Below are 72,089 nucleotides of genomic sequence, written 5' to 3'. Positions count from 1 at the left end.
TTACATACGATAAAGGACTCACATCTAGAATACAAAAAAAAAAAAAACCTCTAAACTCAACCATAAGAAATACACAGTGCAATTAGCAATGAACAAAGGAATTGAACAGAGACTTCACTGGACACCATGGCAAATAAGCACATGAAAGATGTTCATCATTAACCATTAGAGACATAAAAATTAAAGTATTATAAAATTCCATAATACGTCTATTAGAATCCCTAAACTTAAAAAAAATTAACAGTACTAAATTCTGATGTGAATGCATAAAAACTGTCTCTCTCATATACTGATAATGCAGGTGTAAAATAGTACAGTAATTCTGGAAATTAGTCTGTCAGGTTTTTAAAAAGTTAAACATATTAGCTTAACATACTAAGGGTCTCTAGAGAAATTATATATAGACAGCCCCCAATTTACAATGATTCAACTTACAATTTTTTGACTGTTCTGTGGAATGACAGTCACATGCATTCAGCATACTCCTTGACTTAGGATGGGGTGATATCTGGGAAATCAAATAAGTTGAGGAGGGTGTGCATACGTGTGTGTGTGTGTGTGTGTGTGTGTGTGTGTGTGTGTGTGTCTATAGAACACACAGTATATACACAGAGATTTAGTATAAGGATTTGGCCCACACAGCGATGTGGGCAGACAACTCTCAAGATCTTCAGGGAGTCAACAAGCAGAAAAACTAGGAAAGCCAATGGTGCAATTCTAGTCTGTAGACTGGCAGGCTCAAGACCCACGAAGAGTTGACATTTCAGTTTGTGTTTGAAGGCAGGAAAATGACATCCCAGTTGAAAGGCAGTCAGGCAGGAAGAGAGTGACTCAAGAGAAAATCAGTCTTTTTGTTCTATTCAAGCCTTCAGCTGATTGGAGAAGGACCATATACATACGGAAGGCAATCTGTTTTACCTTGTCTACCAATTTAGATGATAACCTCATCCAAGACACCCTCACAGAAACACCCAGAATAATGTTTGAGCAAATATTGGGCACGCTGTGGCAAATGGACACATAAAACAAATCATCATACCATACAATCCAGGACTTATGCTCCCTAAACACTTATGCTAGAGAAATGAAAACTCATACAAATATCTGTATGTAAATTGCAGTTTCATTTATAATAGTCCCAAACTGGAACCAACCTAAATGTCCTTCAGTGGGTGAATGAAAACAGAAAAAGTGGTAACTCTTTATAATGGAATACAGCAATAAAAAGGAATTATTGATACACAGAACAACATGCACGAGTTGCAAGGTCATAATGCTGTATGAAAAAGGCAGTCTCAAGATTTACTTACTGTGATTCAATTTAAATAATATTCATGCACTGATAAAATTGTAAAGATGGAGAACAAATCAGTAGTTTTCAGATTGGATTAATTGAACAGAAGTCCATGTTTCTGAGTCTGTGTGCAACCCCATTCTTGCTGGCGTGGTTACTTTGTGCACAAGGCTGTTAGTCAAGAAAAGACATTCCTGTCAAAATAGGCTTTCTGTCACCCACAGAATGGGTTATATTATATAGCTGACCATTAAGATTAAGATCCTCCTCTGTTGAGATTTATCTTTGATGAGTATTCACATGAAACATAAAATTTTAAATACATTCTTTGCCCATTTAGAGCAAAATATCCAAATTTTTTTTTCTGCCAAAACTTTATTTTCACCAATCTTCTAATTGGTTCCTGAATACCATTCATATAATTATTTTTGTGTACATTTAATAAAGATTCATATCTCTATTTTTTCCTCCAGCCAGAATAAACAACCTGGTGTGCTTTTCAAAGTTCTACCTAGTGGGATATTTTCCTACACCACTGTCCTTCAGGAAGACCGCAGAGAGAAATTATAGTTCTGCAGCTGAACCGCCTGTTAACCTGCCCCATGTAGAGATTGAGAGATACGAGACAATGGAGCTAGAATGTAAGATTATGCACATTTGTGCCTTTTGCTCATGCAATTTCCTAGTGCCTTCCAGAGGCGCTCAAGCCTCGTCTTGTATATATGCCACTTCCAATTAGTGATGGAAGGTTGCTATGCATGCCCAATTTACGGCTAGCTTATAATGGGATAACTTAGTGAACAATGATTAAGCATTCAGCCTCTACTGAGGCTTTCAGGTGTTTCCCAAGAAGACAACAGTTATCTGTGGAGGATAGCATAATTTGTTCAAAAGCCTATAGGTCTGGGCTGTGATTCACTTTTAGAGGCATGCTAGCTGATGGTTCTATACTGCATCTCTACATGTCATGAGCATTTCAAGCCCCATTGTATTTTATTGGGACACCTGTCCCAAGAGGCAAAGCAGCTATCACAGAAACCTGGATCTGTTTCAGAGTCTTTACTTATTCAAGACAAAAGATACTACTCAAAACTCTGTTTTTCAGTTACTTGGTAAAAGTCAGAGTAGCTCCCCCAAATGAGGTATGTGTTGCCTCCAAAAGCCCAAGAGGCCTACTAGGCATTGCATCTTTTTTTAGAAGTAGGATGGACCAAATGTAGCAACTTTTCTTCACCTTGAAAGGGCTATCTCAACATAACACTAACCACTGTAACTTTAGAAATTTTATGAAGGTAATTGTCCCCAAAATGTTGTGAGATTTTTTATTCTTAGATAAGCTTGTGTTTTACCAAGATAGAGTAGTTGACACTTCCTGATCACCAGCTCTAATCAGCATATCATCAATGTAATAGACCACCACAGTTTCCTGTGAAAAAAAAATCAATCAAATTCACTGCAGCCTACATTTTGACATAGGGCTAGAAAGTTCATATAGCCCTGAGATAAGACATTGGTGGTGCCAAGTTGGTTCTGCCAGCTGAAAGCAAATGGCTTCTGACAGTCTATACCACTGGGTAAAAACAAAGATGCATTTGCCAGATATCAAATTTGTGTATTTGTACTAGGATATATATATTGACTTACCATAGAAAAAGAAATCTGAGTGAGCAACTTCCATTGGAATTATCATCTTATTAAGCTTATGATAATCCACTATTCATAAGCTCCACCTGTTTTCTGGATAGCACATCCAAAATTTGCAGGGTAGGTCAGCAGGCTGGAGATGCAGGGAAGATTTGTAGTTTGAATTCTAAAGGCAGTCTATTGGCAGAATTCCTTCTTGCTTGAGAAGGTCAGTCTTTGTTCCATTAAAGCCTTCAACTGATTGAATAAAATCTACCCACATTATGGAAGGTAATCTGCTTTACTGGAGGTCTGTTGATTTAAATATTAATTTCATCCAAAAACACCTTCACAGAAGTACCCAGAATAATGTGTGGACAAATATTTATTTGGTCACTGTGGCACAGCCAATTTGATACACAGAATTAACCATCACAGTTCGTTCTACTGGCTTCCACCTGGCCTTGCCTAACACAATAGCTCATTCTACGACTGTCAAAATGTCTAATGTAAGAATTTTGCCAATTGCTGAGTTTATCACTTCAAATTATTCCTACTAGAACCTTGGGAATAACCATAGGGTAAGTTCAGGGACACAGTGAGTGCACTGAGAGACAAATCTAAGACAAAACTCCACTGACCACCTGTACTTCATAAGTTCCTACTCTCTCTGGTAGACCCAGAGAGAGTTTTATGTCACTAAGAATTTGTATTGGCACAAAGTCATTGTCCACTAATCACTAAACAATCTGATTATCAGCCTTTCACTAAGTATACATATTTCCATGTATAACTATCTAGGAAATTGTCACAGGTACATTTAGGAAGGCTAGCAGGAAGATTAACAGTATAAATTAAGGATCCTTACTCAGTAGAGATGACTCAGACTTTCTCTGTTAAATGGTCTTTGGTTTTATGAATTGGTTGAAGTCTGTAAATTGGTTGAAAAGCCTAATTTTATATTTTAATGAGTTAAGTCTAACTTCTGTTAATTGTTTCCACTTACACACAGCAAGTTAAGTTTTAGAACACTGCCCATCTATTTCAGTTCTTGGAACATCATCATCAATCAACCAATGCTAAAGATCATTGTCATTTATAATATTTTGTGTATTGCTTCAAATCTATTACAGTCTTCACTCCCACCTTGTCTCTGGTGATAAAGTGCTACCACTTGCGGAGATACCATCATGCACACAGAATTTAGTAAACTCAGTTTGATATAATAATCATAATGATAATTCTCACTGTAATATTCAGACTAGAGAGAAATGCCATCTCATACCAAACACGCATACACTATTAGTAAATAGAGAATATCTCTTCTTCTCCAAGACACATGAGATAATGTCCTCAAGGACCATTGAAATTGATCTTATTTTGGGTAATAAAGAATCTCGAAAAGTTTGATGAATCAGGAATAATACAAATATTCTCTATTCAGAACCAATGAAATCAGAAATTATAAACACAAGCCAAAAACCAAAAGGTCCTTACATCTGGAAATATCAAAACTATATTAAACAACTCTTGGATGAAAATAGAAACTCAAACTTAAAGCATTTTAAAAATATAATTGTAATGAAAATACTTCATATCAGTGATCAAATGTTCTTAGTGACTTTACTTATTATTTAAGCCATTTATTGAGTATTTACTATGGTTAGATATTATACTAGGTACTCTACCTACACACCTCATTTCATCCTTGCAGCAATTCCATGAAGTATGATTATTCTCATTTTACAGATGAAGAAAATAAAACCCAGAATAATTCATCCAAGATCTATGGCTAATAGATATGAGAGCCAGTGTTTCAGAGGAGATCCATATGATTCCCTGCTCTCTTCATTCAGCTTTATTCTCAGATAACATTTGGGTCCCTGGCAGTGCCTGAAAGCATTCTTACAGTATGATTTTCATAATTATGTTTGAAGAATGTTAAAGATGTCTGAGGTATATATTTTTCTATTGCCTATCCTAATATTTTATCCTATACTGCTAATCTCTTTAAGCCTGAGTACATGAAAACTCAGTACATAGAGATGAATCTCTAAAACAGCTAAACAAGTTCATAAAACTAAAAATGCTTCGTGAAAAATAAAGAATTAAAAATCCCTAGGTGCCAAGGAGTACAGTGGCAGCCAAAATTTACTTTCATACCACCTATCTGAATTTCTTTAATTTTCAGTTTAAAAAAATCCACAGAAACCATACAAATTAAGTTCTAAATATTAAATTGACCCTTTATACTAACATGCATATGATTTTCCAAATTCTCCTAAATGTGAAGAGTTTCCAGCTGGTATGTCAACAGACTCACATCTGGTTGTTTTGTACAATATGAGTCTGATATCCTTTCTATTCCTAACGTACTAATGTTCCAGCCTGAACACAATGATCTGTAAGTAGGCCGTGTGTCAACCATGCATTACCGAAGTGCTATAGGAATGTGATTGTGACACGCAAAGTCTGTTATTATGGAGAAGTACTGACATTTAATGTATTCAGTTTATAATATTTCAAAGTCAATTGCAAAACTTATGCTGAAATATGTAAAAGAGTTCATGGTGGAAACAGGAGTAGAAAATGTTCAAATGGATTTAGTCATTTCTTTCACATATTCATAGACACACCATCTTATTGCACCTCTTTAATATTACTATAGCCAGATCTCTCAATCATGCTTCTGGTAGTTCAAGTAAATTTTTGTGTGTGTGTGTGGTTTGATCATCCTCATAGTAGAGGCTTTTAGAAGCTTGCCTCTCAATAAAATAATAGAAATAGACATTTAGGAAAAAAAGATCAAGAACTTGCCCATAAATATCCATACAATTATAAAGTTAATGTAACTAAGGCCCAGCGACTTTGAAGTAATGAATCAATGTTTAGTTGAAGAACTACGGCAAAAAAAGAAGAAAAAAAAAAAATCTGTTATACCATGAACTGACTGTATGACCATGGGGCAACCATTACTTACTCAAAGTCTACTGTTTCTACACTATTATATGGAGAATAAAAAAGCATGCATACGTTCCTTAAAGTTTGACTGGGTTCTAAAATTCTGTAATATATTTTTCTTGACAATATGTAAAACTAGCATGGCTTACTGATTTCTTCCCCAAAATCAACATTGGAGAAATCATAGAGTCCAAAAGGAAATATAAATTCAGAGAACTAGAAAGAGAAAGAGTGACAGAGACTGATAAACACCAGTGGAGGAAAAAAATGTTCTTGAACAGCTTTGCAGAGAGTGAAGAAAGGAGATGGTTTAGTAGTTGCAACTTTGAAGATAAGGCCATCAGAGGAGTTGAAAAATAGATTAGAGAAAAGTAACTGAAGTTCTCTTCCTGTTTCTCCCTTGCATTACTTTGAGACAATTGCTACCTAAAATATCACCACAGGCATTACTAGCAATAACGCTAAATGCTGGTTGGAGGTTTACACAGAGGTCCAAACAAAAGTTCTGATGGGAAAAGGGAAGTCCTGCCAGCTGCCAGTCAGGTAATTGCTCATCAATTCTCATCACGTCAAACCGAAGAATAACAAATTAAGAAGATATCGTGCCTCAAGTGCTGCCTCTATCTTAGGGTTTAAAGGCAAAACCCCAGACAGAAGAATTACCTGGCAGAGTGGAAAAAAATGGGAGCCACTAACAGTAGTTTTGTAGGTTTGGAACTGTCTATTGTAGAGCAAATAACCTCACTCTCCTTAAAGTCATTAGGACTCATACTAGATGGGGGCCAGGTCTTTGACTCTTTCATAATTCACATTACCAGAAGGAATAGCAGATATACCCAAAGAAAAATCACCACACAATTGAGGAGTATACCACTGTAAAAGGAAAACAACTCTGAAAATTTTGAAATTTGAAAAATTCACCATAAGGTAGAATTATTAGAAGAGAGAGATCAGGGATTGAAATAAAGGTAATGAATATATGTAAGAAGACATGAAAAGATATTAATATATAAAAAGATTGAGATTACTAAAAATCAAGAATTATTGAGTATGGATATAGTCTGACTGTGTTCCCACCCAAATACCATCTTGAATCGTAGCTCCCATAATTCTCACATGTTGTGGGAGGGACTCAGTGGGAGATAACTGAATCATGGGAGTGGTTACCCCATACTTTTCTCATGGTAGTGAATAAGTCTGATGAGATCTGATGGTTTCATAAGGTGTTTCCCCTTTTGCTTGACTCTCATTCTCTCTTGCCTGCTGCCATGTAAAATGTGCCCTTCACCTTCCACCATGATTGTGAGGCCTCCCCAGCTATGTGGAACTGTGAGTGTATTAAACCTCTTTTTCTTTATAAATTACCCATTCTTGGGTATGTCTTTATCAGCAGTGTGAAAATGAACTAATACAGGTATAAAAATAATAGTTAGATAAAGAGAACATTATAGATGAAAGCAAATGGTATGATAGATACAGCTAAAGAAAGAAATTAGCTGGATAATTATACAGAGAAACTTCCCTAGAAGAAGCAGAAGGAGAATATCAAGGCAAAATTCTGCTGATAAAAACAAAATAAAAATAAAAAAGCCTTTTTAACATGCAGACAGTTTGTCAGCTTATATACATAATGAAAGCAAGAATGCAAGAATAGCCATATTCCCAGCTCCCTGAATTATGTATCCCATAGGATGCTACCAAATCAAAAGGGCTGTATGACTGAAACACTAATGATGGGACACACTCTTGTCAAGGAGCCAATGCCATGCTGCAACTAATCAGTCTGACAGACCTGTATATATTTTAAGATGAGTGAGGCAGATATTCTCATACCTCATCAGACCAAAAAGGTAAGGAGAAACTGTCTCATGACAGCCTTCTGGGTAGATAGAGAGATGAATAAAAAAAGGTCCTGTCAATGTTCTTCGCAAGTCTCTCTTTTTCTCATATTCCAGGAGGATTACAGAACAATCTGCCAGGACTCAGATCAGCTGTGGTTTCCTACGTGGCCTGTGTAGACATGTGCAAGGTTGTTAAGGGTACCATGGTGGAATCATTTCCCTAGAGAGAAATAGCTTATATAAAAGAAAACAAAGCTAAGAAACATGCATGATAGAAATGGAAATGCAATTTTGGATAATAAGAGATCAAAAGAGGGGGGTGAAGAGGAATTGAAAAATTAAAGAAGTAATAGAGATAAATTTTACAGAACTAAAAAATTATAAAGGAACTCAGATATATTGGGATATAATCATATGCCGATAATGAAAGAAAATGGAAAAACCACTGTGAACATGAGGATAAGAATATTAAGAATATCAAAGACAAATGGAAGATTATAAAAAATCTCTGAAGAGAACAAAATAATCAACAATCAAAAAGTTAGGTTTACATTTGACTTTTCAATAAAATACTGAATGTATTAAGATGACAAAGTAATTTTTTTAAAGAATTAAAGGAAAACAATATTTAAGTTAGAATTTATATCAAGGGGGATGGTTAATTTTATGTGTCAATTTGGCCATGGAGTGCCAGATTAAACATTATTTCTGTAGAGTGTTTGCAGATGAGGTAAACATTTCAATGTGTGGATTCAGTAAAATGCTCTGCCCATTGTGGGTAGGCCTCATTATATCCATTGAAGGTCTGAATAGAACAAAAGATGGAGGAAATAATTCATCTCTTTGTTCCTGCCTCACTACTTGAACTGGGGTATTCCATATCATTTTCTCCTGCTCTCAGATCCGAATTTACACTGTTGACTCCCCTGGTTCTCAGACCTTCAGACTCAGACTGAATTATGCCACTAGCTTTCCTGAGTTTACCAAACAGAAGATTATGGGACTTTTCAGCCTCCACAATTGTATGAGCCAATTCCTTATAGTAACTCTCCTTTAATAGATAGATGATAGGTATATAAGTAGGTAGGTAGACAGACAGACAAAAGACAGACTACTGGCTCTGTTTCTCTGGAGAACCTTTACTAATATATCAAGTCATTTTGACAGTCTGATATAAGGGAATAATGATATCCTTAGAAAATTCTGTCTTTAGATAGGATGCATCAGTTTTTGGCAAGCTAATTCTTCTGTTACAGCAAAGAGAAAAAAGCCAGAAAATTTACCAAAATTATATTTTAAAGATATCGACAGTTACAGAAACAAAGATTAGACATAGTAAAACTTCATGAAGGATGGAGCTGTATTCTGAAGTAAGCTAGTGTTTGCCAGCTGTATTTTTCCTTGAAGGCATTTGATATGCTGGACTAAGGCGCATTTCTCTTTTCTCCACCTTTCCTTTTCTATTCAGGCCTTTAATGGATTAGCTGATGCCCACCACATTGGGTGAGGAACAATGTACTGGGGCAGAAATCTTCTGTTGGGGCACAATAAAAATCAGCAAAGAATTCATTTGAAGATAGAGTGACAAATTAGGAAACAGAGGGGCCTCAAACACACAAGCAGCGCATGCGCGCACGCACACACACGCGCGCGTACACACACACACCATTTGCTAATTTACAGTGCTACATGTGAAGCTGGAAATCTATGCCAAAAATTTCTAAAAGCTTGATTAAGATCTTACAGTGCTTGGGAAGCAAAACTCTCTGGCTAGATGGGCCCTGCCTCAGACACTTGACCATTATCCTCTTCAGCACACATGGCAAATTTTGAAGCTACATGAGGCAGAAGATTAAAGAAATAAGCTGAAAACCCCATGTGTGAAAAAATGAATCATCCACAGTCTTTCAGAGACGCAGAGTCTTTGTCTCTTCATCTTAACAGGTTCTTGGTAGCTGATGAAAGTCACAATTTAGGAATGAATATAATCCAAAGACAGATTGAGTCGAATTAACATTCCATTTCAACCCTAGGGCATCTCAATTTCTGATTTTTATCCCTTTGATCTATTAAGTATCAAAAAAGAGAAAAATTATCTGGTAGGAGATACAATCACCATGATTTCCTACAGCTCTTAGATAGAAAGTAGTCATTGTACAAAAAAATTACACTTGTGTAGAGAGTCATATGATTGATAATTAAGAGACAAAATAAATATTAAAGATAAACCAAAATAATCCATATACTCAGGTAGACCTGAGTTGCACTTGAAGAATAACTGAACTACAAATGAAGAAGAGGAAATGCAGATTCTTTTATACAGTAAGTACAGTCAGCATGTAATTTGAAGACTTACTGAATGTGGAAGTGGAGAAATTGGATAGGGTCAACTTGAATGATAAGAAAAATAATAATATAATTTGACCAAATCAAATAATCTTAGTACAAGAATTAGAAGTAAAATATGATTTCACTTTGAGACATGTTTAATTTTAAGTGATGGCAATGAATATATTTAGAAGACTGAAGAAAGATGCTAATGGAATACAAGGATAAGGGCAGGGCTGAAGTGATCAATTTGTGACCTTGTAAATCACATCCTTCTTTCTGAAAGTGACTAATTCAAACCAACTATTTTAGAAATTCATGTTCTCCTGGAAGCAATATTTCTTGCTATTTTAAACATATTCACAACCTCAAATAAGTCTGAAAAAATGCATTTTAGTTGATCCCGCATTGCAATCCAATTCAACAATTTCTTTGCAGGATAGGAGAAAGAAGACTTATTTAAAAATAACTGATATTCTGAAATTTAGATTTTGGAATGAGTCACTAATGTATGAGTCACTATGGATGATTAAATATAGATTAGAATTAGTGGTTATTCATTCTGTAGAGGATGAATATCAAATGTACCCTTATGCAAAAGATACTAAAATTTTAGGCAAAATGAATATTTAAATACTTCTGGATATTGATGACCCTATCACTTAGCAAAGAAGAAATAAAAAATGTACTATTTTGATTCTACTTAGGCTGTTTTTCAGGTGCTTAAAATTAATGACTCTAAAGAGTTTTTTAAATAAATTTTTTTATTCTGTGTGAAATGAAATCTATTGAAACCCAATTTAGACAGCAAGATGTAATCATCTAGGTAGCTTTATTTTTTATGATGCTTTTATCTAGGTAATACTGAGAGAAATTACCTTTGAAATTTTCATGGAATACATTTGCAGCAGTAATAAAGAAAAAATAACAGTATTATGTTGATATTTTAAAGAAACATGTAAAAGTATTATGTGTAATAAAATAGAACATTTTCTACTACTGGTGTCCACATTCTATGAAAAACAGATACACAGAAATTTTTCACATAAGTTCTAAGTAGTATTTAGTAACTTTGGATAACCTAAAATTTAGATCATGCAGAATATAACAAATTAAAATGTATAAAACCAATGCAATATTTTCTTTATTACCATTTTCTTTCAAGGAAATGAATGTCACTTTACTCATTATCTTTCCCTTGAGGATCTTACTAATCATAACAGTGGTTGGTCCAATGAAAACTCATAGTCACTGGACTGAAATGGATGAAGACAGTCCACAGTTGCATGGGGACATTTCTACATATTTTTTTTTTTGGCCTTGGAAAAAAAAAGGATTATATCAAGCGGGATAATGCTAGACTAGCAGCAGCAGAAAACTTCATAAATAGTGACTTATACTTTAGTAGCTTATTTTGGCTCATAGGGAAACAAAAAGTTAGGAGGTCAATACTAGAGAGTGATAAAGCTGCACAAGGACATTTATCTTCCTGACCTGCCACTCTTAACTTTTAATGGTCACTTGATGGCTGCTGCATTACTAGGCACCAAATTACTGTTTCAGACTTGAATAGAGGGAAAAAAACAAGATCAGTGGGTAGAGGACATAAATCTTGCTCTGGTCTTGGGAAATAATTAGCCATAGACTGAGCACTCCTCTGGTTCAAAACAAAAATAAAAACCCATTCAAAGCAGGATGCAAAAGATCAAACTGCTTACAAAAAATACAAATAACTGCTTCCAAATGACTGCATCTCAGGATGAAGCTCAAGAATATTTATGGGAATACAAAAATATCCGGCCCTCAACAGGTCATGTTCAAAATGTTTAGCAACCAATCAAAACCTACCAAGCATTCAAAAAAGCAGGAAAATACTACTCATAACAAGAGGAAAAGTCAGTCAACTGAAACTGACCTAGAACTGACATGGTTTTTAGTTTTAGGAATCAAGAACATTAAACATTAATAAAACCATGTGCCCATAAAAGATATTAACAAAAAAGACCCGAATCAAACTTCCACAGATGAACATTACAATGCGTGAGATAACATACACTGAATGAGATTAATGGCAGATTAAACATTAGAGAAAAAATATTAATGAATTTGAAAATAGCAATAGGAGCTATCCTACATAAAGAGCAAAAATAGAATTTAAAATATGTGAGGAGGAACAGAGAGCTGTGGCACAATTAAAAGAAGCTTTACAGGCATCTAACTGGAGTCCCTAAAAGGAGAGAAGTTGCAGAGAAACGCATAAAAAAAAATGAGGAAATAATGTGTGGGTTTTTTTTTTTTCCAAATTTAATAAAAACAATAAACCCACAAATCCAAGAAACTCAACAAAATTCAACCACAAGAAAAGTACAGCAAGGTATCTTATGATCAAAATCAGCTTAAAAGAGAAAAATCTTAAAAGCAACCAGAGACGTTACAAACAGCAGTACAAAGGTAAAGATGACAGCAGATTTCTTAACAGAAACAATGTAAGTGATGAGACAGCAGAGGATCATCTTTACAGTACTGAAAGAAATAAATGATAACCTAGAATTCTAAACCAAGCAAAAACATGTCTTTTAAATGAGGGTAACATAAAGGCTTTTTCAAATATACAAATTCTAAAAGAATCCAACAAGCAGAAAGAAAATTATATCAGATAGAGGAACAGAACTAAGGAAGGAAGAGAAGAACACTGAATATATAATTACACAGGTAAATATAGAAAATATTTTTCACATTGTTTAAATATCTTTAAAATATAATTATATAAACAAAAATAAAAAGAATGCCATGTGGAGTTGTAAAAGTATGACAATCGCAAAAAGGGTTGTAGTGGAGGAATAGAAATACACTATTATAAGATTCTTATACTGTACATGAAATTGTATAGTATAGTTCTAGATCCTTGAGGAATTGCCATACTGTTTTCCATAATGGTTGAACTAGTTTACAATCCAACCAACAGTGTAAAAGTGTTCCTATTTCTCCACATCCTCTCCAACACCTGTTGTTTCCTGACTTTTTAATGATTGCCATTCTAACTAGTGTGAGATGGTATCTCATTGTGGTTTTGATTTGCATTTCTCTGATGGCGAGTGATGATGAGCATTTTTTCATGTGTCTGTTGGCTGTATGAATGTCTTCTTTTGAGAAATGTCTGTTCATATCCTTTGCCCACTTTTTGATGGGGTTGTTTGTTTTTAGATGTACCATATGACCCAGCCATCCCACTACTGGGTGTATACCCAAAGGATTATAAATCATGCTACTATAAAGACACATGCACATGTATGTTTATTGTGGCACTATTCACAATAGCAAAGACTTGGAATCAACCCAAATGTCCATCAGGGACAGACTGGATTAAGAAAATGTGACACATATACACCATGGAATACTATGCAGCCATAAAAAAGGATGAGTTTGCATCCTTTGTAGGGACATGGATGCAGCTGGAAACCATCATTCTTAGCAAACTATCACAAGAACAGAAAACCAAACACCGCATGTTCTCACTCATAGGTGGGAACTGAACAATGAGATCACTTGGACTCGGGAAGGGGAACATCACACACCGGGGCCTATCATGGGGGGGGGGGGGGAGGGATTGCATTGGGAGTTATACCTGATATAAATGATGAATTGATGGGTGCTGACGAGTTGATGGGTGCAGCACACCAACATGGCACAAGTATACATATGTAACAAACCTGCACGTTATGCACATGTACCCTAGAACTTAAAGTATAATAAAAAAATAAAAAAATTAAAAAAAGAAATTGTATAGTATAATATCACCTGAAGGTATGTTGTGATAACTTAAAAGATATATAATTAGGTTGGGCATGGTGGCTCACACCTGTAATACCAGCATGTTGGTGAAATAATTGCTGAGGCCAGGGTTCTTCAAGAATATCTTGGGTGACATAGTGAGATCCTGTCTCTACAAAAAATTTTTTAAAAAATAGTAAGGAATGAATGTGTGCACCTGCAGTCCTAGCTACTGAGAGGGCTGAGGTGGGAGGATCCCTTGAGCCCAGGAATTTGAGATTATAGTGAGCTATGATTGTGCCACTACACTCCAGTTTGGGTGCCAAAGCAAGACTCTAAAAATAAATAAATAAATAATTTAAACCATGATGTAGCAACTAAAACATTATTGCTATAATAAACCAGTAAAAGACATAAAATATTCAAATGATTCAAAAGAAGGCAGAAAAAGAAAAAGGAAAAAAAATAGAAAACAAGATGTAAGATAATAGACAAATTATGCCATATATGCAACAATATCAAATGGAAATGATACAAATACCTCCATCAAAAGGCAAAGACTGTCAGATCAGATTGATGAAAAAGTAAGACCCAACTACTATATGCTGCTGTGTCAGTCAGAGTTCAACTATATGCAGTGGGAATATGATATATTCATACACACAAAATACACATATTAATATGTATATATAATTATTTAAACCCTATCTATATATCTATGCACACATATACACCCACACATATGCACATTCACATATATATCTACATACACAAATAGCAAGAGAAAAAAAGAGAGAGAGAGATCTTTAATAATTACTTTACACAGTTGTAGGAGCTGGCTAAGCAAGTCCAAAATCTACAGGGCAGGAACAAATTCTATAGGGCAGGAAAGCAACTGCACAATCAATGTGAAACTCCATGGGCACAAACCAAAACTAATGATCACAGGCAGAATTTGTTTTTCTAGGGGAAGCCTCATTACTGCTTTTAAGGCCTTTCAAGTCTGAATCAGGCCTACTCAGATAATCGAGAATTTCCTTCCTTAAAGTAAACTGCTTAGGAACTTTAACTACATATGCAAAATCTCTCCACAGTAACACCCTTTAGTGTTTGACTGACTTGGAACTCTAGTTATGTCGACAATTTGTGGAATAGAGCTAAATCTTACAGAGAAATGTATAAAAAGACCTCAAGTCAATTATCTCAGCTTCTGGTTTAAGAAACCAGAAAAACAAGAACAAATTAGTAAATAAATAGAAGAAATAGTAAAGATCAGAATAGAAATCAATGAATGGAAGACAGGAAAACAATTCGGAAAAATCAACGAAACCAAATGTGGATAGATTTAAAACATTAGTAACTAATAAATCAATCCAATAATATTGATCACGAAAAAGAGAAGACACAAGTTAATATCAGGAATATATGATGATATCACCACAGGTTCTGTGGATGTTAGAATAATAACAAAGAAAAAGTATGCCAAACTATGCCAATTAATTTGACAATTTAGGCAAAATAGATATTTATTGAAAGAAGTAAAGTAGCAAAGCTAAGGCAAAAAGAGATGACTAGAATACTTATCTATTAAAGCAATTAAATGTGTAGTGTGAGGCCTCCCCCAAAAGAAAACACAAAAAGCAGATAGTTTCACTCATAAAGTCTATTTGCAGTAAGGGAAAAAATAACACCTATCTACACAAATTCTCTCAAATAGACCCACACAAAAGATTGAAATGGGAGAATAATTCTCAATTTATTCTACAAGGCCACAGTTCCCTAATACCAAAACGAGACACAAATATTACAGAAAAAGAAAACTACAGGTAACAAACCCTCACAAACCTAAATTTAAAACATTTAAATAAAATTTTAAAAATTGAACTTATCAAAACGTAAAAAGGACAATGCATCATATCCAAATGTGGTTTATCCCAGAAATGTAGGATTGCCTTAAAATTCAAAAAGTCACCAGATTTACAAAACAAACAAAAACCAAATATCTATGTCAAATAAGAAGTCTCAGTAATATAAGAATAAAAGGAAACTTTCTTAACTTAATATAAGGTATCTACTAAAAACCTCCAGCTAATCAAACCTAATAGCAAAAACCAGAATGCTTTCCCCTGAAATCAAGCATAAGATAAGGAAGTCTGCTATCACCTCTTTTCAATACTTTTAGTCCATGGAAGAGTGGTAAAAATAAATAAGACATCCAAATTTGAAAAAAAGAAGAAAAAGTACTTTTATTCACAATTGACATGAATTTTTCTGTAAAAAATCCAACGTAATATACAAAAGAGCTACTAAAAATAATTTAATTTTAAAAAGATTTCAGAATGCAAGATCAATATGAAAAAAATCAGTTGCATATACAAGCAGTGTGCAATAGAAATTAAAATTAAAAGCAATATTATTTATAATAGCAAAAAACAACATAAATACAGAAGATGTGACAGAGTTGAATACTATAAATTATTAAATATAAGAGAAATTAAAGAAAATGAAGATAAATGCCATGTTTGTAGTTTGAAAGACACAATACCATTAAGACATCAACTTTTCCTGAGTCCATCAATTAGTTCTCAACAAATACAACCAAAATAAAAATCTTATTTCTAGAAATTGACCAAATTATAAAAAAGCCATAAAATAAGATTTATGGAATACAAAAGACTAAATTTGGCAAAAGAAATATGAAAACAAGAACAAAATTGAAAGACCAATGCTACATGTTTTTATTACAAAGCTGTAATAATCAAGATAGTGTGTTGTTGACAGGAATATAAACAAATCAGTGGTACATGATACAGAGTGGATAAATAGACCCAAATGTATATGGAAAACTAATTTTTGCAAATGTGCAAAGGCAATTAGTGGTGAATGAAGCGTCATTTAAATAAACAGTACTAGCATAATTGATAGATACCCATTTGCAAAATAAAGAACCCCAATTATCAAATACAAAAGTAAATCAAAATGGATCATACTTCTAAATGCAAAATCTAAAACCAAAAGTTTCTAGGAAAAAATGCTGGAAAAAACCTTTGCAGTATTGGGTTATGTTGATATTCCTTAAATAAAAAATAATAGAAACATAATCCATATGAGAATAAATTGATAAATTGGAATTCATCAAAACTTAAAAATTTTGGTTTTCAAAAGATACTATGATATTGAAAAAAAGTCATACACTTGGAGAAAATATTTGCACAAAACATTGTAAAAAGATAAAGAACATGTATCCAGAATATATAAAAAACAGTTCAGTAGAAAGAAAGTGTAGGGAGACCCCCTGAAACTATTGCTGTGGAATAAAGATGAAATGCTTCTGATTATTGTAAATACAAAATTGCATGCAGGATTGTGTAAAGACAATGACAGGTTGGACTGCCAGAATGAGCCAACAGCACGTGATGTGCTTCCCCATGCAGAGAGCCTATGAATGGATGTGCAGTCAGGGAGGTTTCACATCACCAAGATTCCTATTCAAGAAAAGCAGATGTTCATAGCTCTGGCAATGGAAAGCGACCCTCGTGGAGAGCTATAAAGAGAAGCATGGGGGCGCCTGTCCATATGGATAAGATAGGGCTGTAAATGCCCTCATCTTGCCATGGCTCTTCTAGGCCTCTTTACAGTTAAGGCATACTCCCTTCTGAGAAATTCTGGTCTAACCGGTTGTCTAACTTCACGTCCTGTTTCTATGAATTGTTTGTAACCAGCTTTTGCTGTAACTGTTACTGCTGATTAATATCTTGCTAATAATAGGCTATGGAAAGACTGTGTTCCTGTTTTAAGGCTCTGTTAGAAATTACTGATGCACACACCATATTGTAAACTCTTATCTCTGTATACTGTACTTCTGCATACAGATGTTATGTTAAAGAATTACTTCATCCTGACATTCTTAGCAAGACGGCCGAATAGGAACAGCTCCAGTCTCCAATTCCCAGCGCGAGTGACACAGAAGACCGGTGATTTGTGCATTTTTGACTGAGGTACTGGGTTCATCTCACTAGGGAGTGCCAGACAATGGGTGCTGGTCAGCCGCTGCAGCCCTACCAGCAAGAGCTGAAGCAGGGCGAGGCATCCTCTCACCTGGGAAGCGCAAGGGGGAAGGGAATCCCTTTTCCTAGCCAGGGGAACTGACACACACAACACCTGGAAAATCACGTAACTCCCACTCCAATACTGCACTTTAAGCAAACGGGCACACCAGGAGATTATATCCCACACCTGGCCGGGAGGGTCCCACAGCCACGGAGCCTCCCTCATTGCTAGCACAGCAGACTGCGATCTAACAGCAAGGCAGCAGTGAGGCTGGGGGAGGGGCGCCCACCATTGCTGAGGCTTAAGTAGGTAAACAAAGCCACTGGGAAGCTCAAACTGGGTGGAGGTCACAGCAGCTCAAGGAAGCCTGCCTGTCTCTGTAGACTCCACCTCTGGGGACAGGGCACAACTAAACAACAACAACAACAACAACAACAACAAAAGCAGCAGAAACCTCTGCAGATGCAAACGACTCTGACAGCTTTGAAGAGAGCAGTGGATCTCCCAACACGGAGGTTGAGATCTGAGAAGGGACAGACTGCCTGCTCAAGTGGGTCCCAGACCCCTGAGTAGCCTAACTGGGAGATATCCCCCACTAGGGGCAGACTGACACCCCAAACCTCACATGGTGGAGTATACCCCGAGAGGAAGCTTCCAAAGTAAGAATCAGACAGGTACACTCGCTGTTCAGCAATATTCTATCTTCTGCAGTCTCTGCTACTGATACTCAGGCAAACAGGGTCTGGAGTGGACCTCAAGCAATCTCCAACAGACCTACAGCTGAGGGTCCTGACTGTTAGAAGGAAAACTATCAAACAGGAAGGACACCTACACCAAAACCCCATCAGTACATCACCATCATCAAAGACCAGAGACAGATAAAACCACAAAGATGGGGACAAAGCAGGGCAGAAAAGCTGGAAATTCAAAAAATAAGAGCGCATCTCCCCCTGCAAAGGAGCGCGACTCATCGCCAGCAACAGATCAAAGCTGGACAGAGAATGACTTTGACGAGATGAGAGAAGAAGGCTTCAGTCCATCAAACTTCTCAGAGCTAAAGGAGGAATTACATATCCAGAGCAAAGAAACTAAAAATCTTGAAAAAAGAGTGGAAGAATTGATAGCTAGAATAATTAATGCAGAGAAGGTCATAAACAAAATGACAGAGATGAAAACCATGACACGAGAAGTACGTGACAAATGCACAAGCTTCAGTAACCGACTCGATCAACTGGAAGAAAGAGTATCAGCGATTGAGGATCAAATGAATGAAATGAAGTGAGAAGAGAAACCAAAAGAAAAAAGAAGAAAAAGAAATGAACAAAGCCTACAAGAAGTATGGGATTATGTAAAAAGACCAAATCTACGTCTGATTGGGGTGCCTGAAAGTGAGGGGGAAAATGGAACCAAGTTGGAAAACACCCTTCAGGATATCATCCAGGAGAACTTTCCCAACCTAGTAGGGCAGGGAAACATTCAAATTCAGGAAATACAGAGAACGCCACAAAGATACTCCTCGAGAAGAGCAACTCCAAGACACATAATTGCCAGATTCACCAAAGTTGAAATGAAGGAAAAAATTTTAAAGCAGCCAGAGAGAAAGGTCGGGTTACCCACAAAGGAAAGCCCATCAGACTAACAGCAGATCTCTCAGCAGAAACTCTACAAGCCAGAAGAGAGTGGGGGCCAATATTCAACATTCTTAAAGAAAAGAATTTTAAACCCAGAATTTCATATCCAGCCAAACTAAGTTTTATAAGTGAAGGAGAAATAAAATCCTTTACAGATAAGCAAATGCTTAGAGATTTTGTCACCACCAGGCCTGCCTTACAAGAGACCCTGAAGGAAGCCCTAAACATGGAAAGGAACAAACAGTACCAGCCATTGCAAAAACATGCCAAAATGTAAAGACCATCGAGGCTAGGAAGAAACTGCATCAACTAACGAGCAAAATAACCAGTTAATATCATAATGGCAGGATCAAGTTCACACATAACAATATTAACCTTAAATGTAAATGGACTAAATGCTCCAATTAAAAGACACAGACTGGCAAACTGGATAAAGAGTCAAGACCCATCAGTCTGCTGTACTCAGGAGACCCATCTCACATGCAGAGACACACATAGGCTCAAAATAAAGGGATGGAGGAAGATCTACCAAGCAAATGGAGAACAAAAAAAAGCAGGGGTTGCAATCATAGTCTCTGATAAAACAGACTTTAAACCATCAAAGATCAAAAGAGACAAAGAAGGCCATTACATAATGGTAAAGGGATCAATTCAACAGGAAGAGCTAACTCTCCTAAATATATATGCACCCAATACAGGAGCACCCAGATTCATAAAGCAAGTCCTTAGAGACTTACAAAGAGACTTAGACTCCCATACAATAATAATGGGAGACTTCAACACCCCACTGTCAACATTAGAAAGATCAACGAGACAGAAAGTTAACAAGGTTATCCAGGAATTGAACTCAGCTCTGCAGCAAGCAGACCTAATAGACATCTATAGGACTCTCCACCCCAAATCAACAGAATATACATTCTTCTCAGCACCACATCACACTTATTCCAAAATTGACCACATAATTGGAAGTAAAGCACTCCCCAGCAAATGTAAAAGAACAGAAATTATAACAAGCTGTCTCTCAGACCACAGTGTAATCAAACTAGAACTCAGGACTAAGAAACTCAATCAAAACCGCTCAACTACATGGAAACTGAACAACCTGCTCCTGAATGACTACTGGGTACATAATGAAATGAAGGCAGAAATAAAGATGTTCTTTGAAACCAATGAGAACAAAGATACAACATACTAGAATCTCTGGGACACATTTAAAGCAGTGTGTAGAGGGAAATTTATAGCACTAAATGCCCACAAGAGAAAGCTGGAAAGATCTAAAATGGACACTCTAACATCACAATTAAAAGAACTAGAGAGGCAAGAGCAAATACATTCAAAAGCTAGCAGAATGCAAGAAATAACTAAGATCAGAGCAGAACTGAAGGAGACAAAGACACAAAAAACCCTCCAAAAAATCAATGAATCCAGGAGTTGGTTTTTTGAAAAGATCAACAAAATTGACAGACCACTAGCAAGACTAATAAAGCAGAAAAGAGAGAAGAATCAAATAGATGCAATAAAAAATGATAAAGGGGATATCACCACCGACCCCACAGAAATAGAAACAACCATCAGAGAATACTATAAACACCTCTACGCAAATAAACTAGAAAATCTAGAAGATATGGGTAATTTCCTGGACACTTACACTCTTCCAAGACTAAACCAGGAAGAAGTTGAATCCCTGAATAGACCAATAGCAGGCTCTGAAATTGAGGCAATAATTAATAGCCTACCAACCAAATAAAGTCCAGGACCAGATGGATTCACAGCTGAATTCTACCAGAGGTACAAGGAGGAGCTGGTACCATTCCTTCTGAAACTATTCCAATCAATAGAAAAAGAGGGAATCCTCCCTAACTCATTTTATGAGGCCAACATCATCCTGATACCAAAGCCTGGCAGAGACACAACAAAAAAGAAAATTTTAGACCAATATCCCTGATGAACATCGATGCAAAAATCCTCAATAAAATACTGGCAAACCAGATTCAGCAGCACATCAAAAAGCTTATCCACCATGATCAAGTGGGCTTCATCCCTGGGATGCAAGGCTGGTTCAACATTTGCAAATCAATAAACGTAATCCAGCATATAAACAGAACCAAAGACAAGAACCACATGATTATCTCAATAGATGCAGAAAAGGCCTTTAACAAAATTCAACAGCCCTTCATGCTAAAAACGCTCAATAAATTCGGTATTGATGGAACATACCTCAAAATAATAAGAGCTATTTATGACAAATCCACAGCCAATATCATACTGAATGGGCAAAAACTGGAAAAATTCCCTTTGAAATCTGGCACAAGACAGGGATGCCCTCTCTCACCACTCCTATTCAACATAGTGTTGGAAGTTCTGGCTAGGGCAATCAGGCAAGAGAAAGAAATAAAGGGTATCCAGTTAGGAAAAGAAAAGTCAAATTGTCCCTGTTTGCAGATGACATGATTGTATATTTAGAAAACCCCATTGTCTCAGCCCAAAATCTCATTAAGCTGATAAGCAACTTCAGCAAAGTCTCAGGATACAAAATTAATGTGCAAAAATCACAAGCATTCTTATACACCAGTAACAGACAAGCAGAGAGCCAAATCAGGAATGAACTTCCATTCACAATTGCTTCAAAGAGAATAAAATACCTAGGAATCCACCTTACAAGGGATGCAAAGGACCTCTTCAAGGAGAACTACAAACCACTGCTCAGTGAAATAAAAGAGGACACAAACAAATGGAAGAACATACCATGCTCATGGATAGGAAGAATCAATATCGTGAAAATGGCCATACTGCCCAAGGTTATTTATAGATTCAATGCCATCCCCATCAAGCTACCAAAGAGTTTCTTCACAGAATTGGAAAAAACTGCTTTAAAGTTCATATGGAACCAAAAAAGAGCCTGCATTGCCAAGACAATCCTAAGCCAAAAGAACAAAGCTGGAGGCATCATGCTACCTGACTTCAAACTATACTACAAGGCTACAGTAACCAAAACACCATGGTACTGGTACCAAAACAGAGATATAGACCAATGGAACAGAACAGAGTCCTCAGAAATAATACCACACATCTACAGCCACCTGATCTTTGACAAACCTGAGAGAAACAAGAAATAAGGAAAGGATTCCCTATTTAATAAATGGTGCTGGGAAAATTGGCTAGCCATAAGTAGAAAGCTGAAACTGGATCCTTTCCTTACTCCTTATACAAAAATTAATTCAAGATGGATTAGAGACTTAAATGTTAGACCTAATACCATAAAAACCCTAGAAGAAAACCTAGGTAGTACCATTCAGGACATAGGCATGGGCAAGGACTTCATGTCTAAAACACCAAAAGCAACGGCAGCAAAAGCCAAAATTGACAAATGGGATCTAATTAAACTAAAGAGCTTCTGCACAGCAAAAAAAACTACCATCAGAGTGAACAGGCAACCTACAGAATGGGAGAAAATTTTTGCAATCTACTCATCTGACAAAGGGCTAATATCCAGAACCTACAAAGAACTCAAACAAATTTACAAGAAAAAACCAACAACCCCATCAAAAAGTGGGCAAAGGATATGAACAGACATTTCTCAAAAGAAGACATTCATACAGCCAACAGACTCGTGAAAAAATGCTCATCATCACTGGCCATCAGAGAAATGCAAATCAAAACCACAATGAGATACCCTCTCACACCAGTTAGAATGGCAATCATTCAAAAGTCAGGAAACAACAGGTGCTGGAGAGGATGTGGAGAAATAGGAACACTTTTACACTGTTGATGGGATTGTAAACTAGTTCAACCATTATGGAAAACAGTATGGCGATTCCTCAAGGATCTAGAACTAGAAGTATCATAAGACCCAGCCATCCCATTACTGGGTATATACCCAAAGGATTATAAATCATGCTGCTATAAAGACACATGCACATGTATGTTTATTGCGGCACTATTCACAATAACAAAGACTTGGAATCAACCCAAATGTCCATCAGTGATAGACTGGATTAAGAAAATGTGGCACATATACACCATGGAATACTAAGCAGCCATAAAAAAAGGATGAGTTCGTGTCCTTCGTAGGGACATGAATGCAGCTGGAAACCATCATTCTCAGCAAACTATCGCAAGAACAGAAAACCAAACACCGCATGTTCTGACTCATAGGTGGGAACTGAACAATGAGATCACTTGGACTTGGGAAGGGGAACATCACACACCGGGGCCTATCATGAAGAGCGGGGAGAGGGGAGGGATTGCATTGGGAGTTATACCTGATGTAAATGATGAGTTTGATGGGTGCTGACGAGTTGATGGGTGCAGCACACCAACATGGCACAAGTATACATATGTAACAAACCTGCACGTTATGCACATATACCCTAGAACTTAAAGTATAATAATAATTTTTTTAAAAAAAGGAAAAAAAAATACACATTCTTACACTGAAGTACTTTAGAGTTTGAGAGAATAAGTAGTTTCTACTTGAGATAAAAAGCAATGTCCTTAAGAGAAATCGAAGTTACAATTAAAGCAAGGAAAGGCAAGGAACTGTCAATAAAGAAGCAGTCTATGGAAAAAGGGAAGTTTGCTAATCATGTCGCTGGACTTCCAAAGCATAACTGGAAGTTTTATGCAGCATGGGAGGAAAAGGGTGTTGGGTCCAGAGAGAAAATTCAGAATCTTATGGTGATACAAGCACGGGAGAGAAGAGGGGACCAAAGGAGCTTATGATTCGAATGGCATTCAAAGAAACCAGGAACGTTCAGCAGAGAGGGTTTCTACTTCAGACAAAAAAAGAGGGGAGGGTGCAGCAGCTCCCTTCATCATCTGATGGAGTTAGGCATCTCAGGTAGTGAGCAAGGAAGTCCAAATCTAGTCGCTAGGTGCTCAGGAGTGGGCAGTCATCCTGCCAGCTTGGACCCTGTGTGTCTGGTTCCAGTGAAGATTAAGTCATCTAACCAAGGGAGCACAGGGACCAAGAGGTAAGCTACAAAAACTACAGCTCTTCTTGAGACATCCCCTACAAGTTCCTGTCCAGAGACACCGGAGGAGGCAATGGTGCTGGTCAGCGCTTTGTGCCATTTTGTGGCCTCTCCCACCTGCCCCCTCTTTTTGGTCCAAGTTCTTGTCCCGCCTGCTTACCCACCCACTGCCTGCCTATGGTCCTTCCCTCTCTGGTCTTTAGTGTCCTCACTGGTAAAATGAACATAACATCTCTAATCATGCATATTCACGTAGTGAGGTAGATAATGTGAAAGGGCTTTGAACAATGTAGTAAGGGAATGAGACTAGGATACTGACTTCCCATTTTCCCAATTCCTGCTTCAGAACTGCTCTCCTATGCCCCAAGCCCCTACCTCTGTTAGCCCCTTGATCAATCTTTGTCTGCGGAGGGGCAAAACTACATGGTATCCCAAGAACAGGGACCAATATTACAGCCCCATTTCTTGTCTTTGCTATTTCCCATGATCACTCTTAAACCAAGAAACTGAGATCTATTCTCTGGTTGGTGGGGCTTCCTCACTGGAACAAAGGGGAGTATGTACATTTCATAATAGAGATTCTGTGATGAAATGTCCTAAGGAGATAAATGTACATTTCATAATAGGCATTCTGTGATGGAATGTTCTGAGGGGATAAAAGCTGGAATCGGTCTCAGCACATCTCAGTTACTCATTTTGATTCGTTTGGACAAGTGAGTTACTACAGCGCTTATTTGGAAAAATGACTAGAAAGCTACCTCCAATCTCTCGGCCTCAACCCCAGGCTCCATTTCTTTCTGTTCCTTCCCGCTCTCGTCTTCCAGCCCTCCTTCCCCCCGTTACTCCTCAAACTTCCTGCCCTCAGCCTCCCCTCCAGGGCTGTCCATCTTGTTCGATTTTCTGCCCTACCCGTTTGCCCAACCTGACCGATGTCTCCCCTTCCCAGTACCCTACCTCAAGGAACTTTCTACCCAGCTCTTCCTCTGTTACTACCAGGCCATCTGTGTGCCGCCACCCTGTTCGTCAGGCACCCCTTTCCCAGTGCCCTCCTATCTTCCCCCCTCGCCCTCCTCATAGCCCTTATTGCTAGTCTCCTGTACTCTAGTCCCCACTCCCTATCCAGCCACCCCCAAACAGACCTGACGGCTTACAAATCTCACCCTGGAGAAATGGTTTCCCTCCTACTGGGGCAGTTCTCAGGCGGTTCAGAATTGCCAGGACTGTGGATTCCCAGCGACGACCTGGCAGACACGGGGAATCCAAGACCATGGCAAGCGAATATTCAGCCTGGCCTGCGCCTTTCCTCTGCTGCCTGGGCAGCCAGACTGCACAAGCGTCTGCATTTGACCTGGCTTCTCCGTGGAACTTGGTCTGTAACCACAGAGCAAACTGCAGAACCAGGGGCAGAGAAGGTAGGGGATTGAAAAGCATCGAATCTGTTCTCAAGGAGGGAGGTGATTGGCCAACGTGAGGTCCAGTTTTATGTTCATTATCTCCTGGGTTTGTCAGTTGATGGCAAGCCTTTTTCCTGGCAGTATCCAGAGGCAGTTCTAGTAAACAGGCTGGATTCAGAGAGGCCAGAGCGGTATCATACGAACGCTGTTGCCTGGAGACGGAGTGGGGTGCCGTTGCCTAGAGACTGCAGAAGGCCCGCGGCCGAGCGAGTGGCAAGAGGACGCCGAGAGAGCCCGGGACCCACCGAGCAGCTCCAAGGCCATGGCGGGACACCGGAAAGAGAGGGTGGTCACAGATGAGGTCCATCAGAACCAGATCTTGCGGGAGCTGTACCTCAAAGAGTTACGAACCCAGAAACTCTACACGCAGTACCACGTGAATCCCCTGCGCAAGGTTCACAGGATTACGAGGAAGCCCATGTCTTGGCATGATAACCTGGAGGAACCCGCAGACGCCAGGTTTCTGAATCTCATTCACCATGCTGCCCAGGGGCCAAGGAAGAAGTACCCAGAGGCACAAACTGAAAACCAGGAAATTGGGTGGGACCCAGAGCCCTTGGTCGACCCAGAACGCAGTGACCACAGGATGAACCACTTTAGGGTCTACAATGACATCACTCTGTACAAAGCTAAAATGTGGAGCTTGGGAGAAGATGATCGCCACAAGTAGCATCTCAGCAATGGAGTCAGTTCCTGGATTTAATGTCCTAAATATCCACTGCCTAGAAGAGTAAATATTACTTTAACCCCCCGTCCATAATTCATGGATAATGGCAAAAATTAGGAAGCATAAAAAATATGCGGAAGAAGGAAATAAAAATTGCCCATTATCTCATCATATGGAAGTGACTAATATTAACATTTTAAACCATTTGTTTTTAAAATTAATAAATTGCATATATTTATTGTGTACAATGTGATGTTTTGAAATATGTATACATGGTGGAATGGTTAAATCGAGAATCTCACATACTTATTTTGTGCTGAGAGAACTTAAAATCCATTCTCTTAGCGATTTTCAAGAATAAAATACATAACTTAAAAATCCATTCTCTTAGCGATTTTCAAGAATAAAATACATTGTTATTAACTGTAAAAAAAAAAAAAAAAGAATTACTTCATCCCCATGTGACATTTTTTTTTTTTTTTTTTTTTTTTTTTTTTTTTTTTTTGAGACGGAGTCTCGCTCTGTCGCCCAGGCTGGGGTGCAGTGGCCGGATCTCAGCTCACTGCAAGCTCCGCCTCCCGGGTTCACGCCATTCTCCTGCCTCAGCCTCCCGAGTAGCTGGGACTACAGGCGCCGCCACCTCGCCCGGCTAATTTTTTGTATTTTTAGTAGAGACGGGGTTTCACCGCGTTAGCCAGGATGGTCTCGATCTCCTGACCTCGTGATCCGCCCGTCTCGGCCTCCCGAAGTGCTGGGATTACAGGCTTGAGCCACCGCGCCCGGCCTCCCATGTGACATCTTACCTCATAATCCAATGACCCTAAATCCCTCACTAACCTACCCCTGCCCTCACTAAACTTAAGGATAAATGCTGCCATATCCAGTGCATTGTTGGCACCGCGGGACCAGAAGGTGGTGACCCCCCTGGACCCAGCTTTCACTATCTTGTGTGTGTCTATTATTTCTTGACCTGCTGATTCGCCTGGGAACAAAGAGAGAGCCTCGTTGCATTGCAGGCTGCTGGCCAGATCCCGCAATAAGAAAGCAATTCAATTTAAAAATTATGTTGTAAAAAAGAAAAAAATAACACTTCACAAAAGACAATATATGGATATAAAATAAGCACATGAAATGGTGCTCAACCTCATTAGAAACTAGGTACATGTAAATTAAAACCATATTGTGATATCATTACATACATATTAGAATGGCTACATTCTAATTAAAAAGACAATTCACACCAAAGGTTGGTGAGAATTAGAAGACATAATATTATTATATAGTGCTTGTGGGAATGTACAATAGTATAACCACTTTGGAAAAGGGCTTGTAACTTGTAAAAACGAAGTAACCTTTTAGCTTCCTAAAAAGTTAAATATATACCCACATATGATCCATCCATTCAATTCTAAGAGAATTGAAAGTATATGTTCACACAAATACTTGTACATGAATGCTCGTAACAGCTCTGTTTGCAGTAGCAAACCCAAATCTGGAAATAACCCAAGTCTCCATCAAAAAGTAAATGGAAAAACACACTGGACTCATACAGTGGAATAACATTCAGCAATTAAAAGAAAGTATTAATACAACAACATGGATGAATCTCAAAACAGTTATTCTGAGTGAAAGAAACCAGATGAAAATAGTATGTACCATATGATTTTATTTATATAAAATTCTGGAAAATGCAAATTAATCAACACAGAAAGTATGTCAGTGGTTGCCTGGAGTCAGGTGCAGGAATGCATAGGCAGGAGAGATTGCTAAGGGCCAACAAGAAACTTCTGGGGGTAACTAACATGTTCCTTATTTGGTTATGGTGACAGTTCTGTGGTGTGCCACATACATTATAACCTACTAAACTGTGTACTTTATATATTTGCAGTTTATTGTACTTAAGGTGTAATTTCAATTGAAATTAAGGTGTAATTTCAATTACACCTTAAACTTTAAAAAAAAAAGAAGAAAAAGAAAGAAGAAAGAAAAAGAAAGAAAGAAAGAAAGAAAAGAAAGAAAAGAAAGAAAGAAAGAAAGAAGAAAGAAGAAGAAAGAAGAGAAAGAAAAGAAAGAAGGAAGGAAGAAGAAGGAGGGAGGGAAGGAAGAAGGGAAGGAAGGAAGGAGGAAGAAGAAACCTGCAGGAAGGAATGGGAGCTAGACGCGAGCTTACATCGCTCTATCTAGAGAGCCTCCGCGTCTAGCTCCATCCTCTCTCCCCCACCCCTCTCAACGCCCCTCACTCCCATCCCTCCTCCTCCACTCCACTCAGCCCTCACCTCCACCCATCCCGCACTCATCCTTCCGCGATCCCTCCCTTCCCTTAACTCTCTTCCCGAAGACGAAGAAAGCTGACTCCATTTACCCCCCTCATTGAACCAAAAAACTAATTTAACAGTAGGTAGGATGTACTTAAGCTCCCTAGGATGTGTACCTAAGGTTGAAATACCTAAAATAAAGATATCGTATCCCAGTTAGTACGTGGATAAGAGAAGGAACTGAGCATTTATTGATTCAACCATACAGTAGGCCAGATAAACCAAAAATAACATTGAAGATACAGAGGTATCCATTTTTCTTCACAAAGCTAGTCCATCTACTTATGCTGTGCTTTCTTTCCCCTTTGTCTTCAGCAAACTTGCTCACCCTTTGCTGTTGCGCATCTTCACGTATTTGGCTATTTTGCTGTTATATGTTTAATACATATCTTACAGAATAACACCAAAGATAAAAAAAATAACAATACATAAAGATCCCCTTATCCTTTGTCTTCTGACAATCACACTCTCCTTTGCTCGTAACTACTAGAAAGAGATATTTACAATCACTTCCTTTATTTGTTCCCCTTCCATTTATTTACCCATTTATGTTAATCAGACTTTTGCTCCCACTCCACATTCCACTGACATGACTGAGGCTCAGGTCAAAAAGGCCTGGTTTGTTATGAAAATCATTGGGAAGTGTTGTCTATCTTGACCTTTCTATGTTATTTAACTCTATCAACCACATCTCTTCTAAAAAAAAAAGTCTCCTTTCTAAACTCATAATACTCATCTAGTTTTTGTCCACAGTATGTGGTCGTGACTCCTCAGTGTCCTTTTAGAGCCCATCTTCATAGAACTTGGAAGTTTTGTCATAGAACACCCCCAAATGTCTTTCCATTCTGTTTTTTAAACTTCACCCATATGTTGATATGCTCATTCCAGATCATTTATCTTGGTGGTACTTAACAGCTCAAATAAAACTCTTCATTTCCCTATTCTAAACTTGACTTTCCCTAGTTCAGTACATAGCAATACCAACGGCCCAGTTGCTCAAGCCAGAGAAAGCTGGGTGCTTTCTTCTCCCGTTACTTACCATATTTAGTCAGTCATCTAACTGTTACTCAAGCAATAACTTTAATGTTTCTTGAAATTATTCATTCTTTCTCTCACTACCACTATCTTTGTTTAGCTCGCTCATTATCTCTCCTTCAGAAATCTCTGGTCGCTCTGCTTCTACTCTTGCTCTATTCTAATCCCTTCATTGTCACACATCTTTCAGAGTAATCTTTAAAAAAATAATTCTAAGTCTGCCCTTAACTCTCCCTGTTTAAAAGCCTTCATTGGCTACTCATTACCCACAGAAAATGTTCAAGCTCTTTAATTCCCTGGCTTTTGCTTACTTCTCTTGGCCCATGCACAAGTCTTCCTATACCGATTCCCTTTACTCCAAGCATTGCTTTGTAAGTTTGTCAAATGTCCCTAGCATTATATTTTAATATTAGAATTAGATGGTCATGCTATAAATCCAAAGTAGAGTAGATGACTTTTTGTGTATCTTCCTAGTTGGTGACACCCTCCCCATGAGTATCTGTAGCAATATGACTTTGTCACACCAACCGTATTTTTTTCTTCTGGGTATTTGGATCTGTGATACTTTTAACTGTTTCTTAAGTCACTTGTACCATGGACACATAATTTCAGAAACTGGGGAAAATGTGTTCAGCAATATGCCTAACAAAGCAGTGAAAAGTGGACTGAGGATGAGGGTGGGATATACTGCAGAAAGGAAAGATGAGATAGAAAGTTAAAGAAAGGAAAGAGAGGCAAAGCTCTGGTAACTCCAAAGACAGAAAAATAAAGAGACAGATGATAGCTACAAGCTTAGGTTTCCAGTGACTTTCAAGTTTCTATCTTTGCCCGTGTCTCCTTTGACTCCCTGAGTCACCCCACCGTGCCTCCAATTTATTTTTCACCAAAATTATTTCTACAATGTATAACTAAATGAAACTTGACTATTAAAATTAAATAATAATAATAAAAAGTAAAATCTATATGAAGTAGAATGTTTTCATTTGTTTTAAAGTTGCAATATTTTCATTTAATAGTAACATCAGGTATATTATATACACTGCCCTAAGTTTTAACAAGTTTGAGTAATTTGCAATTGTATAGAACAGTCAAAATAAAAAGATCCTCTTCAAGGAAAATAAAGAAAATCTGGCATATGATTTTATTATGAATAAAGACACCTCTAAATAGGAGAGAGACAATCAAGGGAAGGAAATGAGAATATGCACAAAGATAACATTTCACATTGAATAACAAAAATAGTTAAACTTTCATGAAATCATAGGATGCCCAAATTAGAGACCTATGTAACGCCCAAGCTTTTCCAGGAAAAAGCTCCTGACCTACATTTATATGGTTCCAGATGATAGATTCACAAATATGATACCACTCCCATCACAACTGAGTGTTCCAGAATCGATCAAACACAAAACAAGGACATTCACAGTATTTCATACTCACCTGGACAACAGAAAAATAAATAACTGAACCAATTGAAGGTAAAGGGTCTTTCCCTGTGAATTTGAAGCTATATCTGTGAGATTTAAATCAGTCTATACCATTATGGCTGGATATATGATACATAAAATACAGAAACATTAGGAGACTTCTCCAGATAAAGATTTCAGGGGTGGGGAGTGAGGAGAAAGTCAGTCTGCAAGGAGAAAAAAAGCAAAGAAACAGATATTTAGAGAAAAGGCATAAATCAGAGAAATCAATGAAACTCCTACCAGAGGCAAAAATACACAACTCTTCTCTGTATTCCATGAGATTCTCCAATGTTCTTATTATAAATTCCCCAGTTTTTAAAGGCAGTTGCAAGTGAGTTGCTGTTTCTCAAAACTAGGGTATGTAAAGCCTTACATGCAATAGATGTTTAATCAATGTTTGTGGAAATAGAAATCTTTTAAAACAAAAAATTTAAATAAAGCTTATTTGCATGACCCCTATTACACAACTATCATATGTCAGAGAAGAGAGGGACTTTGTAGACATATGGATTAGTCTTTAAATAAAAAATATACAATAAAATTCACAAATTTAAGCACTTCCTTCTCATTGTTTTATTCTACGGAAGAAAAAGAAGAAACAGGATGTATACCTTAAGATAAAACAAGCATTCAACAAAAAAGTCAACTAAAATTCAAACTACTATTACCTTTGTCTGAAATTCTAGCAAAATTCATTTTGTATGTGTAAATTCATTAAGTTTACAAATGTAACACCTTCTCAGGCAAGGAAAGGTTTTAGCTTGGGATTGAAAGGAGCTACTGATTAAATTGGCTCTTGAAGTCTAAGAAATAAAATTTTACCAATAGAAATTGCTTTTTCCATGCTGCAGTGAGCATCTCACTTAATTTCAACTCATCTGGCTTGGTGTTTAGAATAGGAGAAAAAAGAAACAGCATGTTTTTGTTCTAAATTATTCTCTAAGGATATATATCCTAAGTTATCCCTAAAGTATTCCTTTAGATGTGAAATTTTATAAAGAAAATTGATTTTCAAATGAATTCCTTTGTACTGTAACTAGATGTATTTTTAGAACAAGAGGGAAAATAATCTGATCTTGAATTCATTGTCTGACACAAAAGAATGTCATCCGTATTTGTATCTAATGTCTAGTATCTTCTGGAGCACATAGTACATGTGAAAATGACGTTCCAATACAGGGCTTCCCATGATCTCCACATGTCCTAGTATCTGCACCTCTCATTGCACCAGCATTGATCTTTGTAACCAATAGAATATGACAGATGTGACGAATGTTACCTCCAAGATTACGTAATAAAAATCATGGTACTTTTTGTTTGGGGGTTCATTCTCTTTCATTTCAATCATTTGATCTGGGAAAGGGCAACTGCGATGTTGTGAGTAACTCCACATAATGAGAAACTGGTGTCTCTTATGAATAGCTACTCAGTTCCATGAGTGAGCTTGGAACAGGATCCTCTAACCCAGTAAACCCTTCAGATAACTGCAGCCCTAGCTAATATCTTGACTACAACCCTATGAGAGATCTTAAGACAGAACCACATAGCCAGGCTTCAATTAGATTCTTCACCCTCAGAAACTGTTAGGAGATACTAAATGTTTGTTGTTTAAGCTGCTATGATTGGTGGTAATTTTTTTATGAAGCAATAGGTAATTAAAATACTAGATGACTAATAAATGTTTACTGAGAAAAATAAATAAATAAATATTTTAGAAGTCTAATTCTTCATGCTTGATTAATTTTTAAAAAATCAAAATAATGCTAGAGCCACTAAAATCCCTAATTCAGGCTTACACATTTTCAGATAAGACAGAAAAACTAAAGTATGCTAGTACTTCCATTTTAATTCAAATCAATCATTTTCTAAAATATTATATTTCTTCTTTTCTTACATCTATAAAGATACTTTTACTTTTTACAGGTTGTCAGCATTTGAATGACCACCAGCTTCACATCAGAATTTGTATTCTAAGAGAATAATTTTTGAATGCAGATTTCAGCACTTGTTTGCATTTCTGGTTGCAAAAAATCTTCCAAATAAATAAATAAGCAGGCAGAGATTACAAAAGCTAAAGACCAAATTTAGAACACTTTCTCTATTGTCAGCATGTTCCAACTTAAAAATAAGCATTTCTTTATATTTAACCAATTATTTTCTTGGAAATTTGGAATCTGTTTATTGAAACACATATAAGTTTACTTATCCCAAAAATAACATTGTATGCTATTTATAAGGTGCATTGACTCTTCCTTAAAAAGAAAGAAAAACCTAGACCTCAAAAACTTTCCTATTAATGTGATATAGAAACTTTCAAGCAAGTCAAAGAACTGTATTTTAAAACAGTTCTTCATTATAGCAATGTCACAAGACATAATCAATTTCCAAACTGTGATCCACTTCCAATTTAAAACATTTTTCTATTATATGCATACTTGGTAGCACTCTTTCTTTTTCAGCTTTGAGAAAAATTACAGAGAGAAAAGATAGAAAGCAAGCAAAGATTAATAGGATCCAACCTCAATGGGCTGATACTTTCTCAGTTGCTAAAATAAATCAACAAATATGGCAGGAAAGCTACTATCTCATCTTAAAAGCATCAGCCATAGAGCATAATGGGATTTATGCATATTAAAGTAACAGGCTGCAAATGCCAGTAGATAGCACACTGTCATTTAAAAGGAACAAAAAGCAGCACCGCTAACCACTATACAATACAAATTAAATGGAAAATCACAGCTACTTAAAGGGTTTGCCTAAAAGCATAATAAATTTAACTTCAGTAGAATTGTAATCTTTGATTTTTCACTAGAGTTAATATATTCATGCAAAGCCATTACTTTAATAACATATAAGTGTAGAACTCACCAGCAGTGACGAATGTGCTTATTTGTAGCCAATTTTTTTTTCTCATGACAAAATCCATCCATTACAATGCCTCTGGGCATGTGTAAATAAAATTAAAGAAAGACCTATATTTTCCCAGAAGACAAAAATTAAAATGAAGGCTAGATTGGATACCAAACTCATTTCAAAGCCAGATCAATTTAATTGTAATGTAGAATTTGATCTCTTCAGTTCACTTCAGCATATATAAAATGGCCACAACTTCCCAGAGGGATTGGGAGGTGGGAATTATAGCTTGTAAAACACAACCCAAAAGCAGTTTAAATACTGAGGAAAAAAAGAATGAAACTTTCAATTCATTGCTTTAGATGAAAACAAGAAAATTTTGTCTCTGACATCTTTCTGCATATATTTGAGCATCTTCCTTTCTCACCAGAAACAACATAGCTCTCAAGTTTCCTTTTACCTCCTTAAGTTCCACTTCAGATTCTTTATGTACTTCTGATTGCACATAAATTCTGAGTGAAACTTCTTTCCTTCCCATAGGCTGACCTCCCAAAATTTTCGTCTCTTTTGTTTTATAAGTTGTTAAGAAACACACACATATTATCAATTTTTATAAATACGTAAATTTGTCAAAGACTTACTATCTCAAACTTTGAGAGGATTTACCATTCGAAGCAGGGTTCCTAAATTTGCATTTCTTCCAAAAAAATGTACTACTTAATGGGACCACAGGATCACCTGCAATCACTAGGTCTTTATTGTTACCTAAATATAGTGAAAATCCTTCCCAAAACATTCCATTTAAATCTAGGCCAAGATGCTAACTTGGCCTTTGCTAAAATTAATTAAAAGAGCGGTTAAAGACATAGAGTTCTGGCAAAACTGTATGTTCACAGAAGGCCGGAGAAGTATTCTTAAATGTCTGCCTCATGGTTTAGCATCATGAAAATTTGATCTCTGTCTTGAAGTTTATTTTTCATCTGTCCAGAGACAACACACAAAAAAAACCCTAACTAAGTGCCTACACATGATATGACATTTAGTCGCTACAATAACTTTGTAAGGTATGTATTATTATACTAATTTCATATAAAATGGAACTGTGGCTCAGAAAGATTAAGTAACCTACCTAAAATCACATAATTAGTAAAGGACAAAACAGAGATTCATAGCATTTATTTCAGACTAAATACTCTTTCCACTGCAGTATGCCTTCTTTGTGACCATTACAATCTAGATTCAAATGGCCTTTAAATTACCAATTTAAATAAATCATCATAAGCCCATAATTGCATAATTCTGTTACATTAGAACTTCATGACTCCTTAACGCACTAGAAACTGCCTTATACATTCTATAACGATAGACTAGTTACCCCTGTCTTCAGTTGTTCAAAATATACTGTGACTTACCCTACTTCCCAGAGAAATAAGTGCATTTGTAAATGATAAATTTAGAAAGAACCCAGAGAGATTATTTAAAAGTTACATAGCTTTGACTTTATAGAAATATAGCAATTCATCCATGTATTATTTTTTATCTGTTGGTATAATGTATTTCTGAAAAATATGAATTATCATAAGTGCCCATTGTAAAATAGTACTATCTTAGCTAAATTGATTCATCTACCTGTTAAATCTAACTTCTAATGAGTATTTGATGTTTCCTTTAATAGCATCAAGGACAATTTATGAAACATAAGAAAGTATTTAATACCAATGGTGCAAATCAAGTGTAAGTTCTGAATTTGGAAAATAGTTCAACCAAAGTAGGAGAGAAAATTAAAGGTGAATTAGTATAAAGAAAGCCATAACAAGACAAAAACTTAGAGTAGCACTTGATGATCCAGAAATAGAGGTAATTTTATTTTAAAAACAAGTTTAGAGCAAAGAAAATTGAATCATAAGCAGTCTATTGAGAAAGATGAATATATTATATAGAATATGGAATAACTGAATAAACCATCTTTTAGCACTTCAATATTTAAAAATAAAAGTAATATTCTTCTCATCCATTGTAATCAGTGGCAAACATATTACTGAGAAAAATAAATCACAACTATATATAGCATCTTGGCTTTTCATTACATTCTATGGAACATTAAAGTTAATAATTAGAAATAAGTCATTATCGACAATATTTAGTAAAAATTTTAAAATATATAGTTTCTTTAATACAATCTCTATAAAAACATGTACTTTAGGTTTATTAAACCTAAACGGAAGTACAAATAAAATATATTTAAGTTATTGATTAAAAGGCTATGGTTATTTCCACATGTGGTTTCTATACTTTATAGGAATTTCAACTTTTATTGCTCAATTGGATAGTCTGCATAGGTCCAAATTTGACATAATTTGTATTTCTAATTAATTCCTGAATCAGTGCCCATAATGGAGCAATGAAAATGACAGTTTGGCCAATTTAGAACGGTGCAGGCTTGTACAGTTAATCATTAGAATCATAGCTTTTGGTTTCAGTTTAATTTTGTGGTTGAATATATACATTAAGCTTTTCATAATTACCCTAAAATAAGAAGTGAGGAAGAGACTAGAAGGATTTTGGCTCTCAAAAGTATTAAGTGAAATTATTTACAGATTGTCACTTTTAGCAAAGGCATTGTCACATGTATTGACTATCCAAAGGAGGATGTTGAAAGCAGTATCATGTCATGATTCTTCTATGGCCTGGATCAGAAGAAAAGGCAATAAAACTCAAGGATGGGCAAGTCGGGTAAGGGTTTTTCATAAATGTTTTGACATGCCATCCTGAGTTTTATAACTTTGACATTGATATTCTCCAATATTAAACAAATGTAGCTCTTTTTATTCCTTTATGTTACATAAAATTTGGTGGTGTCCTTTACAAATTCTTTAAAAATCAAATACATAGTATCCATTCTTCTTTTGTGAAGAGGGCAATATTTTGAAACAAGTGGTGAGCAATTCATTATTCAAGAATTCCAGGAAATAATTTCTTAAAGATAGCAGACATAGGTATCTCTGAGCCCCACTGAGAACACATATCAAGTCCAGAATTCTTTTAACAATAGAGACTCAAGTTTCCCCTAAAAAATTGTAATCCGATATTTTTTTCTTTCAACTTTTGTCTTGAGAAAGAATACCTGGGCTCTGACTACTTATATTCAAAGATAAAACCAGAAAAGAAAATGAAATAGCATATATGTCTACTCTGCATTTTTTGAAGAGTCATTTTTATTAGTTTTTAGACAAAAACCTGGAATGCAACCCTATATTTTCTATAACTTAATCAAAATAAATTCATGATATATACTTTGAATCCTTCTTTGAGGCCCTCTCTGAGTCAGGGCAGTTTATATAAAGATAAATATGCCAGGTGTTGGGGTGGCAGGGCTGCCATTTAGATGTTCAACATCTAGTCTTATTACGGCCCTCATACCATACCTATATGTGATCCTTGAAGAAATGTATGGGTTAAATAGGGGAATTAACCTTATTTAAGGAGTCCCTTGGCTGCCACTGTGATTTCTAGTTGATAAGGTGTATATGGAGAAACACTACGGGGAATAAGTACTAAGTGCTTCTAAAACAAAGTCTGTACTGAGACTAACCACTCTGCTCAAACTTATCTACTGCTTCTTTAGTTCCTTATCTAGAATAGACAGCATTTATCAGGTACAGTAGAAAAAAACATAAAAAAGCCTCTTCTAAATTATTTCATACTACAACACTAAATTATGTCATATCCAAACCAGTACACAGATAGAAGTCCTCAGAAATCTTTCCCAAAAGCACTTTTGTATTTTTTTAAGTTAGCAGTTATTGCCATCAAATGAATATTTTGAGAGTTATATCTTTGATGTGTACTCATGATTTACCTTAGTGCTATGAAAATCTGGATGATAGCTTTGTTCCCTGGATTCTCATTCTGTATAGTTGCCTAATTTCTATTATATTTGCACTGCAAATTTCACCATCATGTAATGAAAAAGCATTATACAAATTCCCTCTAGAAATTAAATAGGAAAGCCATGCTTCCACAAACGTGGCATATTTCTTGCAATTGATGCCTACTAACACAGTGCATTTTAAACCAATTACTCTAACAGTTCTCAAAGAATGTGTTTGAATATCATCACTCTGCATTATTCTCAAGAGCCAGTCTTTATGTAGAGAGACTACACACACTCTTAAATAACAGATGCCTTAGGTGGAAGATGAGCCTGTCATAAAGTATCTGCCACCTGCTTTTGCCCATCATTATTCCCTTAATAGCTTACTACCTGTGGGCACATTGGGCCACCAAAGGAAAGTGTCATTCCCAAAAGTATCACCACAAATGCAATACTTATGAGGCTGGCATAAGAAAGCCAGCTGAACAGCATTTCCCAGTACACTGCTGCAATATGTCATTTTTGAAAATGCCATGCTAGTGGATGTGACTTTGGGAATTGACTTAATAACAATAATAACAATAAAAATGGATGGCAGTTAGCCAGGAAAGTGTCTTTCATCCCAAAGGGCCCACAAGTGCTTCAGACTCAGAAATGCGGTCAACTCTAAGAAGAAGGGCAATGGCACTCAGCACAGTAATGAAAGCTCAGGAAATGATCACCAAGGAGAGCTATACAAGCTTTCAACTAAAAGAGATATCATAAGCTTTTTATTTTCCACATGGAGTGATATAACCTTGGATTTTCATCCTTTCAGAAGGGTGCCCAAATATCAAAAATAGGCTTTTGTGTTCCACTCTAGACAGAAACTACTGAGTGGTAAGGAAAATTGACCCTGCAGCTCTTGAGCTCAGGCTTAGAAGGTATCCAAATGGATCCAAATCACCTTGGCATGCTTTTTACTACCCAGGATCTCAATGGAGCCACCCTATTAGAGAGGTACTGTTAAAATGTAAGCCAAGTCGGTTTCTACTTGAAAGAGAGGTAATGAAGGTTGAATTGCTGAGTAAATCTGACCCTTGCAGACTCTCTTTCACAGAAAAGGTTTCATCATGCTGGCTAATGCCTTTCTGATCTTGCTGAATGAAACTTCCACAGTTGGGACTGGCGGACTTCTTAGGTTCGTTTATTACACGCATGTATAATGCTGACTATGAGAATATATTCTCTGATTCATACCAAGAAATATTTGTGCATAAGTGATTGTAAAGAGTATTCTTTATTTGAACCATGAATACTTTTTTTCTCTTTAACATAAGCATGCTGTTAGAATTGATGTTTGGCCAATTTTATCTGAAATTACTGTGACTTAGTATAGACTACCTTAGTACCAGAATGACTCTGCCATTTTCCCCTCTGGCTCTGTTGATAACTACAAACTAACCACATTTAGTAAATTCCTTTGTTAAGGCTTGACTTCTCCCAACTGATTTTAAGATATCAGGATTATTCCATTATTTTGGCAAAATAATAACTTATTTTTCTTCCCTACCCAGTTCCTATCTCACAAAATTTTTAAAAGTCCATCCAATGCCTTTTCTCCCATGATAAATTTTCTTTATGAAAATTTGACTATTGGTAATAGAACAGGCATTTCAAATGGTTTGCATCCTTGAGTAATAAATACATGATGCCCATACAATGGTCATTTTTTCTGCCTTCTGACACTTCACAGTAATTTTCCCTCTAAAATTGACAAAAGCTAACACATCCTGGGAATAAAACCCCCATGACCCAGAAGCCTGTAGTATTATGTGCTAGTATAGTTCCAAACTTAGCTGGTCCTGGATCTCATCCAAGACCTGCTGAATGAAAATCTCTGGAATGAGGGACCTTTATTTTCAACACTCTCCATAAGGGGTGTTGCATCAGTTAAAATTCTTATATGAATGCTAGCAATAAACACTCGAAATAACTGAGCTTAAACACAATAAAGACTTTCAGTCTTCCATTTTTCTTTTAGAAGTTGTGAAGTAGGAAATCCCAAATTGGTACAGAAATTCTAAAAACTCAGTGGAACCCAGTTTCCCTCTTTCTGCTCTACCATCTTTAATCATGGCTTCCATCTTCAATGTTGCTTCATGCTCCAAATTAGCAGCTTGGTATTTTTTATTTTGCAGTAAGAAACAGAAGAAAATAGATGAAGAAAACAATGAAGCACTCTCAAGCTGAGGGACTGCCCTTGAAGCAGCCCTCTCAGTATCCCAGAAAATACTTATGCAAACATCTCATAACCCAGAGTTTATATAAGACACTTCACCCAAGATACACTGCCTCATTCTTGGATGCCTTGCTACCCCAAATGAAATTGGGTCCTATTTCTAGGGAAGATACTAATATGTATCTCTAGATTGGCAACTGATATGTATACATATGACACTAATATGTATCTCTAGATTGGCAACTGATAATCACTGCTCCAAATTCTCAACAGATTTGAAAATTAGTGCTCTAGTCAACTTAGCTAACAATGATTAATGAATATTCTACCATAAGTTGTTACGTAGTAGAATCAAATAATATGAAGACTAATACTAACTAGTACTAATTGAACACTTATGATTTTTCAGGTAGTGACCTAAAAGCTTTGCATGACTAATGTAATTTAATCTTCACCCAAACACTATGAAGCAGGTTTTATTATTAGCCTCATTTACCTGAGAAGAAAACAGGCACAGAGAGGCTTAATAGCTTGTCCAAGATTACACAGCTACTAATTTGTAGAAGTCAGAGCCTCAGATAGCCATCAGTCTACACAGCCTTACTTATTCCCAAATTACACACATTTTTCTTATGATAAGCACTGCAAAAGTTTTGAGCATTTTTATATAGTTATAACTAAGGCAGAGCAAGTTTATCGCTTTTCTAGGCACCAGCTATTTGCTGCCTTTGCAACCTTCATTTTGAAACCTCAAAAGAGGCAAAATTGTAATTTATCTTGATAGAAAAAATTCCCCTAAGAAAAACTGACAACCTTATAGAGTTATTAAGATATTTCCATGTCAAAATACTTTTTATCCCACCAAAACTGCTTTTTGTAGCAAAATCCCTAAGGTGAATCTGCCAAAGTTACTTAGGTTTGTAATGCATGCTTTCTTACCACTTCCATATTTGTGAAATCTTTTTTCACAGCATATGAAGATGGACCTGAATATAGCAGAATCGGCTGTTACTGAAAAACTCAATGGATTCAGTCCACTGTGGCTATTAAAGGAGTTTTATAAGAGAACATAGAAAAGTGCAATTCCATTACCACTCACATGGCAGCCTTCACAGTTGCAATAGACGGAACCCAATAAATATTTTTGTTACATCAAGTCTGTATGTCTCATTACATACAACATAAGAAAACTTTTCAATCTTGGATATTTTTCTCTGTCACTAAAAACTTTGTGTGATCTTGGGGAAACTGTAACTTCTTGAGCCTCAGGATAATCATTTATACAATGTAGATTTTGGTAAATTAGCTCCAAGTTTTCTTCAATTTCCATAATTCTGTGTTTCAGTGACCTTCCCTTAAGCAATTTTATATTCTACAATGATCTGTACACTATCTTAGAGTAATAAGGGCTCAGTGCTTATTGGATTGTTGGAGGGGTGGATGTTTGGGAGAACAAATGAATAGAGATGGATGGAGACATTAATATGTATGTGAGCAAAGTAGTTTTTCCACCCCAGAAAAAAAATTATATTAACCCGTAGCCTTTAAATTGCATCCCTTAACAAGTAACTTCCTTAAAAATCAGCTTTATATCTTAAATTTTTTATTATGAAAACTATTAAACACAGTAAAAAAAATAAATAAATAGTACAATAAATATCCACATACCCATCACCCAACTCAAAAGAATTAACTTGCTGCCATTTTTTATTTTATATATACCAACCAACATTTTTGCATTAAAATAAAGAAAATCTCAGGTATATCATTGACTCATAAATAAAAATTAAAATAAGCCACTTTGATGATAAAGTCTGCTTTATAGTCTACTACAGAAACTGAAATATTTTACCCAATTAAGTTGCTGATAGTTCACCTAATATTTTGTGTTTATTTTGCATGTACTTAGAATCTTAATGTTTAAGAAAATCCTTGAAAACCAAAACTTTTACACAGCCTTTGTTTTTTTCAGATGGTTATTAGGTGGGTAAGAATATTTAGCCTCTAAATTGTATCAGGTCTATACATAGACCATTCAGCTACTACATAAGCAGAAGGAAAGACTGATAGTGATTTAGTAGAGGAAAGTGGAACAAATCCCTGAATCAAATCTCTATGACATTTTTGTACTTGATTTAAATTCCAGGCCCTAACCATAGCTATATACAATTAAGTTCCACATCCAACTTATATGCATGCACACACACAAAACATCCCCTTTGAGCTGACTATAAATAATTCAAATTTGTCTGCTCTTTGTAATTGTCCATATTTCAGCTCCTATTTATCACTAAGGAAAATAAAAAAATTAACTAAAGTTTCTATGTCTACAATTCTTTTCTTTTTCAGCTCCTCTATATCCTTCTCCATCCATCCTTTTGTAGGATGCTTTTACTTGCAGTCCCAAATTTTGGTTCATATTAGCTAACCATTAAAAGCATCTCTATGTCTTCAATAAATTCCATCATTCTTTAATTGATTTATAAACAGTTTTTTAAATTTGCTCCTGTATTTCTCCCTGAACATATGAGAATGAGCACAATTTTTATAAAATTAAATGGACTTTAATTTACATATTATTGTAGATCAAACTTCCTGGTCCACCCTATATTATATCCCCATTCCTAAGCAGACTATCTTCAACATTTCTTCAAGAAACGCTTCTCAAAAATGCTAGTTTTCTTTAGCAACCTGTTAAATAAATGAGGAAAAGGAGAAGGAAAGTTTCATTTGAAATGGATTAATTACAACTGTATCTAAAGTAGGATCAAATGAGAAGGTCAAAATTATAAAGTATTTAGCAGATAATACAGGATAGTATCTCCATGACCTCACTGTAGAATTTTTAGATAAGACCCCAAGTTATGAACCATAAACAAAAAGATTAATAAATTTGCCAAATGAAAATTAAGAACCATTCATTAACAGAACATCAAAACACAGGTAACGCAATGGAAGAAGATGGTTGCTAGACGAGTTCTAAGACTTAGTATTCAGGAAAAAAAAAATAAAACAAAAACACATAATTAGTAAAAACAATCCAAACACCCCCAAAGAAAGATGGGCAAAAGACATACACAAGAACACTTAAAAAGTGGAATTCTAAGTGACTTAAACACTTGAACTAGGGTTTTACCTCACTACTCATCAGGGAAATAATAATTTTATTTACAAACTGGAACTCTGATAAACTGCTGGTAGGGGTGTAAATTGGTAACTCCAGTTTGGAAGACAGTTCACTATATATAGTAATAATGTTAAAGATAAGCAATTTCTATGACCCTTCAATTTCATTCCTAAGCATTTGCCTTAGAGACATTTGTATATGTGTGTGCTAGGATACACATATATATGTATACTTATACACCGTTTAAATGTTCAGAGCAACATTTATGTTTCTAGTTTAAACTAGAAACAATCTAAATGTCTACTAACAGGTGCATGGATAAACCTACATAGTGATGAAAATGAAACAACTCTCTCCAAATGCAACATCATAGATAATCTTACAAACACAATACTGAACTAATACAACAACATACAAAAGAATATATATATTATACATATTATACATATATAGTATTTCAAATATTATACATATTTAGTATAATTATACATCTACAGTATAATTTCAATTACATAAAGTTCAAAAATAGGAAAAATGGCCCACTTTGGGTTTAGCTGCTATAACAGTCCATTTCTTGACCTGGAGTGGTGATTATCTAATTCACTTAATAACTACTTGCTAAATTGTGTATTTGTTTTATGCTCTCTTTAGTATGCATGTCTTATTTACCGTAGAAATTGTAAGTTGACCCGAGAGTCTCCAAAGTATGCTATTCCTTAAGTAATGATATCCATATGAGGTCACGAGTCTTAACATTTTTAATTTAAAACTTTAATTTCTTTTTCTTTCTTACTATGTTAACATACAGAATGGCACAAACGAGACAAGATTAAACAATGCTAAATACTTTGTCATATTTTCTTACGACTGATCCACTTAAAGAGAAATATTTTAAATACAGATAAAGTTACTCTCATCCATTTATCTTTGCTCCCTCATTTGAAGGAACTATTTTTTAATGGAAGAACATAATTAGCCTGAATTTTATTAAATATGTACACACAACATATATTTGTAACTATGAATATTTAAAACTTTTCTTAAAATGCATATAAACTTAACATACAGCTACGTTTTGCAACTAACTTGATCATTTCAAAATTATCTTTTTATTTTTTATGTATTTTAATGAATGTTCTAGGTTATTTTTTCCTTTTTGATTGCCACATTCTATTGTATTAATAGAATACAGTGTATTAATCCATTCCCTTATTGAGGAACAAATCATTTTATTCTACTTGTTTGTTATGACAAAGAATGAAGCATTCAAAATTTCCTATATATATCTCTTTGCATACCTGGATGAGAATGTCTTGAGTAGAATATTTTAAAAAAAAATACAGGCAACATTAAAACAAAAATTAAATAACTCATAATTTTACCAATAGAAATAATTGCTTTAACTATCTTTATATATCTCACTCTTTTACTACAGACACAATGAAACTGAAAAATTGTGTAGCACATATACACCTATGGTGGGGTTTTATGTCCCGCTTTTTACTTACGATGAATAACTTCACATACCATAGAATATCCTTCAAAAACATGTCCACCAATGGCTACAAAAACATGTCCACTAATGGTGTTCTCTTGTACAAATGGACTATGATTTATACAATCATTTCTCATTGTTGTATGTAGCTGTTTTCAGTTATTCTGTTCTCCCTCCGGTTTCTGATACTAGCCAATCTAGTTTTCTTTTAGTTCTTTACACATACCTACTACTCCTTTCATGCATCACTGCCAGAAATTAACTTAATGTTTGTGTCTCCCCAAAATCCATATGTTGAAACCTAATTCTCAGTGTGACGGTGTTAGGCGGTGGGGCCTTTGAGAAGTGACTAGCTCATGACAGTGGGGTCCTCATGAATGGGATTAGTGCCCTTACAAAGGAGGTTGCAGAGAGCTACCTAACCCCTTCTACCATGTGAGTACACAGCAAGAAAAAGGACAGAAGCCTATCTTTGAAGAAGCAGGTTTTCTCCAGACACTGAAATCTGCTGGCGCCTTGATTTTGGACTTCCCAGGCTGCCAAACTATGAGAAATAAATGCTGATTACTTATAAGTCAAACACCTATGGTGTTTTTGTTATAGCAGCACAAATGGACTAAGACACAGCCTCTGCACATGTAGTTCACTCTGCTCTTTCCTACAGTTTTTACGTAACAGATTTTCTTCTCATTACTGAGATCTCAATGTTACTATCCCTTGACCAAGGAGGCATTCTCTAATAGCTCCTTCTAAATTATTATTTTCTTTTTCATGCACTTAATTTGACCAAATAATATCTATCAGACAGTGTAGCTATTTCTTTATACATCTTTATCTCTCCATGAGGGCAAGGATATGGCTGTTCTTCATCACCTTCAGTGTTGAAAAAGTTACGTACCACACAGTTATAAGAACTAAAGTCACATTGTAGTCATAGATTTGTACATTTATTACAATGATGTTCCAGCAGATGGCCATAAAGTATCTTGAAAAGGGGGATTCCTTTTTAAATTTCAGTCAGTGTTAGCTTTGAGCTACTCAAAAATTATTAAGTGAATGAATTAACTCATTATAACTTATTGATTATCTCTAACACCAATGCTTTTTTATGTTTTCTATTCTAGAATTCCTCATGTTGCCCTGGTGTTTACCACACCAGATGAGTCCAGGGAGTACAAGCATAAGTCATTTGTGACACTTGATTTGAGGGCAGTAATTTGACATCTACAGAGAATGAATGAAACATCATGTATTTTTGACACTGAAAAATTTAAATCCTAAACAACCACAAACATTTAATAACTTTGTAAAAATAATTTAAATAAATAGGTGAGTAACATGTGGTAAAGTAATCTTAAGAATTCTGTATTGCTTTCAAAAGGCTGAGAGTACACTGTGCTTTTTTAAGGGATTATTTTCATACTAATTATCCAAAAATTAATTTTTATCTTTTGCCAAAAAAATGAAAGATTCGTTAATATTGAAATCACAAATGCTTCTAGTTCTGAGACTACTATGCCCTGACACTTTTGTAGACCACAAGAATCTACTCCATTTTCATTAAAACAAACATCATATTATGCTTGTAAAGTCAAGAATAATGAAAGTATATTTGGCACATTAAAGTAAGCCTCCTCTACATCTGACAATATGAAAAAAATAAACTTTGGCAGCTGCAGTTCAGCTATGAGAGAAACTTTCTGACAGCTTTCCTCTCTGTTGCTCATAAGAAGATGACTTAAATGAATTAATGTCAGGTGGATTAGTAAGATTCTGTTCAAACTGACAGAAGACCATGTCTGTACAGCTACTTTAAAATCCCAACGTTAGTCTGAAGAGCAGAAGAATGTCACATATTTGAGACTGAGTTTTTGAATACCAAATACACTTTTTAGAAAAATTCATTACCTTTAATTTGAGGAGAGGAGGTTGCAATTCAGTCAAATATAATGCTAGGGCTATCTGACAGCCTAGCGTTATATTGTAGGTTATGTACTAGCTGTATTCTCACCTTATAGTCTCAATTTATTTGGACCAAATGAAATTAAATAGCAGCAGTCAGTATCTAATAAAAAAATTAGGTTACCTGAAGTCATATAGCTAGTTAATTTTAGGGTCAGAACTATACAATTTGACTAGGTACTAGTACAAAATTTTATTTATTTCAGAGCATTTACAATGGCCAATGGGCACCAAAGGACAAATAATATACCAATAGATATGGAGTAATTATAGTTACTAATTTTGAATTAATTATATTTAACAATTTGTGTGATGGTATTTACATCCAATCTTTAGGATTTCTATGTGACATTTAACTTAAGCAGTTTTAGGAAGTCATGTGACATGATTAGAGCTACATATGATATACTGAGCTGCAGTGCATATAATAAATTAGAATGAGAGCAGATGGAAAATAGGAAACCAATTTGGAGTCTATTATAATAGTCCAAAATAAGATAATTGGGGAAAAAATATAGTGACTAAGAACAGGAATTGATAAATCACTGTATCTAGCAAATAATAAATAATGTTCAAATGAAGGGATTTCTCAGAGTATGAGGAACAGAAAACATGAAGTACTAGGTTAAAGAGTGGATAGAAAGTGGAAAAATTAAATTGGTGACCCTGAAATACTGTCCAAGACTTTCAAAAAATTAAATGACAGTGAAAAATAGTAAAATATATGAAAGGTAGAGGAAAGTTGGTGTAAATTTTTATATGGAATGATTGTTGGCAGGTTAGTAGAACAAGAACGTGACAAGACAAAGAAAAGTGGAGAGATGACAGTGCATGTCACTTGGAAAGGGAAAGGTTATTCCCCTCTATCTAAGCTATAAAAATGACAATGTAAAAATAAACAAGATAAATACTAGTGCAACTAATATGGAAAGGAGCTCAGATGATTCAAAGGCTAGTGGCTTCTGCCTTCTCTGAGAAAGAAAAGGAAGGTATCCGTGAGGTAACAAAAATTAGAAATAGAAAAGAGGAATTGAAGAGAGCAAAAATAATTTAAAACATTGATACATATTAGGCGCTTCCTTCTCAACTTGATGTAGTATATCACACCACAATCAGTAACATTTTCTGTAGATACAGCTCCTCATATATGAAGAACTATGAATGACTATGAAAGAGATTCAAAGATAGCCTCCAATAATGCTCCCCTCTTGGTATTCACACTCTGTAATACTCTCCCTTTTGTGAGTGGGCAGGACTTGTGACTTGTTTCTAATGAATATAACTAAGGTGATGAGATAGCTCTTCCATGATTATGTTACATAAGATTTCCATCATTCTAATAATCTCTCTCTCCTGCTGACATTAATGAAGCAAGCTGCCATGTAGTAAGGCTGTCCTATGGAGAAGTATATTTGTTTAAAAACTAAGGATGGCCTATCTCTCTTGGGTCATCAATTATATATCTTTAAGTATTACTTTAGTGGTTATTCTAAACTTCACCATAGACATTTTTAGCTAATCTAAGTCCACCTTCAAATAACACTGCTCTGTTCAACGTGTACTGCAGGTATCTAATAGTGTCTCAATTCCTCCCTTTCATCTCTTTTGATGTTGTCATTCATTTCACTTACTCATATATGATAATCACCCAATTCACTGTTACTATTATCACTTTTAGTAAGTTGTTTTCAGATAAATTATGAATAAAAATGTTTTAATCTTTATTTCTTTCCTGATGCCTTCCTTCTTTATGTAGATTTGAGCTTTTGACATATCATTTTCCTTCTCCCTGATGAACCTCTTAACATCTCTCCCAGTGCAGTTCGGTTGGAGATGAATTCATTTAGTTTATGACCCTCTGAAAGGTCTTTATTCCTCCGTCCATCCTGAAGGATAATTTCAGAAGACACAGTATTCTAGGTTGGTAATAATTTTTTCTTTCAACACGTTAAATATTTTATTCCGCCGGGTGTGGTTGCTCACGCCTGTAATCCCAGCACTTTGGGAGGCTGAGGCGGGTGGATCACGAGGTCAGGAGATCGAGACCATCCTAGCTAACACGGTGAAACCCCATCTCTACTAAAAATACAAAAAATTAGCTGGGCGTGGTGGCAGGTGCCTGTAGTCCCAGCTACTCAGGAGGCTGAGGCAGGAGAATGGCATGAACCCGGGAGGCGGAGCTTGCAGTGAGCCGAGATCGAGCCACTGCACTCCAGCCTGGGTGACAGAGCGAGACCCTGCCTCAAAAAAAAAAAAAAAAAAAAAAAAAAAAAAATTTATTCCACTCAGCTCTTGTGTGATTTCTGAAAAGCAGTCTAATATAATACATATTCTTTTTTAAAAAACTTGTATTTTAGAATCAGCGGGTATACATGCAGGTTTGTTACAAAGGTATATTGTGTGTGGAGCAATATACTGAGGTGTGGAGTCCTAATGAATCCATTATTGAGGCAGTAAGTATAATACCCAATAAGTAGTTTTTCAGCCTTTACCTACCTCCCTCTCACCACCTTGTGTATTCCTCAATATCTATTGTTCCCATCTTTATGTCCATGTGTACCCAATATTCAGCTTCCACTTATAAGTAAGAACATGTACTTGATTTTTTTGTTTGTTTGTTTGTTTCTGCCTTAGTGTGCATGGAATACCAGCTTCCAGCTGCATCCATTTTGCTACAAAGGACATGATTTCATTTTGGTATGGCTATGTAATATTTCATGGTGTATATATACCACAATTGTCTGTTTAATCCACCATTGATGGGCAACTGGGTTGATTCAATGTTTTTGCTACTGTGAATACTGCTGCAGTGAACATGCAGGTGCATGTGTCTTTTTGGTAGAATGGTTTATTTTCCTTTGGGTATACGCCTAGTAATGGGATTGCAGGTCAAATGGTAGTTCAACTCTTAGCTCTTTGAGGAATCTCCAAACTGCTCTAGACAGTGGCTAAATTAATTTACATTACTCTCAATGGTGGGAATATAAAGTGATCCATTTTCTTGGCAGCCTCACCAATATGTCTTCTTTTTTACTTTTTAACAAAAGCCATTCTATTCGGACTGGTGTGAAATGGTATTTCATTGTGGTTTTGATTTATATTTCTCTTTGATTAGTGATAATGAGCATTTTTTGGTATGTTTGTTGGCCAATTGTATGTCTTCTTTTAAGAAGTGTCTGTTCATGTCCTTTGTCCACCTTTTAATGGAATTTTTTGGTTTTTGCTTGTTAATTTAAGTACTTTATAGATTCTGGACATTAGACCTTTGTCACTGCATAGTTTGTGAATATTTTGCCCATTCTGTAGGTTTTCTGTTTACTCTCTTGATAGTTTCTCTTGTAGCGCAGAAGCCCTTTAGTTTAATTAAGTCCCAGTTGTCAATTTGTATTTCTGTTGCAATTGTTTTTGAGGACTTAGCCACGAATTATTTGCGAAGGCCAATATTGAGAAAGGCATTTCCTAGATTTTCTTCTACAATTTTTACAGTTTGAGGTCTTACATTTAAGTCTTTTGTCAGGCCTATGAGCCCAAGCCAAGCCATCACATCCCCTGTGACTTGCATGTATATGCCCAGATGGCCTGAAGTAACTGAAGAATCACAAAAGAAGTGAAAATGCCCTGCCCCTGCTTTAACTGATGACATTCCACCACAAAAGAAATGAAAATGGCTGGTCCCTGCCTTAAGTGATGACACTTCCTTGTGAAATTCCCTTTCCTTGTTCATCCTGGCTCAAAAAGCTCCCTAACTGAGCACCTTGTGTCCCCCACTCCTGCCCACCAGAGAACAATCTCCCATTGACTGTAATTTTCCTTTACCTACCCAAATCCTATAAAATGGCCCCACCTTTATCTCCCTTTGCTGACACTCTTTTTGGACTCAGCCCGCCTGCACCCAGGTGATTAAAAAGCTTTATTACTCACACAAAGCCTATTTGGTGGTCTCTTCACATGGACGTGCATGACATCTTTAATTAACCCTGAGTTAATTTTTGTATATGGTGATAGATAGGGTACCATCTATCTTCTACATTTCACTCTTCTACATATGGATAGCCAGTTATCCCAGCATCATGTATTGAATAGGAAGTCTTCCCTATATGATCATCTCAATAGACACAGAAAAAGCTTTCAATAAAATCCAACATCCATTCATATTAAAAACCCTCAACAAACTAGGCATCAAAGGAATATACCTCAAAATAATAGCAGTCATCTATGATAAACCCACAGCCAACATCACACTGACCAGGCAAAAGCTGGAAGCACTTCTTTTGAGAACTGGAACCAGAAAGGATGCCCACTCTCACCACTCCTATTCAACATAGTACTGGAAGTCCTAGCCAGAGAAATTAGGCAAAAAAATAGAAATAAAAGTCATCAAAATGGAGAAAGAAGTCAAACTGTATTATCCTATTTTCATGCAGCTGATAAAGACATACCTGAGACTGGGTAATTTACAAAAGGAAGAGGTTTAATTGACTTACAGTTCCATGTGGCTGGGGAGGTCTCACAATCATGACAGAAGGTAAACAGCATGTCTCACATGGCAGCAGACAAGAGAAGAAAGCTTGTACAGAGAAACTCCCATTTTTAAAACCATCAGATCTCTTGAGACTTATTCCCTATCACAAGAACAGGATGGAAAAGACCTGCCCCCATGATTGAATTACCTCCCACTGGGTCCCTCCCACAACACTTGGGAATTCAAGATGAGATTTGGGTGGGGACACAGCGAAACCATATCATTCTGCCCCTGAACCCTCTCAAAGCTCATGTTCTCACATTTCAAAACCAATCATGCCTTCCGAATAGTCCTCCTAAGTCTTAAATCATTACAGCATTAACTCAAAAGTTCACAGGCCATCTGAGACAAGGCAAGTCCCTTCTGCCTATGAGCCTGTAAAATCAAAAGCAAGTTCATTACTTCCTAGATACAATGGGAGTACAGGTATTGGATAAATACAGCCATTCCAAATGGAAGAAATTGGCCAAAACAAAGGGATTACAGTTCCCATGCAACTCGGAAATCCAGTGAGGCAGTCAAATCTTAAGGCTCCATAATGATGTCTTTTGACTCCATGTCTCACATAAAGGTCATGCTGTTGCAAAAGGTGGGCTCCCACGGCCTTGGGCAGCTCAGCTCTGTCCCTGTGGCTTTGCATATTAGCCCCCATCCTGGATGCCTTCATGAGCTGGTGTTGAATGTCTGAGACTTTTCCAGGTGCACAGTGCAAGCTGCAAGGGGATCTACCATTATGGGGTCTGGAAGATGGTGGCCCTCTTCTCACAGCCCCATGAGGCAGTGCCCCCGTAGTAACTCTGTGTGGGGGCAACATACCCACATTTCCCTTCTGCACTGCCCTAGCAGAGGTTCTCCATGAGGGCTCTGTTGTTGCAGCAAAATTCTGCCTGGGCATCCAGGCATTTCCACACATCCTCTAAAATCTAGGCGGAGGTTCACAAAACCCAATTATTGACTTTTGTGCACTCACAGGCTCAACACCATGTGGAAGCTGCCAAGGCTTGAGGCTTGCACCCTCTGAAGCCATGGCCTGAGCTCTACATTGGTCCCTTTCAGCCATGGCTAGAGCAGGCAGGACACAGGGCACCAAGTCTCTAGGTTGCATACAGCAAGAGGACCCTGGGCCCAGTTCACAAAACCACATTTTCCTCCTAGGTCTCCGAGTCTGTGATGGGAAGAGCTGCAGTGAAGACCTCTGACATGCCTTGGAGACATTTTCCCCATTGTCTTGAGTATTAACATTCAGCTCCTTGTTATTTTTACAAATTTCTGCAGCTGGCTTGAATTTCTCCTCGGAAAACAAGATTGTCTTTTCTATTGCATTGTTGGGCTGCAAATTTTCCAAACTTTATGCTCTGCTTCCCTTATAAAACTGAATACCTTTAACACACCCAAGTGACCTCTTGAATGCTTAGAAATTTCTTCCACCAGATACCCTAAATCATCTCTCTCAAGTTCAAAGATCCACACATCTCTAGGGCAGAGATAGATTCCACCAGTCTCTTTGCTAAAACATAACAAGAGTCACCTTTGCTTCAGTCCCAACAAGTTCTTCATCTCCATCTGAGATCACCAGCCTAGATTTCATTGTCCATATCATTATCAGAATTTTTCTCAAAGCCATTCGACAAGTCTCTATGGAGTTCTAAGTTTTCCCACATTTTCCTATCTTCTTCTGAGCCCTACAAGTTGGTTCAACCTCTGCCTGTTAACCAGTTCCAAAGTTGTTTCCACTTTTTTGGGTATTTTATCAGCAACACCCCACTCCTGGTACCAATTTACTGTATTAGTCCATTTTCATGCTGCTGATAAAGATATACCCAAGACTGGACAATTTACAAAAGAAAGAGGTTTAACCTACTTACAGTTCCACATAGCTCAGGAGGGGAAAGGCACGTCTCACATGGTAGTAGACAAGAGAAGAGAGCTTGTGCAGGGTTTTTAAAACTCCCCTTGTTAAAACCCTCAATTTTGTGAGACTTATTCACTATCACAAGAACAGCACAGGAAAGACCTGCCCCCATGATTAAATCACCTCCACTGGGTCCCTCCCACAAAATGTGGGAATTTGAGATGCGATCTGGGTGGGAACAGAGCCAAATCATATCACAAACTATCTCCCCTTGGTGACGATATGATTCTATACCTAGAAAACCCTAAAGACTCAACCAAAAGGTTTCTAGAACTGATAGAAAACTTTAGTAAGGTTTCAGGACACAAAACCAACATACAAAAATCAATACAATTTATGCACTCCAATAACGTTCAAGCTGAGACCCAAATCAAGAATGCAATCCCATTTACAATAGCCACACAAAGAATAAAATACATAGTAATTTTTATCCTGGTTCTTCTAAGGTGTCTTTTTCTCTGGCTGCTTTCAGGATCTTCTTGATTATCTTTAGTTTACTGGAATTTTGTATGATATGCCTAGGTGTAATTTTTGTTATTTGTTCTTTGGTTTGTCTTTTTGATGGTCTCTAAACTTTTTGGAACAGTGATTTAATGTCTGTCATTAATTTTTAAAAGTTTCTAGACTTTATTTTTTTGAGACACTGTCTGATTCTGTTGCCTAGGTTGAATGCAGTGGCATGATCACAACTCACTATAGCCACAACATCCCTGGACTCAGGTCATCCTACCACCTCAGCTTCCTGAGTGGTGGGACTACAGGCGTATACAACCATGCCTGGCTAATTTTTGTTGTTGGTGGTGGTAGGTTGTTTTTTTTTTATTTTATTTTGTTTTGTTTTTTTTGGCAAAGATGGGGTTTTCCCATGTTGCTCAGGCTGGTCAGGAATTCTTGGGCTCAAAGCAATCCTCCTGCCCCCACCTCCCAAAGTGCTGGGATTACAGGCATGAGTTACCATGCCTGGCCTTTCAGGTATTTTTACCTGAAAATTTTTCACTGCTCCTTTCTTCTCTGCCTGGTACAGTAATTATGCATATGTTACACCTTTTGAAGTTTTCTCACGGTTCTAGAATATTTGTTTTTTTAATTTTTTTTATTTCTTTGCATTTCAGTTTGGGAAATATCTATAGACTTAATTTTAAGCTCACTGTTTCCTCTGCTGTGTCAAATCTTCTAATGAACTCAAAGGCATTTGTTATTTTGTATATATATTACATATATAAATATATATTTATATAAATTATATATATAAATAATATATATACACACACACATATATATATATTCCTAGCATTCCTTTTAATCCTTTCTTGGAATTCCCATGTAATTGCATTACATTGTCTACTTGTTCTTTTCTACCATTTCCCTTATATCCATTAATATAGTAATCATTTTTTTAAAATGTTCTGTCTGTTACTTTCAACATCTATGTCATCTGAGCCTGATTCTGATGCTTTCTTGGTCTCTTCTGACTTCGTGTTTTCTTGCCTTTCAGATGCTTTGTGATTTTTTGTCAAAAGTCAGACATGCTGCATTGGTAGGAACTGAGGTAAATAGGACTCTGAAGTGAGGATTTATGTTAATCTAGCTAGTAGTCAGAGTTTGTTTAATGTTTGCTGTAGCTATTTGTGGCAGAAGCTAGTGTTTTTGTTTTTGTTTCCAATCTTGACTTCGGACTTCCGTCAAGTATTCTTTCCTCAGATACACTCTTTGTGTCTCTCAGATCTTTCAAATATAATCCACGACTATGCTGGAGCCCATGTATGTTGGTACAGTCTTGGTAAAATGTGAAGAGAGGGGCATTCTATAATTTTCCAAGTAGATCTATTTTGGGGGGCCTGTGTCCCTGGCCAGGGACCTCCACAAGCATTTCTTCTTATATAGCTTGCCATTCCTTAGATGAGGCAGGAAAGGTAAAGGGGGCTAAAATGAGATGAATGTCCTTCCTCCACATCTCTAAGATACATCTCTGGTAAAGTTTTTCAAGCTGGAGACTAGGCCTCTGTTGTGGAGATGTCTCTGGCTGTACAAGTCGGCCATCTCAAATTCCAAATCCAAAACACTCTAAAATCTAAAACTTTTTGAGTGCTGACATGATGCTCAAAGGAAATGCTCACTGGAGTTTTTTCAGATTTCAGATTTTCAAATTTAGGATAAAAATCTGAAAATGAAAAACTTATTGCCCAAAGTGTTTTAGATGAGGAACATTCACCCTGTATTTCACAAAAATACTCTCTCTCCTAGCCAGAGCCATAAGGGGATCTTTCTCACAAGTTCTCCAACAAATCCAAGAAAAGTTGCTGATTTTTATTTTGTTCAGCTTTTTCTTGTTGTAAAGATCGCAGTGACAATTTCCGAGCTCTTTATATATTAGAGCTGGAAACTAGGAAGTCAAGGCATGCTGCTTTAAGTCAATAAGTTTGTGGTGATTTGTTATACAGCAGTATACAACTAATACAATAACACAGGATTAGATAACTAATACAATAACATACCAAAAAATAAACAATAGACATCACAAACCATATTATTTCATTCAATCACTGTAAAATGCTACATAAGCTTTTAGATATAACAAAAGATCACATGGTGTGACTCTCTGAACTGTTGTTTATTTTCAATCACAAGTCAGAAATGTTATACATATTATCTTCTAGTGCTAGCTCTTCATCTGAAAAATCTTCAGGTTTAAATTCAACTTGTAAAGTTGTTATTGAGACAGAATCCCCCATATGCCGGTAATTTAAGGCTCAAGATAGAGATACGGTTTTATCATATACTTTCTAATCCAAAAGCTTTTTCATGCTTTTTATTCCCTTTTTACTATTAGATATGTTGCTCCCTTCTTGAAATACTCAGTTTTCTTGGCTGAGTATTATGATATATGCCACTTTTATCCTAATTCTTCTCCATACATTTTAAATTCTTTTTCAATTGCATATTTTCCAGCTTTCAGTGCTATGAATAGGCTACCTCTACTATTTTGTGAAACTTCAAAGTCAATATAAAATATTATCACCTTTAGAACCAAAAACAGACTCAAATCTCATTAACTTTTAGGTCAGAGGTCTTCAATCTTTCGGCTTCCTGGGGTCAAACTGGAAGAAGAAATATCTTGGCCCACACATAAGATATAGTAATACTCATGATAACTAATGAGCTTTAAAAAAAAAAATCACCAAAAAACCTCATAATGTTTTAAGAAAGTTTACGAATTTCTGTTGGCCTTCTTTCAAAGCCATCCTGGGCTACGTGTGACCCACAGGCCATGGGTTGGACAAGCTTGTCCTAGATACTCTGCCATTTTAGCTTACTCTTCCAAGGGTAAATACATTTTGAGCTTACTTCTCAAAAGATAGAAACTTTCTGTATAATACATTATCTATTTAGTACATCATCAATAGAGTTGCACATTTTTCCAAGAGGTTTAATCAAGTACTCAATTACAAAATTAGCATTAATCTTAAAAACACTCCTAAGAAGTATATAAATCTAAATTCAAATAAGATTATTTCCAAGGTTTACATCCACTGAGAGGTCAAGGCAGGCAGTTTATTATTAGGAGCAAAACTTGCTTATATATTAAACATAAGTTAAGTCACTACAGAAATCCAGGAATTCTGGAAACATTTCATTGGTAATGACTAATCCAACTCTCATTTCAACAAATAATTATTTTTTCATTATTAATCTGCCTAAAATTACCCAATCACATACTTTTATGAATCCTATATAGCAGACTTGAGGTTTATACATGATTTTTGAACTAGAACTTCTGTCTTACTTTACCTAGCTACTCTCTTTATCTTGTTTATAGATAATCAATATTTCTTTTTGTTAGGTTCTAACTCCTATGTTAATGATTTGCTATCACTCAAAGTTTAACCACATTTGACAAAAATATTCTAGCCAGACATGTTGGAATGAATTGTATTTTTATTTAGATGATTTCCTTTACTAGGCATTATTCCCCCATCCTTCAGAAATAGTATACTCAGTGAGACTTCTGGCTACCAATAAGTAGGAGAACTGCAAGTTCTTTACCCAAAAAAGCACTATATACCTGGGGAAAAAAGATTTTTAAAAAGTATGTAAGAATATCTGTCCTATGAAAGCTAACCAAAGGAATATAATGAGGACATAAAAATAAGAGTCCAAAAATAAAGCCTTATACTTACAATCAATTGATTTTCAACCAAGATGCAAAGTCAATGGGATAAATGATAATCTTTTCAAGAAATGTTTCTGAGACAACCTGATGTGATATGTACATGCAAAAAATAAACTTAGATGCTAATATATCACACAAATGCACAAATTAACTGAGAATGGATAATTACCTAAAATTAAGAACTGAAACAAAGTATTTCTAGAAGAAAATATAAAAGAAAATATCTGTAAACTTTGAGAAAAAGTTCTTAGATAAAACATCAAAAGTACAATGCATAAGAGAAAATTTTAAAAATTGAATTTTATAAAAATTTAAAACTTCTACACTTCAAAATTCTCTATTAAGAAAATTAAAAGACAGGACAAAGACTGGAAGATAAAACTCATGAATCATATACTTGATCAAGTACTTGCATTAAAAAATTTATAAAAAATTGTTACAACTCAACTATAAGAAAGCCTAATTTTTAAAATGGGAAAATGATTTGAATGGATATCTCACCAAAGGAGATATATGAATGGCTGATATGCACATGAAAAGATGCTGGTCATCATTAAGTCATTAGAGAAATGCAAATAAAAACCACACAGAAATACCACTACACATCCACAATAGTGCCTAAAATAAAAAACGCAGACAATACCAAGAATTGGAGATGATATAGAGAAACTGAAACTGAAACCCTGTTCATTGCTGGTAGAATTGTAAAATGTTAGGAATATAAAATGGTTCAGCTACTTTGGAAATCAGAATAGCAGTAAATTATACAGTTAAAAAAATACACTTCTATGACCTAGTAATTTCACTCTTACTAATCTACCCAAGAGAAAGAAAAATATGTGTCCATACAAAGGCATGTACATATTCATAGTGGCATTTTTGTAATAATCTCAAATTGTAACAATGTCTATCAACAGGTGAACAGATAAAATACTATTCAGCAATATAAAACAACAAAATACTGATACATGCTACAACACAGATGAATAGTAAACCATTTAAAGATGATGAGTTCAAGAGACTATGTATTATATAACTGCCTTTATCTGAAGTATCTTGAAAAGACAGGTCTATAGAGACAGAAAGCTGAAAACTGTGGTCCACTGTATATTTTTATGTAATAGCAATGATGAAGATTCTTTACAACTTTATTTAATGTTATATGACAGAAATAGTCACTTTACCTATATAAAGTTGTTATTCATCATTTTACTTGCAACTATCATTAACATTGTGAACTGGTATCATATTACAAAATAAGTCAATATGCTTAGATAACTTTCCCCAAAATATAAAATATGTATTTAAAAGACATTGTTTTTAGGTTTAAAATAGTATTTGTCACATTACTAATTTTTATTATAAAAATTTTATTGAAAATACTTTTTATGAAGTCCCCTGTAATATTATTACTCCCAAAAAATTGTTTCCTTCCATTTTTCTATGGGTTTTAAATAAAACTTCCTTCCTATATAATATAAAATAGAAACATTATAAAAATTTATATTTCTACCAGGAAGGAATTATTTATTTCTCCTTAATATTATGTATTTTAAAAAATCTTTGACAATAAGGAAAAGTTATTCTCTTTGTTCTTATTAGCACTTTTAAAATTATCATATGGTGGAATTTTCATAATCTACATAAAGTATTTCTTTGATGACAATTCTGAAAACTTTCCATAGCTGTCCTTCCAGTCACAATTAAATTGTCACTTTCTTCTTGAAAGTTATTGAAACAAATTATTTCATTTCATACATTCCAAAAAAAGTCTGTTCCTTTGTTGTTATAGTAGCTTCATTTTATCAAAAAATTTATGCAGAGAAATGCTATGAATTATAAGAAATGCATATAATTGATATATGTTTTTTAAAAATTACCTTCCCACTAAATCATTTCTTACAAAAAGATGTATTGAATTTTTGTAGAGCCTGCTGATCCAATTAATAAATGTATTTAAGTCAAGGTTACATACCTAATGAAAGTACAAAAGTGAATGGTTAACACATGCCTTAACATATGTGGAAATAAAAACCCATAGATATTTCAAAAGGCCACAGATGCATGAACAAGGAAAACTACTTCACAAATAGGATGATACAAGTTTTACATATTTCTTAAATTAATTAACCTTTTACCTTCTTACCAGTTGAGTCAAACTCGTAGTGGAATACAAGAGTTAATGTATTTTTCAAAGTACACTATTTTCCAGCAGGAATTTTCCATTACAAAACTCTATTTTTAAAATAAGGTTTAGTAATGTACCTTGATGAAGTTTTGTTGGAGGCCAAAAGATTGAGGGTCGTGATCAACTCAGTATACCACCGGAGGCTATATGAGTAAGCAGGAAACTGTTCCTCATAAATGCAGAACATTGGCAAACTGAAAAACTGTGTCTGCCACCCAGACGGACTGCTAAGGGCAGTCCGACCCAGGCACAAGTGTTTCTTATGATTAGGCGTAATTGAAGCCTGTTAGTAATAATGAGAACCTGTGATCAATCAAGAAGCTGACCAATCATTACCTCCTCCCCCCTGCTCATTCTACCCGATAAATAAGAACAGCTGTGGAAGCTCGAGGGGCTGCATTTGCTCACTAGAAGCAGGGAGCCCTCTTCTTCCCCCGGCCCCTTCCTTTAAAATAGTTTCTTTTGTTTTTTGTTATCATTTCCGTGTTCGTCCTGCTTCATTCAGTCTTGTAATGATGGTCTCAGGCAGTAATAGTAGTAATTCTTGTAATGACGGTCTCAAGTAGTAGCAGTGGCAGTTAGCCACAATGTTTTATTTCAATTTTTTCATGCAAACTTATTAAATGTCACAAACTGTCTAAAGCATTAAATGAAAAGTAAGACACGGTTCCAGCTACTGGGAAATGTATAGACTAAAAGTTTGACATTCATATTATCAAAATTCTGTTGACTTCAAGTGGATGTTGTCTTAAAAAGTTCTTTTTTTCTTACCGTTTTAGTCTATTTTCTGTTATTCTGAATACTACAGACTGAGTAATTTATAAAGAATAGAAGTTTATTTAGCTGACAGCTCTGTAGTTTGGGAAATCTAAGGTCAACAGGTTGGCATCTAGTGAGGACCTTCTTACTGCATCATAACATGGCAGAGAAGATCACACGGCAAGAGAGCAAGAGTATGCAAAAGAGGCATGGATAGTGAGCTGAGCTCGCTTTCAAACAACCCACTATTGTCTAAACTCACTCTCATTAGAACTCATTCTCACAATAATGGTATTGAACGACTCAAAAGGGCTCTGCCCTCATACCCCAATCACCTCTAAAAGGTCCCATATTACATTGGCAATTAACTTTCCAACAGATAAACTTTTGGGGGAGATATCCAAACCATACTATTACACATTTGGCCCCCAAAATTGATATCCTTCTCACAGTGAAAAATACACTTACTCCATCTCAATACCCTCAAAAGTCTTAACTTGCTCCACTGCCAACTCAAAAGTCCAGTCTCATCTGAGACTGAAGGAACAATTCATCCTGAGGTAAATTTATTCCAGCTGTGAGCCTGTGAAATTAAAACAAGCTATCTATAACCAAAATGACAAGACAGGCCTAGGACAGACACTCCCGTTTAAGAAGCAGAGGATAGGCAAAAAGAAAGAAGTAACTGCCCCAGGTAAGTCCAATACCCAATGAGAAAAACAACATTAGGTCTTAAAGTTCTGGAATAATTTTCCTGGATTCCATGTCCTGCTTCCTGCATACTTTAAAGTAGGGCTTGGGCCCCCATGCCTCAGGTATTCCTATTTCTATGGCTCCAATGGCTTTGCTGGGCTCCTCTCATGCTTCAGCTCTCCTATGCTAGCATTGCATACTGGAAACTTTACAGTTATGGTGCCTCAGTGATGGTTCTACTCCCACAGCTCCACTAGGCATTCTTCTAGTAGAGGTTCTCTGTGGTGGCTTCACCCCTACAACAAGTCTTGCCTCAGATTCCAAGCTGTTCACTACATCTCTTGAAGTTTAACTGGCAGAAGCAACAGCACCACAGTTCCTGCATTCTGTGAGCCTGCAGAATTAGCCCCATATGTATGCTTTTAAGGTTTATGACTTGTACCTTCTGGAGTGTCAGGTTGAGCTGCACCTGGGCCCATGTGAGCCATGAATGGGACGGCTGAGGAGCACTGCAGCGGAATTCAGGGAGCAGAGTCCAAAGGGGGCCCTGGGCAGTGAGCCTGTGGAGATCACCCAGGGCCTGTCACCTGAAACTATTCTGCCCTCTTAGATCTCTGAGACTGCCATGCGATGGGCAGCCTCAAAAATGTCTGAAATGCTTTTGGGATCTTTTTCTCCCATTGTCCTGATGAATAGCACCTAGCTCCCTTCGATTCATACCAATATTCCCTGCAAAGGGTCACTTGGCCACACTGTTACGTGTTTTTTTGTTCTTCACATGGTTGGGCTACAAATTTTAAAAATCTCTTTGAATTGCTTTCATCACAAATTCTGTTTTAATATAATTTCTTTCCTCTAGCATCTTACTATGAGCAATTAAAAGCAGCCAGGCAGAACCTGAATGCTTTATTGTTTAGATCAGGTATCCTAGTTTATCATCCATGAAGCCCTTGGGCCCAAAAACAGTTCAGTCAAGTTCTTTGCTACTTTCTAACAAGGATGGCTTTTACTTCAGTTTTCAGTATGATATTCCTGATTTCTGTCTGAGACCTCATCAGAATGGCCTTTACTGTTCATATTTCTATCAACACTCTGATTACAAGCACTTAAGTAATCTCTAAAAATGTCTAGACTTTCCCTAGCCTTTTCTTCTGAGTTTTTCACCAGAATTGGCCAGAATGCTCCATTCATGGCAAGACAGGCTTTTGTAGCCTAGGCCTCCAAATTCTTCAAGCCTCTGCCCATTACCCAGTTCCAAGACCCCTTCCACATTTTCAGATGTCATAGCAATGGCTTCCCTTCACAGGACCAAGTATTTCTCTTAGTCTGTGTTATGCTTGATGTAGTTTGGATATCTGTCCCTACCAAAATCTTAGGTTGAATTGTAATCTCCAATGTTGGAGGTGGGGCCAGATAGGAGGTATTTGAATCATGGGGGCAAATCCTTCATATATTGCTTGGGCCATCCCTTTGGTAATAAATGAGCTCTCACTCAGTTCACATGAGATCTGGTCATTTAAAAGTGTGTCGCACCTTCTAACTCACTCCCTCTTGCTCATTCCTGTCTTTCCATGTGATATGCTTGCTTCCCCTTTGCCTTCTACCATGAATGGAGGTTCCCAAGGCCTCCCCAGGAACAGATGCTGCTATTATTCTTGAAAAGCCTCAGAAATGTGAGCCAATAAAACCTCTTTTCTTATAAATTACCCAGTCTCAGGTATTTCTTTATAGTAGTGCAAGAATGGCCTAATATAGAAAACTGATACTGACGAGTGAGGCATTGCTATAAAGATACCTAACAATGTGGAAGCCACTTTGGAACTGGGTAATGGGGAGAGGTTGGAAGAGTTTGGAGGGCATAGAAGAAGATAGAAAGATGAGAGAAAGTTTGGAATTTCCTAGAGACTGCTTAAATGGTTGTGATCAAAATGCTACTAGTGATATGAACAGTGAAGTCCAGGCTGCCAATGTCTCAAATAGAAATGAGGAACTTATTGGGAAATGGAGCAAATGTCATGCATGTTATACCTTAGCAAAGAGCTTGGCTGCATTCTGTTCATGCCTTAGGGATCTGTGGAAGCTTGAACTTCATAGAGATGATTTATGGTATCTGGTGGAAAAAATTTCTAACCAGGAAAGTGTTCAAGATGTGGCCTGTTTCTAATAGCCCGTGCTCAGAAGTAGAAGCAAAGAAATTACTTAAAGTTGGAACTTATGCTTAAGAAGGAAGCAGAGTACAGAAGTTTGAAAAGTTTGCAGGCTGGCCATGTGACATGAAAATAAAAAGCTACTGCTGGAGATGAATTCAAGCAGGCTGTGGAGCAGCCACTTGTTAGAGATATTTGCATAACTAAAAGGGAGCCAAGTGCTGACAGTCAAGACGATATAAGAAAGACCTGAAGTATATTTCAAAGACCTTTGTGGCAGACCCACCCATTATAAGCCTGGAGGCCAAGGAGGGAAGAATCATTTCACGAGCCAGACCAAGGCCCTGCTGCTAGGTGCAGTCTTGGGATACCGGTTACCACATCCTGGCTGCTCCAGCTCTAGTGGGGGCTCAAAGGGGTCCAGATACAGCTCAGGCTGTCACTTTGGAGAATGCAAGCCATAATCTTTAGTGGGTTCCATGTGGCTTTAGGTCTGTAGGTGCACAGAATGCAAGAGTGAAGGATATTTTGCAGCCTCGGCCTATATTTCAGAGAATGTATGGAAAAGCCTGTGTGCCTAGGCAGATGCCTGATACAGAGGTAGAGCCCCACAGAGAACCTCTATTAGGGAAGTTTAGTGGGGAAATGTGGGATTGGAGCCCCCACACAGTCCCCAGTGGGGCACTGCCTAGTGGAGTTCTAAGAAAGGAGCCCCACCAGACCTAAGAATTATAGATTTACTAGTGGTGTGCACCCCGCACTTGGAAAAGTTACAGGCACTCAAGAACCTGTGGGAGCAGTCTCAGGGGCCAAACCCTGCAATGCCACAGATGGGGAGATGCACAAGGCTTTGGGAGCCCACCCCTTACACCAGTGTGTCCTGAGTGTAGGACATGGAGTCATAAAATAATATTTTTGAGGTTTAAGATTTAATGACTGCCCTCCTGGGTTTCAAACTTGCATGGAGCTTGTGTTACCCAATGCCTACACCACAACTTTATCTTAGAAGTAACTAACTTGCTTTTTCATTTTATAGTCTCATAGGTGGAAGGAATTTGCCTTGTCTCAGAGGAGACTTTGAACCCTGGAATTTTGAGTGAATGCTGGGATGAGTTAAGACTTTGGGGGATTATTGGGAAGCGTGATTGTATTTTGCAACGTGAGAAGGACATGAGATTTGGGAGAGGCAAGGGGCAACATGATTCAGTTTCAGTATTTGTGCCCATCAAAATCTCATGTTGAATTAAAATCACCAGTGTTGGAGGTGGGGCCTAGTGGGAGGTGTTTTGATTATGGGGGCAAATCCCTCATGAATGGCTTGGGCCATCTCCTTGGTGATAAGTGAGCTCTACCTCTGTGTTCACATGAGATCTGGTCATTTAAAAGTGTGTAACACCTCCCCCTCTCTCTTTTTTCTTCTTTCTCCATATGATGTACTTGTTACCCCTTTGCCTTCTGCCATGATTAGAAGCTTCCTAAGGCCTCCCTGCAAACAGATGTCACTATGCTTCCTTTACAGCCTTCAGAACCATGAGCCAATAAAACCTCTCCTCTTATAATTTACCTAATCTCAGGTATTTCTTATAGTAGTATAAGAACAGTCTATTTCACTGCTGCTATAACAGAATATCACATACTGGGTAATTTTAAAATAAAAGAAATTTATTTCTTACAGTTCTAGAGCCTGGGATGTTCAAAGTTCACCAGATATGGTGAGGATCTTTTTACTAGATCAAAACATGGTAAGAGGGCAACAATATATAAAAGGGACTGCAATAGCAAGCCAAACTAACTTTTATAACAACTTGTTCCTGTGTGAACTAATTAATTCCCATGAGAACTAACTCACTCCCAAGACGACTAAATCACTCCTGCAAGAACTAACTTTCAGGATAACAGCATTAATCCATTTTTGAGGACTCTGTTCTCATGATACTTACCACAAGGGCCCACTTCTTAACACTGTTACTTTGACAATTAAGTTTACAACACATGAACTTCAGGAAGACATATTCATACCATAGCAAGTGCCAACTCTTGCCATTCTATTCAACATAGACTCTAGAAGTCTCAGTTGGAGAAAATTAAGCAAGTAAAGGAAATAGAAGGCATCCAAATTGGAAAGAAAGAAGTAAAGTTGTCTCTGATTACAAAACATTTTCTTATATCTAGGAAATTTTGTAGACTTTACCAAAAAACTTTGAGAACTAATAAATAATTCAGTTAAGTGACAAGATACTAAATTAAAATAAAACAATCAGTTGCATTTCTATGTGATAATAGCGAAATATCCAAAAAATTAGATTAAGAAAGCAATCTCATTCAAAATAGAATCCAAAAATGTAAAATGCTTAGGAATAAATTTAACCAAGGAGGTGAAGGATCTGTTCACAAAAGCTATAAAACATTGTTGAAGGAAATTTTTAAAAACACAAAGAAATTTAATGATATTCCATATTTATAGGCCAAAAGTAGCAATGCTGAAATGTCCATACTACCTAATGCAATATACAAATTTAACACAACTCTATTAAAATTTCAATTGCATATTTCATAGATATAGAAAAAAAGTCCTAAAATGTGTATCTTGAGCAAAGAAATAAAAAAAAAAATTTTTTTTTTAAAGCTGGAAGCATCACACTTGCTAATTTTAAATTATATTACAAAGCTATAGTAATTTAAACAGTATGGTATTGGCGTAAAAGCAGACACATAGACCAATTGAATAGAATATAAGGACCAGAAAATATACCTATTCAGATACAGTCAACTAATCTTCAACAAAGTTGTCAATACTATAACAAGAATATGAAATGAAAGAATAGCCTTTTCAATACACTGGGGAAACTGGAAATCTACAGGTAAAAAGTAAAATAGAATTAGATCCTTATCTTAACACTATAAACAAAATGAACTCAAAATGGACTAAAGACTTAAAAATAAAACTTAAAACTGTAAAGCTCCTAGAAGAAAACATAGGCAAAGAGCTCCATGACTTTGGTCTTTGCAGTGTTTTTTGGGTTTTCCTTTCCTTTTTTTTTTTTTTTTTTTGGATATGACACCAAAATTCTAGGCAACAAGAACAAAAACAAACAAGTGAGACTACATTAAACTAAGAAGTTTAATAAAATAAACTTACACATAAAATAAAATGCTCAACAAAGTGACAAGACAACCTATGGAATGAGAGAAAATGTTTGCAAACCACACATCTGAGAAGAAGTTAACATCCAAAAAAATAAGTAACTCACACAACTTAATTGTAAAAGGATGACTTGATTTAAAATGGGTGATATCGTGAATAAACATTTTTCAAATAAGACATACAAATGACCAACAAGTATACAAAAAGAAGCTCAACAGCACTAATAATCAAGGAAATAAAAATGTAAACAGTGAAATATCACCTCATACCTCTTAAGATCACTGTTACTAAAAAGTCAAAAGATAACATGTGTTGGTAAAGATATGAAGAAAAAAGCACCCATATTCATTGTTGATAGGAATGTAAATTGATGCTATAGTCATTATGAAAAATATGGAATTTTCTCAAAAAATTAAAAATCGAGTTATATGAAATCATCAATCCCACTTATGGGTATACATCCAGAGAATAAAATAATTATCTTGAAAAGATATCTCCATTCCCATGTTCATTGTAGCATTATTCATCATACCCATAATGTGGAAATAATCTATAGCCATTGATGGATGGATCATTTTTTAAAATGTGATATACACACACACATATATTGAAATATTACTCAGTTTTCAAAAGAAGGAAATCCTGCTATTTGCAACAACATGTCTGCCCCAGAAGACATTATGCTAAGTAAAATAAGCCAGACACAGAAAGACAAATACTGTATGATCTTGTTTATATGTGAAATCTACAGAAGTCAAACACACAGAAACAGAGAGTAGAAGAATACTTACTAGGGTTAGGGAATGGGGAAAAATGGAAAGATGTTGGTTAAAATGTACAAACTTTCAGTTATAAAATGAGTAAGTTCTGGAGGAATAATGATCATTACGGTGTCTATAGTTAATAACAATGTTTTATATAATTGAAATTTGCTAAGGGTCATCATAAACAAATGGTAACTATGTGAGATGACAATTATGTTAATTAGCTCAATAATTTGTTCACAATATATACATATATCAAATCATCATAGTGCATACCTTAAGTGCATACTTTAAATTGACAAAAAAACTTTTGTCAATTATCACTCAAAAATAAAAGAATATTGAGTAGGAAAAATGCTATTCTCATTTTTAATTTATTTTTTATTTTATTATTTGTATTATTATTATAATTTGAGACATGGCCTCATTCAGTCACTCAGGCTGGAATTCAGTGGCACAATCATGACTCACTTCAGCCTTGACCTTCTCAGGCTTAGGTGATCCTCCCACCTCAGCCTACCAAGAAGCTGAGACTACAGGCACAAGCTACTATGCCTGGCTAATTTTTGTATTTTTTTTTTCAGAGACGGGGTTTCACCATGTTGCCCAGGCTGGTCTCAAATTTCTGGGCTCAAGCAATCACCCTGCCTTGGCCTCCTAAAGTGCTGGGATTACAGGCATGAGCCACCACACCCAGCTATTCAAAGTTTTTTGTTTTTTGTTTTTTAATGAAAATGTTACTTTAATTGAATTGCACATTTAGATAAACAGTAAAATATATAATTCTAAAATATGAATGAATAACTTGAATATAAAAATGGTCACTTTATGAGTTCAGACAAAAGCAGTTAAAGTTTAAAAGGAATTAGGAGAGAAAACTGGAATTTTAAATTTTTTAATTCAAATAATTTAGATTATTGTTTCTACAATTTCCTTTAAATGACATAACCATTGAATTTTGCTTTTGATATCCAATATACGACTTGACTATAATGGAAAAGAGCATTCCTGTAGAATAGTCTGAGTTCAACCAGCCCTTGTAAAATGGAAAAGGCCCTCAAATTCTCTGTCTTAGCCTGTTTGGGCTGCTGTAACAAAATTCAATAAATTGGGTATCTTACAAACAACAGAAATTTATTGTCACAGTTCTGAAGGCTGGTAATTCCAAGATCAAGGCAGACTCAATGTCTGTTGAGGCCCTGCTTTCTACCTTCTAAAGGGCGCCCTCTGGCTGAAGCCTAAGGTGGTGAAGGAGCAAGGCAACTCTCTGGGGTCTCTTTTATAAGAGCATTAATTCTATTTATAAGAGCTGCTTCCTCACAACCTAATCACCTCCCAAAGGCCGTACCTGCTAATACCATCACACTGGTGATTAGGTTTCAATATATGAATTTCAAAGGGACACAGACAATCATACAATAGCATTATGCTTTGGTGTCCTTCTCCTTAACATTAAATGATAAATGGTAATCAGTACTATGACCTACTTCATTGATCTGTGGTAAAGATGAACTATGTTACTTCATGTAAGACATTCAGATTAGTGCCTGAGCACTCAGTGAGTACACAATGAAAATAGTTATATATACATACATACATACATACATATACACACATATAATATAGTACAAAGAACAGAAAATATTCTATTTGGACTAGGAAGTATATTCATTAATATATATGTAATTATTATAGTGCCTGGCATAATTATAAGTACTCAATAAATATTCAATAAATATAAGTACTCAATAGATATTCACTAATCATCAGGAAATGTAAATCAAAATCACAATGAGATATCACCTCACTCCAGTTAAATACCCATTATGAGAATGGCAAATAACAAGTGTTGATGAGGATGTAGAGATTAAGGATTTCTTATGAGATAGGAAAGTTTCACTGACCCTTTCACAGGTGGGAATTTGAGTGTACCAGCTCTGGGTCCAGCTGCCCGCTTTGGGGCTGGCAGGTATAAACTTCACTCACTCAAACCTGCTGGGCTCAAACCTTCACACAGGCAAGTGGGTGCCAGGACTGTGGAAAGTGCTTTTGGGCTCGTGCCCCATGGCTGCCTCTAGGAGTGCATTACAATTAATGTTCTTTTAGCAGTTGACACCCGCAGATGGCTAAGTGTTAACCAGCTCAGTGGAGAGTCAGGGTGACAACGTTTTACACTCTGCCCTCTTAGTACCCAGGTTCTTGTCCAGAATCCAGGAAGAATCAGGTCACAAGGACTTGAAGGATGGTGAATTTGGAGATTTTATTAAGCAGTGGAAGTGGCTCTCAGTAGAAGTGGAGCTGAAAAGGGGATGGTGTGGGAAAAAGGTGATCTTTCCCTGAAGTCCAGCCATCTCCAGCTGGGTTCCTCTCTAAAGTCATGCAGTCTGAAGTTAAGCCATATCTATCCATAGTCTCTGATGCACAGTTACTTCTCTTGACATTGAGTCACTTGTCTCTTTGCCAGCTGAGGTCCGTGGGCACAGGATAGGGTGGCAGGGCAGGTCGAAAAAGGCAACATTTGGGTGGAAAATAGGGAAAACTATTCTTACTTAGGGCTGTGGTTTCCAGGCTTGAGAGTGGGGCCTTTGCTGGGGCACCACCCTCTTCTACCCAGTATTTCCCTGCCTCCTGTCTGTATCACTTACATACTGTTGGTAGGGATATAAATTAGTATGGCCATTATGTAAAACAGCATGGAGATTCCTCAAAAAAATTACAAATAGAACTACATATGATCCAGGAATAATACCATTACTGGGTATATAACCAAAGGAAATGAAATCAGTATTTTAAGAGATATAAGCATTCCCATGTTTATTCTGGCACTGTTCAAAATAGCCAAGATATGAAAACAACCTAAGTGTCATTAATTTATGAATGGATAAAGAAAATCTAGTATCTATACACAATGGAATACTATTCAACCATAAAAAATGAAGTTCCATCATTAAAGACATCATAGATGAACCTAAAGGATATGTTAAGTGAGACAGACACAGAAAGACAAATACTACTGCATAATCTCACTCATATGTGGAATATAAAAAATGGTTGATCACATAGAAGTAGAATAGTGGTTACCAGAGGCTAGGGAGGGGTAAGGAGTGGGGAGATGGGCAGAGGTTGATCAAAAGGTACAAAGTAACAGTTAGATAGGTAGAATAAGTTCTGGTGTCCTATTGTACAGTAGGGCGACTATAGTTAACAATTACGTATTGTATATTTCAAAATAGTTGAAAGAGAATTTTGAATCTTATCACCAAAAGGAAATGATAAGTGTTTGAGGTGACAGATCTACTAATTACTCTAATTTTATAATTATATAATGTATAAATGTTTTGAAACATCACAATGTACCCCATAAATATGTATAAATATTATGTCAATTAAATTTTTTAACTTAAAAAATATTATTTGTATCTGTTTCTTAGAATCTTACCCAATTCTGCTTTTAAATTTTAGTTTTAAAACTTTATTTAAAAATGCTAAACTTACTTCTCTGTTGGATTAGCCTTTTAAAGCTCGTAAAAATGATGCCCACATGGTTTTTTAAGTATTTGACTTTTCACTAGACATTATCTCCATAAAGAGACCCAAAATATACTTGTATCAGAATAATTGTACTTGCACAAGATAAATATTATCATATTATCTTGTGGTATTGTGGCATCTCCTTTATAGGGCATTTCTTTAATAATATGGTTATAAGTAAAATTCAAAATCTTCAAATCACAAAAACGCTATAAATATTTCATGACAGATTCAGGCTATTAAATCATACTTACGAAGAATTCAGCAATTCACAGACCAGACAGAGGTAATGACACTTGGCATCAAAGTGTCAAAAGATTCACCTGGTAAGAAAAAAAATAACCCCATTTTATTTAAGCAGGGGGTCAATGTTCAGCAAGCATTTATTCCTTGGAAGGGTAATGATTTCAATGCAATTACCCTTAGCTATCAGAATCCAAAAGTTAGATTTGACCATTTTCTATTTTTAAATGCACTTACTGGGCCTACCAGCTAAACTGAAATTTGCAGTAACTACACAAGTAATTTTGAGTGTTAGTTGGAAAAAAGTGAATTATATGAAGCAAAAACTATAGGTTAACCTATGAAATAGCCAATAATAAATATAATGCAGTTGGTGAGTTTGAAATATTAACATTTAGAAAATAGTTGTCTCTAGTTATTGAGAAGACAAATAGTTTTCATTCTATCAAATCTACCAGAGAACCAGGAAAAAAATACCTTCTTCAAAGTACTCTAAACTTTAGAACAATTCAGGCCAGGCACGGTGGCTCACATCTGTAATCCCAGCACTTTGGGAGATCGAGGAGGGCCGATCACAAGGTCAGGAGATCGAGACCATCCTGGCTAACACGGTGAAACCCCATCTCTACTAAAAATACAAAAAATCAGCCGGGCATGGTGGCAGGTGCCTGTAGTCCCAGCTACTCAGGAGGCTGAGGCAGGAGAATGGTGTGAACCCGGGAGGTGGAGCTTGCAGTGAGTGGAGATCATGCTAATGCACTCCAGCCTGGGCAACTGAGCGAGACTCAATCTCAAAAAAAAAAATTTTTTTTTTCAAATAATTTTTAGTTTTTTCGTTTTATTGTCTCTTTCTATAACCTTAAACAGATTGCTTAATCATTCTCAGTTAATTTCTTAGTGCACCCTGTAAATACATTTATTTACTCTGTAAATAAATTAAATCTTTTACAAAGTTCCTATAGTATTAATTCTATAAGATACTTTGGCTACTAGCTTACCTCCATTTTTTGCAACCAATGATTTCATGGGTGTCTCTTCTTCAAGTTACAATATAATTAGGCTTCCCACTG

General features: G+C 36.2%; 1 protein-coding gene across 1 annotated transcript; it reads left to right on the top strand.

Moving 5' to 3' along the window:
- Nucleotides 1-25,105: 25,105 nt before the first annotated feature.
- LOC115897714 (protein FAM183BP-like) lies at nucleotides 25,106-26,838 on the top strand. Its single transcript, XM_030931594.1, has 2 exons — nucleotides 25,106-25,884; nucleotides 25,982-26,838. The coding sequence occupies exon 2, from the start codon at nucleotides 26,189-26,191 to the stop codon at nucleotides 26,594-26,596; it is 408 nt and encodes a 135-aa protein (XP_030787454.1). The 5' UTR covers nucleotides 25,106-25,884; nucleotides 25,982-26,188; the 3' UTR covers nucleotides 26,597-26,838.
- Nucleotides 26,839-72,089: the final 45,251 nt, after the last annotated feature.

This window comes from Rhinopithecus roxellana, chromosome 5 (genome assembly GCF_007565055.1).
Source record: "Rhinopithecus roxellana isolate Shanxi Qingling chromosome 5, ASM756505v1, whole genome shotgun sequence".
NCBI classification, from domain to species: Eukaryota; Metazoa; Chordata; class Mammalia; order Primates; family Cercopithecidae; genus Rhinopithecus; species Rhinopithecus roxellana.
Note: the sequence above shows the minus strand (reverse complement) of the source record. Positions and strands in the feature narration are given on the sequence as shown.

What these genes read in the sequence shown, in the direction of transcription:
- LOC115897714 (XM_030931594.1), top strand. Translation starts at nt 26,189, where the DNA reads ATGGCGGGACACCGGAAAGAGAGGGTGGTCACAGATGAGGTCCATCAG.